The 72,089-nt window shown below is 35.8% G+C and overlaps 1 protein-coding gene and 2 pseudogenes across 3 annotated transcripts; all 3 read right to left on the reverse strand.

The window, feature by feature from the left end:
* Positions 1 to 23,089: 23,089 nt before the first annotated feature.
* On the reverse strand, positions 23,090 to 48,909 carry LOC123819351 (scavenger receptor cysteine-rich type 1 protein M130-like). Of its 3 annotated transcripts, none has more exons than XM_045839683.1 (17): positions 48,775 to 48,909; positions 47,309 to 47,395; positions 45,962 to 46,282; positions 42,703 to 43,023; positions 37,057 to 37,377; positions 36,132 to 36,452; positions 34,042 to 34,356; positions 33,630 to 33,944; positions 33,160 to 33,252; positions 32,764 to 33,078; positions 31,327 to 31,644; positions 30,348 to 30,656; positions 29,735 to 29,758; positions 29,426 to 29,533; positions 28,041 to 28,136; positions 27,146 to 27,261; positions 23,090 to 23,293 (listed from the first exon to the last, which is right to left on the reverse strand). In XM_045839683.1, the coding sequence occupies exons 1-16, from the start codon at positions 48,818 to 48,820 to the stop codon at positions 27,176 to 27,178; spliced, it is 3,396 nt and encodes a 1,131-aa protein (XP_045695639.1). In that variant the 5' UTR covers positions 48,821 to 48,909; the 3' UTR covers positions 23,090 to 23,293; positions 27,146 to 27,175. The 3 variants fall into 3 exon arrangements, with proteins under 3 accessions (XP_045695639.1, XP_045695637.1, XP_045695638.1); XM_045839681.1 differs by having other exon boundaries at positions 28,041 to 28,151; XM_045839682.1 differs by lacking the exon at positions 23,090 to 23,293 and adding an exon at positions 25,168 to 25,410 and having other exon boundaries at positions 28,041 to 28,151.
* On the reverse strand, positions 23,589 to 23,701 carry LOC123819425 (annotated as a pseudogene).
* A 9,196-nt stretch (positions 48,910 to 58,105) lies between the features above and the next one.
* Positions 58,106 to 58,490, reverse strand: LOC123819356 (annotated as a pseudogene).
* Positions 58,491 to 72,089: the final 13,599 nt, after the last annotated feature.

Genomic DNA, 72,089 nt, shown 5'->3' on the forward strand with positions numbered 1-72,089 from the left:
CCAATCTGCCTTTTTTTTAGTCCCTGAAGAAAGTATTTCTCAATAAACTTTCTATTCTCAAATCTTTATGTCAGAAACTAAACTTGTAACAGTTTGTGATAAATAGCCAATCACTCTAATAGTGGCTACTTAAAATGTTAGTTCGTGGTCTTTATTTTGGCACAACATAGGAAGCATTGGAAGGTTCAGCTCAGAGTTTACTACTCTGCATTTCTGTAACTAAAATGAGTGATATGGTACCTGGAAGTGTGTTTACTATCACAAATACCTAGTACCAGTTCTACTGGGAATCCAAAAAAGGATGGAACACAGTTTGTTTTGATAGTACAACTCATTGTGCTTTCCAGGATGTTCTCATACAAATTTGTGGTTTCTCTCTTTTCAACTTTCCATTAAAATGTGCATGTCTCTGCCATGGCTGCCTGGGGAAGTAGTGTTTGCTCTGGGGAGTGAGAGCATCTGGCTGGTCAAGGTGCTGTGTAGGAGCAGAGAGATCTTCCACAGACCAGTACTTCTAGTTACTGTGAGAAACTACAAGGGTGAAAAGGATACTGGCCTGAGGTGCTCTGGTATGTGGACAGGTCAAGGCTTTGGACTGAAACTATGTAAAGGAGAATCAGTTTTTACAGCTTGGAAGATGAGGTATGTACTGAGTTGAATAGTGCCCCTCCAAAATTCATGTCCACCCACTACTTCAGAATGTGACCTTATTTGGAGAAAAGGTCTTTTTAGATTTAATGATGTAAAGATGCTGGACTAGAGTGGTCCTAATTCAATATCTACTATTTTTATAAGAAAAAGGACATTTAGACACAGACACAGAGAGAAGAATACTATGTGAAAATGAGACACCGAAGGAGAATGACATGTGATGATGGAGGCAGAGATTAGAGTGACATGTTTATAAGCTAATGAACACCAAGGATTGCCAGTGAGCACCAGAAGGTAGGAAGAGGCAAGGGAAGATTCTCCCCTAAAACCTCCAGAGAAAACATGGCTCTGTTGACACCTTGATTTTGGACTTCTAGCCTCCAGAGCTGTGAGAGATAAATTTCTTTTTTGAGTCACCCAGTTTGTGGCAATTTGTTATGGCAGCCATGGGAAACAAGGTAAGAATGTGAAAATGTTCTTTCAAAAAGTCTTCCATGAACTGTAAGTGTCCTTACACTAGGTGAGCCTATGGCCTGAATTGATGGTGTTCTCTAGCCCCTTTTGTAGGAGGCAGACCTAGGGCCTTCTAAGAATATAGACAGTGTCCATGTCCTGGTGATGGTTTGACAATTCTGTTTTTCTTTGGTGTCCAGACAATGGAGAACATTTGCTTACATTTTAAATAGATATAATGTTCTCTTCCTTCTTCCTCATGTGACAGAAATCATAGTCTATGATTCTTTGTGGTGCTCACATTTCAGGCAGGACTGGATGTGCCCTGAGGTACCCTTGGTCCTTTGGAAAATGAGTGTCCTTCCTCAGATTTTTTTCGTTTCCTGGGTTGAGTTGGAGCAGAAAAGTTGGGGAAAGAGAAAAAGTTGCCATGCACATGGGTCCTGTTCCCTTTGGGAATATTTTCATTCTGAACAGCAGTCCTCTGAGCTTTTTCCCTGTTTTGATGTGGATGAGCTCTGTCCCTGGGAAGGGGGCTAGTTATATAATGCTTCTGGACCTCCAGTCTGTGGCAGTTGTGAAACTTCCTGATACTACTTAGAATTCTGTTATGTAAATTTGGGATTATTATAGGATGGGGCTGAGGCCCACAAAGGACAGGGGACAGGATTTGTCAGTGGACACTCAAAATGGTCCACTCTGCCTGAAGTTGTGACTTCACCGTCCTGAGCACCCAACAGGTGATTGTAAGGAACGTGATTCCCCTATGGCCTTTCCTATCCTGAGGCTATGTTTTCTTCAGGGACCCATTCAAGCTCAATTCCTAGCACTGGGATCTTAGTTGTGACAGGTATCTTCAGATTTATCTTGGGACCCTGCCTGTTTCTCTTTCTCATTTGCCTGTCAGTTCAGCAGTGCAGAAAGAAAAAAAGTGTCAAGATACTCTCTAAAAAGGAGATGAGGATGAGGAGAGCTTGTGGGCAGTGGATGAGAACTAGCCTATTGTGATATGGGATGCAGTATTTGCATCTTGTCCTTATTACACTTCTGGTAAATGATACCTGTACTTCTGTGGACTCTAAGCCTCAATGACTTTGGATCAGGAAAGCCAAGGAAGGACAGTATCATGTAAGAGAGCAGGAACTTCAGCATCAGGTGTGGGGCAGTACTGGGTCAGAAGTTCTGGGTATATTCTTGAAGGGGTAGGGATTCCAATGAGCTGAGAGCAGCCCCCAGAGACTTCAAAGGTGGTTCTACATAAAGGTGTCTCTGGATATTGAGTTTCTGATTCAGAACCTTTGTATATATATTACCTCCATGTAAATATCTCTGTGAGGCTGCATGTGAGGACATTGATGATGACCATGAGACAGGAGGAGAAACAGCTGGAGATGGGTGGATGTCCCTAACCCTCTCTTGAATGTTCTCTTGACCATAAGCCATCATCTGGGGTGATTTGTAGCATCTGTGGGCATAGGATCTGTACAGGGCATCCTGTGTCCCATCTCAGAATCATAGATGTCAGCATATCTCTCTGATTCTCCAGGGAAACTAAGTCTTCTCTCTAGAAAGCAAATATTTCAAGTCTGCAATTCTGTTCTGAAGGCTTATCTAGTTTTCTCAACTGCAGATTTCTCTTTTCATGTCTATTCTTAGAATGTTTCTTCCTTGTCAGATGATCCTGTGCCTAAGCTGCCACTATGTGCCAATGAGTGGAAGACAAAGTTGGTTTTGGACATAGACATGTCCCAGCAAGGCGGGCCAATCTGCTCTCAGGAATGGGCATGAGGTCAAGTTTTGTGTGGAGAAGATAATGAATGGAATAGAGCATTGGGAAATTTCAACCTCAGACCACTAGTACTCATCTGATACCATACATACTTATTATAATATTATTAACTGTATTCCCTATGTACTTTACATCCCCATGACTGTTTTTATACCTGGAAATTTGTATATCTTAATTCTTTCCTGTGAAAATAGTAAACTTTAGGGTGGGTGACAACTGAGAGATAACATCTTACTGAAATATATTGCAATGTTGTGATGATTTTTGTGTTTTATGGTGATAATATTATAAAATTTTGAAGCTGGTGTATCTACCAGTTATCAGAATGCCTTTAATTATAGACTCTGGAATTTGGTACTTGAAGGGATCATAAGAATTATACAGTCAAACACTACTCCATAAGTAAAGTAACTGAAAGCAGATAACATGCGATATTCTCAAGGTCACACAGAAAAGTCACTGCTAGATCCAGGATGATATTTTCCTCATTTCTAGGGATAGGTCCACTCTACCTACAAGCTTTCCATCAGAGGAAGATATTGCTATTATTGGAGGTAGGTGATCAAGAATGCAAGTACAAATATAAAGGGTTTTCTGTGACTAAAATTCATCCTGAAGTTGATTTATGTGAAATGAATGAGATGAACATGCTCAGGGCCACCTTCATGAGAATGAGACCCATGCCATTGCAACAGGCCACCACACTAAGGGGCACCCAACCTCACACTTGCTTTATTGCTCTCCTGTCACATCTTGAACTTATTGATAGTTTTTGAAGAAGAGACTCTGCTTTTTATTTTGCACTAAACTCCACAAATTGCATAGCCCAGAGAAGAGTCCCTTGGACACAAGCAAAAGTGAACCTCAATATCTTATTTCCTGGGAAGATCTCTTTGAGTCCTTAGTTGTCAATCCTTCCTGCAAAGACAATTTTGGAGTGGGCCTGTATTTCTTAGTTACACCAGTTACCTTCCCAAGTCATTTCTGTTATTAGTAGTTATCATTAGGGAGAATGGGAGTAACTGGACTTCATAATAGTTACAACCACACATATACTCTTGATGCTGAGACCTTATTTTCCCAATCACAACAATCACGTACTATCAAAAGGTGTTTGGGTTATTTTAAGGAGTGGTAGATTGAGAAATATAGTTAAAATGACAAGACATTGATATTAGGTTATATTTTGATACCCTGTAGTTACTAATATATCTAAGTTAGTCTGATAAGTGTATGTTTTTATCGGGGACAGGTATGGTGTAAAGGGTGAGAATTACTCCATATTTCCTAAGACCCATGGTGGGATTAGTTTCATAATTTCGAAGGCCCAATGTAATTGAAAATGGGGGATTCTGTGTTCAAAATTTTTAAGACTTGGGAGATGGCAACAGCATAAGGTCCTGCACTGCTGCATAGGTTGCATGTCCATGGAGCTGGCCCTGCTCCACAGAATTTCAGAACTGGAAAGCCAAATAAAACTACTGCTGCCATACTCCACGTGAGGGTGGTCAGTCCCTTAGGAGGAGAAAAACAGTAGACTCCAAAGCTGCTATATCTATTTAAGGACTTTCAAAAAAGTTAGGTTTATCCTTGTAAACATCTGGGAAGTTGGGATCTGGTCCTTAAGTGTCCTCATGGAATAGATGGTAATGGAATTGTACCTTCCCTTCACCAAATTCCTCTGATTTAGCCCAATCTTAGTGGGAAAGGTAGGATGTTCACAATTATTTCTTCCTCCAATTTCAAGTCCCTGCTGACTTTGTGCAGACTGAAAAATAGCTATTCACAGAGGTCTTTAGTCTCTCTTATAAATATTTCTTAGACAATGATCTGAGAACAACAGTATGTATCAAAAATGCTTTTCCTGATGTTTTATGTTGCACAGACATGATCTCATCTGGGGCCTCAGGAATGTTGTTTTCACCTTGCCCATGATGCTGATGCTTCCAAAGGGCTCTGTTTAGGCTCCCAGTTATAACCAGACCCTGGATTTGCTATTACAGTTGGTTTTCACATTTCTTAAGGAAGGAAGATCTTGAAGAGGAGAAACTCCTGAAAGTCGACAGGGTTGGAAGTGAGGATGCTGATCTTGGAGACAGTGGAATGTCCTCTGAACAGATATGCCTGTGTTGAAACTCCTGTTACATTTTGGGTCCATACTGGAGGATCAGAAAATATCAGTCTGGGTCCTGATTGGATAATGCTGACTTGTGTTCCATTTCCATACACATTGTCCAATAAATACTTTAGTCCTTTAGAACCAGTTCTGTGTTATTGAGACATCTTTGTGACTACATAGAGACTTAAACATGATTACTTTTATAGTATTCATACTCTAGCCACTGTAACTCAAGTATACATTTGTTTCACCTGGGTGAAACCCTAGGTAAGTGATCTGTTGTCAGACTGAGGGAGATGCTGAGTCCAGATCCAGATTTGAGGTGTCTCTGCTCCCAAGATGACCTCACACTAAAAGCACTTGAATTTTCTATGAATGTTCTATCCTACTTACATCATGCTTTCTTATATAATTTAGTTTCTTCTCCTACAGACTCTACAAATTGATTTCATGGAGGTGCATGTAAATGTAACAGATTTTTCTTAATAAAAATAAATCTGAACATTTTTTAGAGGCATAATTGAACAGGAAAATACAGAGTCACTTGGTAACAGAATGATTTTCCGTTAACTCTGTAACTTTGGCTGTGAGGATTCTTAGTCCTCAACTTACTTCCAAACCCAATTCTATCTTATCATTGTTGAGTTACTGTGTGTAGCACATAGTATGTGCTTTATGGTTCATTAAAATGAAGATAGTGTCTTATATCCTCAAGTACAGCGATCTTGTAAAATGTAAATTAATTCAAGTTACCCCATAGTATGGTTAGGTTTTAGTTGGGAAAATAATTTTTGGTTTCTTGTCACTTCCTTTGGCTATAGAAAAACATCAGAAACAACGTGTTTCTTGGTGGATAAGAGGACTGCTGGAGGCTGGATCAGGGTCAGGGTTAGTGATCACTCTTTAGGAGTGGGGCCATGTTGTTTCCTAAGTATGGACATGGTGAATGTGGACAGTCTTCTCAAACTGTATTGTAGAAAATACCCGTGCATGACATCCTGGAAAGTAGCTCTCTTATAAGCAGTTATATTCTCTGTGTAAAATTGCTCTCTATTCCACTATCTCTGAGCTGTTTGCTTATGATGAAGAAATGAAGTACCTCCCTAGATCTGAGCTAGGAGTACAGAAAGTCAAATGACAAACCCTTACAAGCCAAAAATACCTACATTTATCCCCAAGTTCCATCCCAATGTGTGCCTATCAGTGGAAGGGGAAGGTAATGAGGTCCTTTATTTCTGAGCTACTGTGTTAGGATGAATAAGATGTATTACACAGAGTACAGTCAGACTCACTAACCTGTAGAACTTCCTGGGAAAATTATTGAAGTTTACACATCTACGGGGAAGAAATATACCATCTACATATAACATAGTTCTCAGTTCTTTGAATAATTAAAAAAAAGTGATTTGAGTCAGTAGTTCTTGGTACTGTCCCTAGTATTTCTAATGGTTCGTGAGTGTATTTGGGTTATTACACTTCTATTTTCCTGAAATTGTGCTATTTCCGAAATTGTGTTTGTGTTGAATCCTCTGTCTGTTTTTCTTCCTTTTTTCTATCCATTGTACCTTCTTCTGCCCCATATTACCATTTAATGTGTGGACATTTTGCTGCTTCTTACTCCTGAAAAAGCATTGCTATCAAAAGCTTATTTTATGTAGTCAACATTTACTGAAGTTTAGTGTTAGAGGGGAATGAGGAAAGAATGTAGCCTGGCACAAGATGTAAATAGCATATGTGACTCAATTTTAATATCCCACTACTGTTCTCTCCCACCTTCTGCTCCAGGGAATTGCTCTTTCCATTTGAACCCAGCTGTCACCATTATTTTGTACACACTATTTCCTCTCTCCACTGACCTTTCCCAATTTCTCTTCTTCACAAGTTTTGAAATGCCTCCCATAGGTCTCTTGAAATTGACCTTTTTGCCTCAGGTATAGGGAAGTAAGGGGAGAGTAAACCAATAAAAGATTCTTCCTTCAACTAAAACAAAGTAGAAGAATTTTGTTCACTTGAGACTGTATGCTTGACTCATGGGCAGGAATCAGAGAAAAGGTTGATTCTTCTAGCAGTGGCTGCCTTGACATATTTCAGTTACCTGATTCTTGTATTTGCGGTAATTTTGTGCACAAGCTGACCCCACAAGTCAGAACTTGCTCATTTTTCCTATTTGCAGTTTGGTTCATTTTTGTGCTTTGGTTTTAGCAGGGACAGTTGAACGGTGTATAAGGACAGGACAGAGTTTCAGCGTATAAACAGATTAGTTAGTAGGTACTCACGGGAACCTTGTCCACATAGTAAGCTTACTGTAAATAATGTGAGTCTAATTATAATCTTTGGACACTGGCAGGCCTGCTAAAATAAAACACACACATAGAATATTAACTTTTACTACTATTACCGACAAGCTACTCCCTTTTTCTGAATGCAAATGTATCTGCTGTTATTATTTTTTTATAGACAAAAATTTTCCTTCTTGTTATATATCATAACGGTTACAATTGCAAATGGGCCTAATGATGAAAAGAAGAACATCCTACATCTTTGGTAATATCTGATTACCGGTAACATCAGAGCCTTGCTGATCTTTGCTTGGCAGAAATTTGTGGTGTACTTTGTACACCTCAGATTGCTGTAAAAGATCTACAGTTATGTGTAGAATTTTTAAAAATAGCAGTCTCACTATTGATCAGTCATAGAGATAAAGGGATAATTAATTTTAAAAATTTGAATTTGGTGTACTAAATGATAATATTTTGTAGTTTGGCTCAAACATGATAAACATTTATATTATGTTTTAAAAATATTTCTTCTTCAATGGATACTTTGTTTTATATGTTATGACAACATATTTTTGCCAAAATGTGGGACCAACAGGGGCTGCCATTGCCAAAACCAAACTTGGAGATATAATAGAGATAAAAGGGAAAGAAGTATCCAAAAAATGAACCATATCAGAGTGAGACCCTTCTCTGAGTAGACTGGAACCGAGATGTAACTGGTGCGTGGAGAGTGCTGGGCTGGGCAGAGGTTGGTGAGGGGGAGCAAGCACCCTGAGAAGAGAGCTGAAAGGGGAGAAAATGATAATGGGGGAGAGTTCTGATCTTGCATTTCCCCCAATGTATTTTATTACATGTTTTATAGCCACAGAAATCTGTAGTAGCAATCTAAGCTATTCACTCTGACTGTGATTAATATGAGGCAAGTTCAAAAGTGCTACAAAGCTGAGAAGTTAAAGAAAACAGTTAAGAATCAAAGAGTATAAATGTAGATGAAGAACAAATTGGTGAGATGGAATGTCAATTTGAATAATTTCCCAAGAAGACAGGAGAAAAGGATAGAGATGTAGAAAATGTACAATGCTAAGAAATATAGGTGACAGAAACAAAGCACCAGCCTGCACTTAGCTAGGATCCCTGAAGTAAGAAACAAAAAAGTTGAGAGAAAGAAAGAGCTGAAGAATCAGTAGATAGAAATTGCACAGAATTTACAAAAGAGTATGCAAGATATTATTTTGGAAGGACTTGAAGATTATCACTTAAGTAATAAGGAAAAATGTTCATACTGAGACAAACTATAGAGAAATTGACAAAAATACCAAGTATCCAGTAAAAAGAGCATGTCCTCTGCTAAGAAAGAACCAGATTCACTCTAAACTTCTCAGTAATGATGTTTCCTTTTTTAAATTAAATTTATTGGGGTGACATGGGTTAATAATATTATAGGGGTGTCAAGTGTACAAGTCTATAATACATCATTTGTGTAGTGTGTTGTGTGTTCATTTTTATTAAACAAAGTAATATCTTAAAAAAACAAGAACATTGTATATGGAATTGTATATAGAGGAAATTAGCATTCTTAAGGCACAGGAAAATATGTTATATAAGCTACAATTTTATAAAAAATATACAATGTTGGTGTTAACATAAGGACAAACAGTGAAATTGAATTCAAGAAAGAGTATAATGGAATTTAAGTGTTATCAAAGACCAGTCTTGTCATTAAAACAAGCAATTGTTTCATTGGTAAGTTTCATCAAACTCTCAAGCAATATTACTGTTTTGAACAAAAAAATAGAAGCCTCATAAAATAGGAGGAAGAAGTCTTGGCTTACTTATTAAGTTAGAGTCATAAACTTAGAGTACATTTCACAATAGTAAGTGTACAACTCCAGCAGTGTTACATATATAGTAGATAAAGAATATTTTCTGCACTGAAGGCTCTCTCATGCCTGCCTCCCCTATCCCTACATTGGCCTCTTATTATCCTAGATTAGTTCTGCCTATTTTTGAGTGGTTTAGACAGTGAGAATCCTTCCTTGCCTGGCTTCTCTTACAATATATTATGTCTGCCAGATTCCAGTATGTTGCTACATGTCAGCATTTCTTTTAAATTGCTATCTAATACCCCAATGCAAGACTATAGCAATTCATTTATTTGTTCCATTTGTATTACGCATTGAATTGTTTCTAGTTTTTGGCTATTATGAGTAGAGCTGATGTTAGAAATAATAGGGAAGCAAAAAAATTATTCTCTCTACCAGAACACATATAAAGATATTCATGCCAGCCAAATATTACCCAAAATTGATGAAAACTTTTCTTAGGAATACACTCAAAAGAGGAAGTGCTGGGTTATGGGCTATAACTGTAGTAGGTACATATTTTGTAGGCCTCAACAAACCACTTTTAAAGTGGTTTATAAATTTCGTCACCTACTGGCATGCCACTTTTGGGCCTTTCATGTTTATTCTACTGGAGATACGTTCTTTTACAACACAAGTGTCCAAAGGAGTTTTGGGGAGGATACATGATGCGTGAGATCATAATGGACTGAATGGAGAGGAAGATATGAAAATTCAGCCATCTTTTATTAGACTAGGCAATAAAGAAATTTGTCAAAATGTAAAAAACCTCATTCATAATTTTTGTCTTGAAAGTATAGTTTTTTAAAAATTAGAATATGCCATTTATGTCAACATGTCATTGGGATTACTATTATTTCTAAATGAATTGATAATAACATTTTTAAGTTTATTTTAATTTAATATAAACAATTTAATATAAAAATTTTAATATAAATACTGAAGATATAACCTACATGAATAAAGCTTTTGGGTTATTCTCCATAATGTTTAAGCATGTAAAAGGATCCAGAAACCAAACATTTGAGAAAGCTGTTTCATATAGCATTGGAATCTCGATTTTCTTATTTTTTAAGAATTTTTTTAAATAGACTTTATTTTGTAGGGCATTTTTAGGTTCACAGCCAAACTGTTTGAGAGGTAGAGACATTGATTGAATATTCAAATGTTAAATCACCCATACATTCCTGGAATAAAAGTGTACTTGGTCATGATATATTACACCCATGAATACTACTGGGCAACTGGACTCAGTGAGAAAATATTTTGCTTAGCCTTTTACAACTATGCTCACGAGAGGGTTTGCTTTTCTCATAAATCTTTTCTCAGTCTTTGTAATAAGGTCACAATGGCTTCATAAAACATGGTTCTATACCATGAAAGTATTTGTTCAAAAGTACTTTTATTCCTTATTTAAGTACCTGGGATACATAGTAGCTGAAGCCATGTGAGCCTAGAGTTTACTTCGTGGGGATGTTTTTAAAGTACATATAAAACAATTCAGCTCTTCTAATTCTTCCTGTGACAGTTTTTGTAGTTTTTTTAAAGGAATTGTCCACTTCATCTAAACTGATATAACGTTTATTATATCTTCATCATTTTAACATCTGCAAAACTTGTACTTGTGTAACTTCTTTCATTCCTGATATTAGCAATTTGTGTTTTCTTATATCCTATAGCAGTCTTGCTGGAGGCTTTTCAGTTTTCTTAATGTTTACAAAGGACCAGTTTTTGATTTCAATGATTTTCTCTATTGTAGATATGTTTTCTGTTTTAACTTTACTAATTTTGCTCCACTATCTTTTCATTCTTTAACTTTCTTTAGGTCCAATTTGTTGTGAGATAAGACAGTGAAATTTTGTATATACATGTCTTTCCATAGTTTATTTAGTCTTCCCACAAATTTCATATATTTACATTATTTATGTTCAGTTTAAAAGATTTTATAGTTCTTATTGTAATTTCTCCACTTTGGTCAGATAATATATCTGAAATAATTCAGTCATCTGAAATGACTGAGGCTTGTTTTGTGATTAAAAAAAATTAAATGTACATTTACCATATTACCCAACTACCCCTGGACATTTATGGTTGAGAAATAAAAACTTATGTCTACACAGATATCTGTATATGGTTGCTCATATCAGTTTTATTTGTAATAGCCAAAAACTGTAAACAACCAAAACATATCATCTGTGTGACTTGCTGTAAAGCTATAATTTTTCCAAAATAAAAAATATTCAAAAAAGATAATTTCTATGTAATGATATACTAGATATATAATATGCAGAAGAACATAAATTTTGTAGCCCAATTTCAGGAACCTAAATTCCTACTGAAGAAAGCGTAAGAATTTTCTACATGAAAAATGTGTGGTTTATATTTCTGAGAAAGATGATAATACAGAAGTTTCTAGTGCTTGTCCCATGCAAGTAATATTAATTTGAACAATGATCCACAGACAAAAACAGGTTCAAAATAGCAAAGGGTTGCAGGTGAGGGGTTACAGCACCTGATTGGAGCACAGAAATAGGAAAAGACATACTGAAGAGGACAGGAAAGGCATTTTCACATTTCTGCTGTCACCTCTCCCCCATGCTGGGAACCAAAATATGGAATGAGACACCCTCTCCATGGAGGACAGAAGAGTAAAGTGCAATCCTGGAGATGATATGCAACAAATACTGGGAACTGACAAAGACCATGTTTGTGCATTAACATCTTGTCATGAAGTCTGCTCTAGCCACCTAAGAGAAGGTTGAATTCAGACCAGGAATTGGTGGAGGGACAGAGTGTTTCTTGTGGCAGTGGGCTGGGAATCTCTAGGGAAAGTGACTTGGAGCATTAGACAACTTCTGCTGTCAGGTGGTGTTGTGAATGGGGGAGAATCTATTGATTTAGATTGTTTGAAAATTGTTAGATGGGTGTGTGGTAGGTTAAAACTAAGGTGTTATTCAGACAATGGTGTTATTCAGACAATAGTGTTATCCAGAGCAATTTCACTGCCTACAGTTGTGTTTACTCAGAAGACAACATAATCCCCACCTTACAGAAGAAGCTGTTTCCTTCCCATTGATGCCTATGACTGGGAAGATATTCTATGACCCACGATACATTCCTGACATGAATAAGCACCCAAAGACAAGGCTTTACAGATCTTCTAGGAAAGGATCTGAAATCTTCATGAAAATCTTTCCTTTTCTGGTCCTTCAACTTAGATATCTTGTTTAATGAGACTGGTTCTCTAGCTGTGAACTCTAGGGAAATCGTTCTTTCATTAGGTAAATGGATATAATTATGATGCAGTGAGATGCACATTCTAAACATCTGTGTGGTAATCTGCCCTCTTACTGGTATGGCCTGCTGGGTTAGTATTTTGGGTTCCATGGAGATCTGGCAGAAGTGGAGCTTCCTGAGTTTACTTGTTCCTGTATAACGTACATACAATGAGGCTTGGCCAATCCCTGCCCAGACCATCATCACTGCTATTGTGCCTGAAGCTGTGACTTCATCACTCTGCTCACCTAGGTGATATAGGAGTTGGAGTAGAGAATTCCACATTCTGTCTTTGGTCTCAATGGCGGAGGTTGGACCAGGGGTCAGTTTATTCCCAAATGGTGTGCCTTGGTCCTCTGCCCTCTTTGCTATGCTCTTTGTTTTTTTTCTTTTTGTCATGGTCTCTCCCTTTTTACTTGAGATAGATCAGCATATAAAGAAATGTAAGTGCCATAGTGGGCTTTGAAGCATAAGGAACCTATAATGAGAGAACGGGTATGTGGAGGGAGGAGATAGTATACATTATAATGTGGAGAACATGAAAGTATTCTCTGCTTTTTCCAACTCTCTAAGGTCTTCATTGAAACCTAAGTGGTCCTTAGAAATAAAAATCTTATATATGATAAAAATACCTGGGGGACATAGGTCAGAATTGTGTTAAGAAGCTCATTTCTGGTTTAGCTGTGGAGCATAAGGAAGTACCTGGGGCCCTGCCTGAGCTGACATAATGCCCAGGTATAAGGATAAAGTGAACCCTGTAGAATCTGGAAATATATGAAGGAATTTCCAGATGACTGTCTCTGAGTCAGTATGCTTTATCTTAGTCTTGATCAGATGCAGGTATTTTCTGCGTAATGCTGTGTATAAGAATAAAGAAAATGAGGTACAAATGGACCATCTGGGAAGGCCAGGTGAGTATTCTTTGCCCTTTACCTGTGGTTCATATGATCATAAGCTGGCAGCTTTATTTACTCCCATGGTCCATGTGCAAAATAGTTAAGAGCCTCATACTCAAATCTGGTCTCAATGAGACAGCCTCCTCCTGTTCTGTTTGGCCTAAGACTGCTGACTTTTCCAAGGAGAACATTTTTCAAGCAGAAGTTTGTGAGTTCTCATTAACTCCATAATAAACAGGGTTATAATCTAAGGCCTCCTGTAGCTGGAAAAGTTTCTCTTTGCATCTGCACTGTTGATGTTTCTCTTACAGTCAAAGTTCCCTCTCAAGTGACTCAATGACTAAACTACTAGTTTTTCATGCTAGACAATGACAAATGATTCTTCTCCAGGTATTTGTTGAAATGTTTCCTTTGTGAGAAGGATAGGTGCAGAAGGACCTTGTAGAGATGAGACCATTATACAAACATCCTGGGGATACTGACAGTCCATTTTTGGGGGGAACATTCTGACCATGTGTTCACCATAATTCTTGAAGATTATGTATTCAAGGTGACTTGCCTCTCTAGTTTAGGTCACTCTTCCCTCCTTTGTGTTATTCCATGGCTCTCTTTTGATATCATAAGGAGGGGGCATGCTGGATGCTTGGGTTCTCTCTTCCCACACATCCTCACCTCTTTGTGAATATATGCTATAGATGGTCTGACCAGGTTTACCTCACACAAAAGAGAAATGCCAGGTCTCCAAAAGGCTGTTATTGTATTGCTTTGAGACAGATAAAATAAAGTGTATGTGGTTTTATTGCAAATGACCAGAACGTCTAGCTCAGCAGTGCCATTATAAAAATAAGAATATGTAATTTAAAATGAAAATAATCTATTATTATGGTTGGAAAAGTTAAGTGAATTGCCCCAAATTTCACATGAAGTCACTGTAACTCTCAGTCATTTGTAAATTTGTCTCCACTTCCCCAATTCATGCTACACGTCACTTCTGCTACTGCTCTTGAGACCCCTGTTTGCCCTTAGAACCTGAAGTATACAACACAGTGGCTGGACATCCATGCAATTTAAGGAGTGATTTCCCCTGATAAATCTAGGACCCACCTGGCACCATACATAGTTATTACAATATTACTGTAAACTCAGTTGCTTTTAGTCAATTCAGACCTCAAGTGTCTTACTTTCAGGTGAAATCCTAGGGGAATGAGTTATGATGTCTCATTCTACTAAAGCAACATGTGTAGTCACTTTTACAAGGGACAGAAAAAGCTCATGGTCCCTATGTGCCTAAAAAATGACTTAACCCAGGACCACAGGTGAGCCTTTCTTGTCTCTACCCAAGGTGTTCACCCAGGAAATCATCTGAACATTCTAAAAGCTTCTGTCCAGATTACTGTTTTCATTTTTTAAAATTTTTATTGCATTTTCCCATTACCATTTAACTCCTTTATATTCCTCTTTCCCCTGCAATCACCACACTGTTCTCCATGTCCATGAATCTTTTTTCTTGCATAGATACTTTGGGAATTAAGACAAAGTCACAAATAAGAGATTGATCTGTCACTGGAAAATGAACATTTTAGAGCTTAAGACATTTCTTGCATATTCCTTAGGAAATAATAATCTCTTATGACAAGTATTTCCAAGACTGTAAGTCAAGAGTCATATAGTCCTGTTCTGATGGAATTGTCTGAGTGTTTAATGATGTGCAGAAATTGTTCCTATTTGTCTCTCTTCCATTGTTTCTGTCTAAAATGGATGTTGTCATTCTGCTACATCACAAGTATAATCAAACAATTTTCTTCTTATTTCAGGCTGTCCTCTTGAGTCACCACGGAAAGAAGTTTTGGGAGGGAAGGAAGAGGGAATGGGAAAAGATGACTCACTATTTGTGAGGGTAGCAAAGGAGCCCAGGGATTCTGAGACCTGTACCCCTGGGCCATCAGTTTGAGAGTGGCTGAGGCTGTAAACAATCACCTGTGACATCATAACCCAGATAGGAAGGGCTCTGAGACCCTAGTTATCCATGTTTATACTGAAAATAAAGATAATAAAAATCTTGACTCTCAGAAAAGTTGTGTTACCAGAAATTTATTGTTTAACTTATAGCTTCTTATACACAATCATATTTATTTATTTATTTATTTATTTATTTATTTATTTATTTATTTTTGCAATTACAGTTGACATTTAACTATTTCTTATTATTTTCAGGTATATAACACAGTGGCTAGGCATCCATATTATTTAAGGAATGATTTCCCTCAATAAATCTAGCACCCACCAGGTACTATATGTAGTTATTACAATATTACTGTAAACTCAGCTGTTTTAGTAAATTCAAGCCTCAAGTTTCTTTCTTCCAGGTGAAATCCTAAGGGAATGAGTTATGGTGTCTCATTCTACTAAAGCAACATGTGTAGTCACTTTAGGAGGAAACATGAGGAGGAAAAACCTCATGGTCCCCATGTGTCTGAAAAAATGACTTAATCCAGGATCAAAGGTGAGCCTTTCCTGTCTCCATCTAACTTGTTCATACAGCAAAGTCATCTGAACATTCTACAAGCTTCTGTCCAGATGACACTGTTTTCCTTTCTTTTTTCTTTAATTTTTTGTTGCAGTTTTCTGTTACCATTTAACCCCCTTATACCCTTCTTCCCCCTGCAATTAGCACACCATTGTCCATGTCCATGAGTCCTTTTTTGTTTTTGCTCAATCCCTCCACCCCCTAACTTCTACAATGTTTTCTGATATAAGTGCCATGCTCCTCCCCTATTTTAGGGTGAAATGTGGTTTCATGGAGACAGATGCATATGAAAGGAATTACCATCGATTTTCTTTTCTACCCAAAGCTTATGGTCCTTCATCAGTATTGCTTCTTTACTATCAAGTGAAACTAATTTTTTATATCCCCTCTCCCACATCAGGTTTTCCTTTCATGTAAGTTCCTGTGCATAATTCTCCCTTGTCTTTACCTATCGAGTACACCTGTTGGTCTTTCTTGCCATTTGCTTTTCTTAACAAAGTGCAATGTCTTTGTCATATTGGGTCATAATACATTCAAGGGGATATCTCTAGTTGGAAAGATAGGATGGTTTGTGGAAGAAAAAAGAAAGAGGAGGAGAAAAAGGAGGAGAAAAGGAGGAGAGAAGGAGGAGTGGGGAGGAAAAGGAAAGGAGAGGTAAAGGGAGGGATATATAATCTGGTTTGGAGTTTATAATCTGGATGGAACCCAGATGTATAATCTGGATATGCTGTTTTGAAATGAAAGCAACTCCTATCAGTAGAAATGTTAAGGAAAAGTGTCTGGTGCTACCCATCAGAGCAGTTATGTGAGGGATTTCTATGTTGAATGGGAAGTTGAAATAGTCTGGAAAGTTCCTTCATTGTCTAATATAATTTGTGATAAAAACTGTTGACAAAATGGACTTAAAATGTAAGACTTGAAGCCAAAACACTCCTAGAAGAAAACAGGCAATAAAATATCAGACATTTTTCTTTTTTATTAGCTAACTGAATTTTATTTATTTTTTCACATTTTTCATTGTTGTTCAAGTACAGTTGTCTCCATTTCCACCCCCCCCCCACCACAGCCATCCCCACCTCCCAACCTTGATCCTACTCCTCTTTGGTTTTGTCTATGAGTCCTCTATACATGTTCCTTGATGACCCTTCTCCCTTTCCCCCCATTATCTCCTCCCACCTCCCCTCTGGTTACTGTCTGTTTGTTCTTAATTTCAATTCAGACATTTTCCTTAGCAATTTTTTTTCTGATATATCTCCTCCAGCAAGGGAAACAAAAGGAAAAATAAGCATATAGGACTACATCAAACTAAAAAGGGTTTGCACAGTGAAGGAAACCATCAACAAAATTAAAAGATAAGCTTAGTGCAGTGAACACACAATACAATATACAGGTGATATATTGTACTATAGAATTGTACACCTGAAGCCTATATAATTTTATTAACCAATGTCACCCAAATAAATTCAATAAATATTAAAAAGCAAAAAATGAAAAGAGATCCTGCTGAATGGAAGAAATTATTTATCATTGATACAGCCAATAAGAGGTCAATATCCAAAATATATAAGGAACTCATGAAACTTAACACCAAAAATACAAAATGTGACTTAAAAATGGACAGAGGACCCAAATAGACATTTCTCCCAAGACGACATATAGATGACCAATAGGCCTATGAAAAGATAACATCACTAATCATCAAGGAAGTGCAAATTAGAACCACAATCAGATATCACCTCACTTGTAAAAATGGCTATCATGAATAAATCCATACACTACAAGTGCTGGTGAGGATGTGGAGAAAAGGGAACTTTCCTGCACTGTTGGTGCAGCTACTATAGAAAACAGTATGGAAGGTCCTCAAAACCTTAATGGAAATGTTTTATGACCCAATGATTCCTCTTGAGGGGATTTATTCAAAGAAACCCAAAACTCTAATTTGAAAGAATATATGCACATTGCAGAGTTATTTACAATAGCCAAGATGTGGATGTAACTCAAGTACCCATCAAGAGGTGAGTGGATAAAGAAGATGTGGTACGTATACAGAATGGAACAATATTCCGTCATAGAAAGAAATAAAATTTTCCCATTTGTAGCAGCATAGATGGACCTATGGGTATTGTGCTAAGTGAAATAAGCCCCTCAGAGAAAGATAAATGCCATTTGATTTAACTTACAGGTAGAATTTAAAGAACAAAATAAACAAGCAAACAAAACAGTCTTATAGGTACAGAGAACAGACTTATGGTTGCTGGAAGGGAGAGGCTTTGGGGGTTTGGATGAAAAAGATAAAGGGATTAAGAAGTACAAATTAATAGTTATAAAATAGTCACAAAGATGTAAAATACAGCATAGGGAATATAGTCAATAATATTGTAAAAACCATGTATGGTGCCAGGTGGGTACTGGAAATATTGGGGAGCACTTTGTAAAGTATATGATTGTCTAACCACTATGCTGTACACCTGTAGCTAATATAAAATAGTATTGAATGTAAACTGTAATTGAACAATAAAATTTAAAACCCAGTTAAAATCCCAATTCACCTTGATTTTGGAGAACTGTGATATTGGTCTTTTGTGCCTGCATCTGTTTCTTTGGGATGCGTGTCACTCTGCATGTTCGTATATCTTTTCTCTGGCTGTTTTTGGTTGCACATTTCTTCTTTTCTATTTTATCTTATATTTTATTTTCATTATTCTCTTTTATATGTTATTAAATTATATTAATTCTTTTTTAATATCCTGATTGTTTTCAAAGTTTTAAATAATTTTTGTTTCCTTTATCTCTGGGGTCGTGTGTGTCTTTTCTATTTGTTTCCTAAATCTGTGATTATTTCTGACTGAATGCAATTTCTTTTACTTTCTCCTTTTTTTCTATCTACTTGCTCGGAAAATTTCTTGTACATGTTTCATTCTTCATGTTTCATTTCTTTGGAAGACAAATACAAATGTAAGGTTTTATTGTCCCACTCCCCCAAATGTCATTCTACCAAGGATTAAATCAATTTAAGGAGACAGAGGCTTTAAAATCAGATATCAAACAGAAAGCCCTCTTGGTACGTAAAGCAGGAAGTGGTTTATTACAGGAAATTTTATCTTACAAAATCCTCATCATGAAGTTTCAAAAACCACAGGAAACCACCCTTAAAGGTCACAACGCTGCAACACCAAAGCTAGAAATTTTCATGGTAAGTGCAAAGGCTCCTCCAAAACTAAATCTGTGAATAGAAGAACATATTTTGGTGGAGCTTAGCCCAGGTTGCTTTTGAAGGGGTTGTGGGAAATGTAGTCCTCTGTCTCCCAGTCCTAGTCTCTCAGGAAGACCAAAGGAAGCAGGAGAGTTGAAGAATTGAGGAGGTAATTCAGCTTAGTTGCCTATTCAGTGCAAAGCCAAGCTAACTCTCTGCTTAGCTTCAGCAGAACACTTAGTGATCACACCACAGGGCTCCTCTAGCTACTTTTGTTTCTGTTTTGATCAGGGATTCTTTAGGGTTCTAGCTCAGGAAGGCCTAAAATTGCCCAAATGCTATGCTGGGATTGCATTTGTTTAGAAATTAATTCTAAGTATGGAAGCCATCCTCTCCATTCTTTCTAAAAGCACACTACAATCATGATATCTTTCCATCCATGACCCCCCAATCTTATTTGACTTATTTGATATGTAAGTGATATATTGTGTGTAGGGCACTGACATTCTAGTCTTGATTTCCTTCCCAGAAAATCATTGCTCTTGAAAGATGTTCCCTGGCTAGTAATATGCCTGAAGAACTTATTTAAAAATTTGCATTGTTAACCAATCTCTGTGACCTAACAGTTTTATTCATGGACAATGGGTAGTTACTTCTCTTATATTTGTATAAGCAAACAGTTTGTCACGCTTAATTTCTGAACTCAAAATCAGTTATCTTTCATGCCAATGATGCCATGGGGAAAGCCACTTCCAGAAACACTTCAACTGCCACCACCTTGATAAAATAATGCTAAATATCAAATAAAAAATTGTTCCATTGAACTATCTTTCCATATAATCCTCATATAATATTGAAATGTCAACAACCCTTCACGTTTTTCTGCTTTAACTAAATATTAATACTTTGGGTCATTAAATTAATCTTAAAGTTTCAAACATTGTTTTTATTTCTTCTTCTTTTTTATTAATTTTATTGGGGTGACATTAATAAAATTTTATAGGTCTCAGGTGTACAATTCTATAACACATCATCTGTATATTGTGTGTTCACCATCCTGAGTCAAACCTTGGTTTTCAATGGAAAGGCAAATATTCACATTGTTTTTAAAATATCTCACTCATGATGATTAAAATGGTGTTTCTTCCCCTGATATTTATGTGCACAGAGGACACAAACAGACTTTATATGAACATTAATAAAAGTGTTGAAACAAAGTTCTTCATGAGCAGGAAAGAGCTTTTCTGGAGGAAAAGGATGTGCAAGAGTCACTGAGTGTCTTTTGGCCCCACCCACTTGCCATAAGCAAGCAAGGTCTTTCTGTGGAAAGAATTCAAAGTAACACAGAGCAGATATTGTTCTTCTCATGATTATTAGTGACAATAAGGAACATATCAATGATCGTTTTCCATTTCAGTTTCTAAACATGGATTTTTATCTCAATAATTAGTTTTAAAGTTAGGTTGAGAAATTTTCAGTTTCTGAGAGTGTGCTCACATGAAACCCATACATGCACATGAGCATGTTGGTTCCTGTTTTCATCCCCTGAAACCAGAAAGTAACCACAACTCTCACAAGATCATTTCCTTTTTGTTTCATTTGTTTAATTGCTGTTCTTTCTCTCTAAAGTTCCATAAATAATTCCCCAATTATTCCAGCCCATAGGCACACTTGCCTTTTCATTATTTCTTCAGTTAGATGAGAAACTCACACAGGACAGTGTTTAGGCTGCATGTTTCCTTTCCAGTCCTGCACTGGGCACGATTTTTGTCTTAGGTCATGCTATGGTGTCAGCAATTTCTGTCTTGTTTTAGGTGAGAAATGGGAAGCAATGGGCCTGGCGGGGGAAACACTTTCTCACAGCAGAGAGAGATTAGGCATGAAGGCCTCTGGAGATGGCATGCAACAAGTTTTGGGAGCTGGCAAAGGCCATGAATGCACATTAGCATCTTGCCATTGGGTCTGTGCTGGTCACCTTAGAGAAGGCTGAGTTCAGACCAGGACGTGGGATCATTGTGTGCACTGGGGAGTGGTGGTGGGACAGAGTATTCCCTGTGGCAGTGGGCTGGGCATCCCTGGGGAGCATGACTTGAAGCATTAGACAACTTCTGCTGTGAGGTGCTCCTTGCAAACATGTCAGATGGGTTTGTGTGGTAGGTTAGGAATGCAGAGATGTTGCTTCAAAGGGAATTCCATTTGTGAACAAGGCTGCGTTCTGGTACTGAATATGCTATGACCTGATCCCTTGGCTGTTTCCCCAGGGTTTCCAAAGCTGCTGCTGAGGACCAAGAGAGCACATTCTGGTGATTGTAGGAGCAATCCCAGTGCCTGATATTAAGTTCAGAAGACAGCATCACTTTTATCTCAGATAATAAACCATTCCTTCCTCTGACACATGCAACTGGGACACACAGTCAACGGGACACATATGTTCCTGACGTGAATAAACACACCAAGACAGAGAATTCTGGACCTTCTAGGGAATGATCTGGACTTTCTCCTCGGGAACATTTGACCTTTCTTTATCCTTCAACTTAGGTGTCCTTTTCTCTAAATAAAGTTGGTTCTAAAGCTGAGGAGTCTGAGGAAACAGGCTGTTTCCTTTGTATGCAGGTGTGATTCCAGTGCAAGAATACTTATTCTGAGTATTTGAGTATGAGTCTTTCTTCTTACTGGTGAAGTTCAAATATGCTAGTAATTAAGGTCATTGAGGCTTTTGATGAAGTTATCTGATTTTACTCAATGTTTCCTATATGGTATATGTAGGAAGAGGCTTGGTTAATTCCCCACTGAGACATTCACCACTGCCACTGTTTCTGAAACTGTAACTTTATCATCCTGATCACTTAGGAGGTGACGAGGTGACTTAGGTGGTGTTTTTAATTATTTTATTTATGCTTATTTATAATTATAAATTTATTTATTATTATTTATTATAATATTTTATTATTTATTATTATTATAAATGTATTGTTTATTTATAATTATTATCACCACCCACCAGGAGGTGACTTAGGAGGTGTTTTTAATTATTTTATTTATGCTTATACATTCAAAATGTAACTCTAGAAAGCAATAATGATATCTGTATGCAAAATAATACCTTTCATGATACAAAAATAAGTATCTAAATATAAATAAATAGATAATTGATCTTAAAAAATTAAAAGATTTTTTCCCTGAAAGACTGGGCCAAAGAACAATGGGTACATATTATAAACAGCAAAATACCAGGGGGTGGGTGTGTAGACCCTGACACTGGGTGCATAGTACAAGGCATGTAATGGGGTATTTAATGTGCAACACCTGACAAGCAGTAGATAGTCAATAAATTTTGTTGAATCAACAAGGGGTATGAAAGAAATGTAAGGTGAGACAAATATGTTTCTACGAGATAGTTGCTCTTAAGCCCTAGATGCCAGAAAAGGAGGCATGCAATCCTTGAATTTTGAGAAAGGGTTAAAAATCAATATGCATCTAACACTGATGCAAATTGAACAAGTTAATAGACCCTAAGCTGAGTGTTGGACTACTAGAACTTATTTTAAATGTTGTTTTCTCTTTATATGAAACACCAATAAATGATTTTTAGTAAAATATTAATTTTTATTACATATAAAAAACATAATTTATGCACTTATTTCAGCCTCAGTTTCACTGTCCTAACAAATGAGGAAATGAGCCATTGAGTATTTGTTCTCTTACCAGCTGGTGTTGTGCATTTTTGTCAGTGACCAGAATTACAGAGACAGAAAGCAATTAAAGAATGCATGAAAGTCATACCTTGCATAGGTAACCATATATTATTAACAAATGCTTCAATAATCACTAACTTTCCCTTTCTAGAGAAAACTAAAGGAAAAATAAGTTTGTTTTGATTTGATAATAAAAAGAAAATTATTACTTAAACCAAACTATAAAACATGCATTATATGCAAATGAAAACATTGTCAAATTAAGACATCACATTATATTTATCGAACTCTAAAAAAGTCAAAAAGCTCACTCAGAAATTCATAGTCAAGAACAAGAAGTTAAGACAAGTTTAAATCACCAATATTCATTTTATTTAACCCCCCGAAAGTCTTATATACAATTTTAGCAGTCACATTCATCAATTTAATTTTTAGAAATTCAGCAGCAGTCTTTGGAATACTAGGAGAAAGAGGACTGTATTGTGACCCTCAGTGAACCAGATGAATGCTTGCTCCATTCAATAGTCCAGGTCTTCATCAGGTATCTTAACGGCTGAATTAAAGCCATAAATAGAAAAACTGTTACTTTCCTCTTCACATGCACATGCTTAGAATTGCATTATAATATAATGTAATGTATTATATTACCCCACACACACTCACTCACATACATTAAAAAGCACATTGTTTTCCTGAATGGAAAACTTAAAGGCAACAATTTTCACACTTTAGTGTACATAAGGATTATTTCTATAACATAAACTGCAGTGGTACCCAGAAATGCTATTTTTAAAATAACCCCCACATGATTCTGGAACAGTTATCCATAAGTGTTTACTCTTTAAGAAAAAGGTTGTTTGAGCATTATTTATTATACCAGAATAATATTCATGTGTTTGAGATTATAAACTGATAAGAACAGATACTACACATGATCTTAGCCAAAAGGCCAAGAAATGATCATGTGTTTGAGATTATTAATCAAAAGTCATTCATTGTCCTCAGTTTATAATAGTGTTAGAATTTATAAATATTTCTTTATACATATACATATATAATATTATGGATACAAACATTATATTTGAATATATATTCAATAACATGAGCACATAGATGGAATATTATTGCATTTTATGGGTGATATTTTTCCTTTTTTAGCTGCCTGCACCATAATTTTCTAGACATTACCCAATTGATTGCCATTCAGGTGACTGGCCTGATTGCCATTACCTGATTGATTGCCCCTTTGTTTCTAACTTTTGCCACTACTAAGAACACTACAAAAAAGAACCCATTATATATGTTCTTACATACTAGCATATTTATCTGACTGGAAAAAATTCTCAATGGTAGAGTCAGTGGGTTAAAAGATCTGTGAAGTAGTTTTTTAAATTTTAAATAGAAGTTTCCAGGTTGCTTTCCCCAAAGGCTACCACACTTCTTATTTCCAATAGCAATGTTTGAAATTACATTTTTTTTCTGTATTCCCACCAGCAATAAATATTGGTGCTTTAAATTTTTGTTGCTCTGATTGATATAAAGTGATATATCATCATTAGTCATAATTTGAATTGTCCAAACATACTGGTGAATTTTAGGATTTTATTTTTTCTTTGTATTTTATTTTTTATATTGATTTTAAATTAAATTTATTGCAGTGGCATTGGTTAATAAGATTATGTAGGTTCAAATGTAGGTTTCTATGATACATTTTGCATATATCGCATTGTGCGTCCACCACCCAAAGTCAAATCATCTTCCGTCACCTCCCTTCACCCTTTACTACTTGCCCACCCACTTTTCTCTGGTAACCACCATACTGTCATCCCTGTCTATGAGTTTCAGTTTTATATCCTATATATGAGTGAAATCATATGGTTCTTAATTTTTTCTGCCTGATTTATTTCACTTAGCATGATAATCTCAGGGTCCATCCATGTAGTTGCAAATGACAGGTTTTCATCTTTTCTTATGACTGAGCAGTGTTCTACTGTACACATGTACCTCATCTTCTTTTTCCAATTATTTATCAAAGGACACTTTGGTTGTTTCCATGTCTTGGCCACTGCATAGTGCTGTAATGAACATTGGAGTGCACATCTCTTTGCAAATAAATGTTTTCAAAATGTTCAGGTAGATACCCAGAAGAAGGATTGCTGCATTGTATGGTAATTCTATTCTTAATTTTTTTAGAAAACTCCATATTGTTTTCCATAGTGGCTGTACCAGTTTATATTCTCACCAGCAGTGAATGAGGATTCTTTTCTCTCTACAACTTCCCCAACAATTGTTGTTGTTATTTGTCTAGTTGATAATAGCCATTCTAACATGTGTGAGGTAGTATCTCATTGTAGTTTTGATTTGCATTTTCCCAATAGCTAGTGAAGTTGGATATCTTTCCATGTATCTGTTGGCCACTCATATGTCTTCTTGGGAGAAGTGTCTGTTCATGTCCTTTGCCCATCGTTTAAATTGGATTGTCTGGTGTTGAGTTGTTTGAGTTCTTTATGTATTTTGGATATTAACCCCATGTCGGAGTTGTTGTTAGCAAATATCATCTTCCATTTAGTTGGCTGCTTTTTTTGTTTTGTTGGTGGTTTCTTTTGCTGTGTAGAAGCTTTTTAGCTTGATATAGTCCCATTCATTTATTTTTGCCTTTACTTCCTTTGCCTTCAGGGTCAAATACATAAAAATCTATTTATATAAAGTAACATACAATCATTAATCATAAATTTTAATTGCCCATACATAGTGGTGAATTTCAGCATTTTAAAATGTCTATTTGTCATTTGAAATTCATATTTTTATGGGATTGAATTGTTTCAGTTTCTCTTTTATTTTATTTTTCACATTTTTTATTGTCATTCAAGTACAGTTGTCTCCATTTCCCCCACCACTAATCCCCCCACCCCAGTCATCCCCACTTCCCATCCTTGATCCTACCCCTCTTTGGTTTTGTCCATGTGTCCTTTTAAAAATTGTATTTATTTATTTTTACAGAGAAGGGAAGGGAGGGAGAAAGAGAGGGTGACAAACATTGATGGGAGAAACATTGAATGGTTGCTTTCCACACGTGCCCCAACCTGGACTGAATCCACAACCCGAATAAGTATGTGTGTACCCTGATTGGAATAGAACTAGCAATCTTTCACTTTGCAAGATGACCCCCATCCAGCTGAGGCACACCTGTCAGGGCTGAAATTCATTTTTTTATGAGTTGTCTTTTCACAGTTTTCCCAATTATCCATTAGATATTGTCTTTGTCTTAACAATTGCTAAGATATATATGTATGTACAAAATTTACATATAAATATTTACTCTTTTCATTAAATATACAAGTGTTCTCTGTGTCTATGTATGATATTAACACTTTACATTTATATATTTTTAAGGTTCCAATTTTTATCATTTGGCTCAATCTGTTTTTCTTATATGTCATATATACTATTTCTATAAAAACCTTTCCTTTATTATGTATCATTTCTAAATGTATAGTCCTTTCAATATTGTTTTTGAAAAGAATAGAAAATGTACCCACTAACTCATTTCACCATCTTTTCTTTTTGAAGTATAACTTAGCAAATTTCTTTCCTTATTTTTTTATTGTTATACTTTCCTCATAAAAGCAAATTATAAAATTATAAAATGCAAAAGCTCCTAAAATACAATATAAACATAAAATGTAGCAGATAAGACCATTCATTATAGGGCTCTGTACAGCCTTTTCATCTTAGGTTCTCATCACTTCCCGTCTCTTCACATAACCTCTCCGTATTCTTACTTATTTCATTAAACAATCTTGTCTTTGTTAATAGCATCTTTAATTTTTGTACCTTCAGTGCACAGAATTCTACTTGTCTCCATAAATGTGTTCAATATGTTTTTGAATGAAAAACTTATGTTTCCCAAAGGTGTACTTCTCTTTTATGCCTTTATATTTTGTATGTATTTTGTCCTTGCCCTAAAATAGTCTATCTTCAGTCATCTCATGTTTAACTTGAACATTACATCTTCTTCACAATCTCCCCAAACTTTCTTAAGCAAACTTTCTATATTCCTATAGCATCTTATAGTTACCATAGCATTATACAACCATAAATATATATTATTTCTTTCCCAAAATTACCCCATAATATCTGTAAAAGATTTACTCATATTTATTTACCCAGTGTCTCCTTAGCTCCATGATAGACCATTGTTATGGCTTAGAATATATATGCAACTGAAAGGTGAACAAGTCATAGTAATAAAATCTGTTATATTTTCTATATATGAATGTATACACATAAACCTATAATCATCTATATGGAAATATATGTGTATATACATTCTAATACCAGAAGAATTATCAATTTTCCAAAGGAATGTACTTATTTCAAATGATGATGAATAAATTTTCCTTACCTCACTGGGTTATAATTCTCATTTTCCTTTTCAGTGTACTTCAGAATGGTCCCCTAAATCTTTGGATGTGGAAATTAGTCCAGCTGCATTAACACCATCTGACTCATTGAAATTTTCTAAAAGAAAGAAAACAATTACTGGGAGATAATCAGACCTCCCCTCAAGTGCCTTAGAAGCTCTTTGAACATTTAAAAAACACTACCTACAATTAATAAGACAAACAAATGTGATTTAGGGGCACATAAAGTCTTTCCTATGCCTTAAATATGTTCTGGACATAGTTGCAGCAAATACAAATCCCTTGGACTGAAGAAGTAAGGCAGGCCCTGTCAGAGGGTAAGAACTATTGAGAAGGCATTGCGCCTTCTTGGAGTCAGAAGTTGAAGGACAAAGAAAGAAGCATTATGTAATAGGAAATAAGGCTAGTCCTGTCAATAGTGATGGCTTCTGATGGGATAAAGATACAGAAAGTTCAAGCTTTTAGAATTTTAGGGAAAATATGATAAATATCAAGTTAGAGAAAGGAAAGTAATGGGAATGGGAGTGGAAGACACCATTAAAGAGATATATGAAAAGTTAAACTACGTTTTAGAAGATTAATTTGTGCTTTAATAAAATGAGGCCCAAGTCATAATATTCTACTATATGGCTCTTTGTATCTCTATCAGAAATATAGACCTCTTAGCCAGTGGGCTCCCCATGATTGCAAGTTTTATGTTCTCTAAGAATTATTTTCAGTTCATGCCCACCTTCCTCCTTATATGCATCATAAGCTTCCTATTACTACATGTTTGAGATTTCTTTCCACTGCTATGCCAAGTAGAATGCTTCAGCCTCAACTGCAGATACTGGCCTGAACCCCAAGGCTATATAGCCCTTTAAAGAACCCACAGACCTGAGAAGTTCAGCGGGTCCCGATCATCTGCTTTCAGGCTGGAATTCATCTCCTGGTATTGAACTTGGTGAATAAAATTGTGTCCTCTCAAAGAAACTGACATGAGATATCCTAAGTTAGAAATCAGCAAAATAATAATAAAACTTTCTCTCCCTCTCTGTGCTTTTTCCTAACAGTGCAAACATACCCAGTCTTCATTCACACCCTTGTCTTTTTTTCATCCCATTTCACTACCAAGCTAAACCTACTGCCTTCATAGAACAACCCAGTTTCTTCCTTCAAGGCAGCCAGCTTTTTTTCAAATTCATTGGAACTTTTTCTAAAATCTCTCTAAAATCTATTTCCCCTTCATTCTCATTATAAAGTCTTTTTATAATGAGGTGCATTGCAATTTCACCTTTCATCAACTATTTCAAAATGCTATCCTCATCAATAATAATCTCTCTAAAATCTATTTCCCCTTCATTCTCATTATAAAGTCTTTTTCACCTTTCATCAACTATTTCAAAATGCTATCCTCATCAATAATGTGGTCTTCCTTCTATCCTTCATACATCATGTTGTCAAACAGAACTCTCCAGAAGGCTGCCTGACTATTGCATTTCCCTATATAATACCCTTTAGTGACTATTCATCTTCTTATCTTGGAATATAGAATTTCATAATCTCTTCTGTCTTCTCCAGCTTTATCACTAGTTTCTTTCCTTGAGCTCAAATTTTACTTCCCCTTGAAACAGCAAATGTGGCATCCTTTAAGTTTCTCTTCTCTTGTCCATAGTTTTCTCTTTCCCTGTAATGCACTTCATCTAGTTCTTTGAACTGTTATCTTAAAAATTTGTCTCAAGTGCCTCCTAGAAGCCTCTGATAGTCCTCTTTCCCTTTCAGTTAGTCATTCTCTATGTCTCTTTTTTCCTTATTTATATGAATGTATAATACTACATTGCAATTTATTTGTTTACATATGTATCTCTTCCACTAGACTTGAAATTCTATTAAAACAACAACAACAATGTTTGATTATCCATGACAGTATCATTGGATCCTAAGCACACTGCTAGACAGAACAGTAAAATCAGTAATAAGCATATAGTAAGAGAAAATAAATGGGCAGTAAAAGATTCACCTTAGCCATATAAGCATATTTATTCTAAATTATCAATTCCGTAATGTCACAATTAAATATAAAGATGGAGAGTAAAAATCATTAATACAACCAAAGCTCTTTTTCTTTTCTGAAATCTTGTTCTCTCCTTGTTGAGAAACTGCTAAAGCCTCATGTAGGCTCCAGCTTTCTGGCTATTTGACACTCAAATCTAACATTTTTTTTTATCCCAAGAACATTCTCATCTCATAAAACATTAGAAACACCATAATTTGTCTCAGACCTGTAAGTTGTTGTAGCTGTCTTCGTTTCTTAATCCACAAGAGGAGCATGATGAGACTGACCAACACAATGACCCCAAGGACTCCAAATACAACCAGGAGTGTGTGACCTAAGCACAAGTAAATATCATAAGAAATGATGTCAGAGCTAAAAGAACTGGGTCTCTAATTACTATCCCTTTCTTAGGTCAGATTCAGAATTGCTGAAGTGAATTTCTTATCTTCAGAATTTCTGACCTAAAGTCTGTTAACAAGAAGGATTCTAAATAATGCAGACAATTGGTCCCATGTTCATAAACCCCATGATATACCTGAAGCTTTTGGTGGTTCTTCACCTATAGAAGAAAAAGAGAAGGAAACTTAATTCTAAGAGTAATATATAGAACAAATATTTCTATTTCTGTATACTTAAAACTTATATACTGTTATTAGCCAATAAATTTAAATTTAATTTAATTTAGTGTTACCCCAACAAATTTAATTTAAAAAGAAGAATATATAAGACTTGGAGACTGACTGGGGAAGGGGATAGATGAGAAGTAAAGGAAGAAATTCAAACTGGAGATGTGGATGGGTGAGGGGACCACTTCCTGAATTAAGAAATATAGGTTTTATTGAATTTTTTTAATTTTTAATTTTCTATGTGAATCTTTAGTGCCTCTCAACCAATGAAACTACTTGTTCCCACCTAAACTTATGGTCTCTTTTCTCTTATTTCCCTCCACACAGAGACACAGATAAGTAATACGCTTTTCCTTGGTGAAGGGCAATGTAGAACAACAAATATTTTCATCATTTCTTCAAACTGAAACATCATGATTCTCTCCCCACTAGATCTCTGTGTTGACATACACAATGCACTTGACTTCCTGCCCCTCTTTGTTGCCTGAGATTCCAAGCTTAATCCATTATGCTGCCACTTACCTGAGCATATCACAGCAGCATCTTCCTTGTGCCCACAGTCACTGTGTCCCCAGGATTTGACAGGACAATCCCAAAAGGAAGATTCATTTCCTTTGCACTTCACTTCATTGAGCCATATGGGCCCAGTCCCCTGACCAAACGCTGCCTCTTTTAGTGCCTTCAGAGCTGAGCCACAACCCAGTTGTCGACACACCACCTGAGCATTGTTAAGGTCCCAGGAGTCATCACACACCGTCCCCCAGGAACCTCCATGCCAGATCTCCACACGTCCAGAACAAGTAGTGTTTCCTTCTTGAAGTCTTATCTTGTCTGAAAAATCAGAGACCCCCTAGGTCATTTCTGAGAAGACAAAAACCCCTAATAGGTCACAGGGGAAAAGAGATAGTTGAAACTTTTTTTAAAACTCTATTTTACAACTTTGCTATTTAATGTGCATTTAAAAGTATTTCAACAAAATTAATTTTTTCATGAAAGTACATGTGCTTTCAGCAAAATACTTCATACTGGAGATAAGAACATTAGTATGACTCAGGAAATGTCAAAAGAATAATGTTAACATTGCATAATGTTAATTTTTCTTAAATAGAAAAGAGCTTGGGAGATTGCCAGGTACCTAAAAGTCTTCTTCCAGTTTAAGAAGATGGAGAATGGGGAATGACTGCTTCTCTGTTTACATTAGTATAGCAAGATAATATTTGAAAGAAAAATTGGAAAGGTGAGGTACACCATTCAATAGTCAAATACTGAACCACATATATTCTGCTCCTCATTTGTTTACATTTATACCATAGGGAATATAAATATTCTTTGGAAAAATGATATCTGATCTTGGAAATATATAGGTCAAATTAAATAAAACCAATGATCCCATCAGGTAGAATAGGTTTTAACTAGAGTTTACTCATTCCTACTTAAGGAGATCAAAAGATTCTAATGGAGTCACAGAATGGAATTTTCATGTAGGCCAACAAATACTCACTGGCACATGTGATCCAGGTTTCCTCTGAGGGGTTTGGCAGTCCCCGCTTCCATGGAGATGATGGACACTTCCATAATGTGTCAGGTCCTTTTGGACACTGAACATTGTCCACCCACATGTGCCTGGATGTTTTGGTTGAAGATGCAGGGATGATGTTCCCTTTGTCTGCACAGCCCAGTTGTCTGCATACCACCTCCACAGTGGTTGGAGACATGTTACTCTTGCCAATGCTGCCCCAAACTCCATTGTAAAAGAGTTCCAGACGCCCTGTACAGGTCTCTCTGCTGGTTTCACTGCTCAGTCTCAGAGACATGAACTCTGGGGTGAAATACAGAGTTAGTAGTTTCACATATTCTCTGACAATTCACAAGTCTCCCTCCCTTTACTGTGATGTGAGAATGACTTCAAAAAAAGGTGTGCTATATCAATTAATAATAATCCTTTAGTAATTTCTGGATGATTTAGTAGATTTAAGTAAAATATGGTATTTGTTCTATACCTTCTGCTTTCGTAGTCTTGGGTTTTGTACTCAGATACTTCATTAGAATGCCACCAATGATTCTAAGTTGATTCTCAAAGCCCTCTACTAATTATATATTTTGGATTTTCTCCCTAAATTATTATATTTTATCCTCAATAATGTTATTCCATTCATTTTTTACAACTATCCTTGACAGTTAAAATTTAGTGAGATATTCAGGCACTAAAACTAAGACTTTGTGCATGTTACCTTAAAATGAAATATTTTCCTTTCTGACATGTCACAGGTTTGCTGCGTATGTTCTCTCCTAAATTTTTGTCATTAAATGTAAATGATATCAAAAACACTCCTGACATATAGAATATTTTATTTCCCTAAGTTATCAAATCATAATACTGTTTTTCCCAATACGTAACAGCTGAGCACATTTTTCCACTTCACAACAGTTTTTAAAGCTTGCCACGTATACAAAACAAGATCAGTGGCCTCTTATGGTAATTTTTGTTCCCATGACAAAAAATTTCTCATTATCTGTCATAAAAAATTACTTGGGAATGGTAATTTTCTTTTTCCCTGTGGAATGTAGTGCCAATATATTTCTTCTTGTCCCCTTAAATCTACTTCTTTATTAATACAGTGATTATCAAGTAGTACACTGAATCCTTACCCAACATCCAGCTCCAAATATATTTATAAAAGAACTTTCATTATTATTTTTGTTGTCATTTCCATGATATGTAAGATCTTTTCTGAATTTTTCTCCTTCTGACTTTATACCACCTTGGTTGGTGGCACTAATTAATAAAATCTATACTTCTGGGACCCTGACTCTCACAATAGTTTTCTTTTTATCTACTTTTCAGGGAATTCTCACAGATTAATATCCCCCACTACCCTTTGTCTGACCTCAGTCTTTTCATTCATTAATTGTGACCAGAGGTTATGTGCAGACTTACCTGAGCAGATAACTCCTGCATCTTCCTTATGCCTGCAGTTGTGCCGTCCCCAGCCATGTGAAGGGCATTGCCAAATACGAGCTTCTTTTCCATTACAGTTTACCTCATCCAGCAAGATGGGCCCTGTTCCTTCCCCAAAATAGGCAGAACCAGTGGCATTAATGGCCACTCCACAACCCAGCTGTCTGCACACCACATGGGCATTGCTTAGGTCCCAGCTGTCATCACAGATGGTCCCCCATGAACCCTCATGATAGACCTCTATTCTCCCAGCACAGCGACCACCTCCATTTACTAGGCGAAGTTGACCACTGGCTGGAAAGAGAAAGTAAAATATTAATAAAATGCATTCCTATGGATTGAGACCATTTTTATAGACTGATCACTGGTTCTCACCTATGCAGGCAACAGCACTTTCTTCTGAAGTGGGAGATCTTGTTGGGTTCAAAGATGATGAATTGCATGGAGATAGTGTCTGACTCTGGTTTCCTGCAAACATCAAAGTGCTCAGTCATACAAGGTAAGGTGAGGAAGGGAGGGCAGATGATGTGTTAGATAAATGAGCTGAGGATAAACACAGCTTTAGAGAAAAAGGAAGTGGGGTGAGTCAACTAGACGTGGAATTCATCCGGTGCTTTGAGAAGGGCTGGCACATGGTAACCACTAGATAACTATGAAGTCCATGAAAATTAAGTTTACACTTTCTCTGAAAAGACAAATGAGCTTAATACTCTAGTATATTTCTCATGACCCCTCACAATGTATCTTTCCCTTTTACTTATGCTCTTCACCCCTATATGTACACCAGCTCTTAAGGCATACCATCATGGGAGAGGTTCATCACTGGCTGCCCTTGATTCTCTTACCTGAACAGATTACAGAGGCAACTTGCCCTGATGAACATAGTGATGCACCCAGGGCAGTTACAGGGCAATCTCCCATGTGTTGCTCAGTTCCACTGCAGTGAAACATGTGCCTCCAGACCTGACCATTTCCTTTCCCAAAAGGTGCTCCTTCTGGGGTAGAAAGAGCAACTCCACATTTAAGTTGCTGGCACAAAACGTGGGCATCTTCCATTTCCCAGTGAGAGTTGCAGAGGGGTCCCCAGGTCCCTAGAACCTTGAGTTCCACTCTTCCTTCACATTTGGACTTGCCATTCACCAAGCGGATTTCTGTGTATCCTGGAAGGAAACAGGGCTTTAAAAAGATGTCTGTGATTACCTAACCCTACTCTCTTCAAGGTAAAGGAACAAATTGAACATGTTCTCCAGGTCTTACTTGAGCAGACTACTCCAACATCTCTGCTGTGGCTACAAGTTCTGTCTGGACGGGGTGCTACTGGGCAGAGTGAAAGATGGGACTCATGTCCCTCACACAGGAATTCTTCAGTCCAGATCTGTCCATTCCCTTGTCCAAAGTAAGATCCTCCCAGAATAGAGATGACTGTGCCACATTGTAACTCTCTGCACAGCACACCAGCAGCTTCCAGAGAGAAGTCAGAGTCACAGACAGAGCCCCATGTGTCACCGTGTCTTACTTCCACACGACCAGAGCAGGGAATATCCCCTCCAACCAGTCTGGGTTCCCTGTGGGCTGAAAAATATTATTTCAGTGAGAGATAAAACAGTTCAAAGATCTTCCTTCACGATGGAAGGAAGGAAGGAAGTGAAGAGTGAGAAAGAGGGCCACAGTGCTGAGTGATTTTCCACACTCATTCCTTTTGGCTTTTCTGTCTAGAATTGGGCATAGGAAATTCTAGACCCCCCTATTCCTCATTAGATCAATTCATCTGAGAGAATTCTGAATCTCTGCCTCCTGAAGCCAACCAGTCCTAGAGGCCTGATAACTTTTTCCTTTCTGCATTTTCCCTATGTTCATAGCATTGAAAACCAGAGATAATGTGTAAACACTCTATCTTTTAGCCCTGTACTCAGTTCTCTACCTACTGTAATCTGAGGTTGGCCCCAACCTTTTCAAATGGTTTTATGGAAAGACTTTTTATATAGTTTCTGTTTTCAAAATAAACATCAGACCTCTTTTTCCCCTTTGTTATCTGTTGCATTTGATACATGAGATACTTATTTCTCCTCCTTTCTGTGTGACAGAACCTTTCATGAATTCCCTGATTGAAGGTTCTACCCTCACCTATCATCTCATCAATGGACATCTCTTAACTGCCAATAAAATTTTCCATCTATACTTTTCTCTTTAAATTTATATTCATACACATATCTACTCAAACATCTGGACCTCAGGGTATTAAAAACTGAATAAATTATGCATTGAATGCCCACTGTATTCTTTATTCAATTAATGATATCTAGACCAAATTAGAATGACCTGAAATTAAGCCACTTCTTTATCTTCTTTAAATGTAATAGTGATAGTAGTGGACATTGAGTACCTATTAATATGGTATTTTATTAAGTATTTAACAAACATCATTTTACTCTTACAGTTGCCTTAGGGAATAGTTATTAACATCATTCCAGTTTTGCAAATAAGAAAATAAACAGAGATATAGTAATTTGCTAAATTCATACAGCAAGTTAGAGAAAGGCTGGGATTTGAAGGTAAGCAGATTATTGCAGAGTCTAGGATCTCATTCTCACAATAACCCTGCACATTAAGAAAGTCACCAATCTCTGTCAGTCCTCCAGCATATTTCTTCTGTATATTGTTGCTATTGCTTTAATGTAATTTATCATCATATTTCATGTAGTCCCTGCAATAGCTTCCTAAGTGGTCGCTTTGTTTCTAAATTCTTTCTAATAAATCTATGACATGATCACAACTATATTAATTACATTTCAAGTATTTTCATGTGATTTCTTTGTCTTCAAGATAATTCAATGTTTCTTTACTATTTATACAATAATTTATCTTATTAACAAATATTACTAAGCACCTCTAATACTTTAGGCATTTAGGTGGGTTTAAAATTCTATTACAGAGTTCAGTCTATTAGTGAATACAGATAATACTAATGCTACTAGTAATAATCATAGCTATTTATTGATCATTTGATGTGTAACTCCTCTAAGGTAGGTGGTTTTGTTACCACAATTTTTCTTTTGAGGAAATTGTAGCACACGGAACTTTGGTAAATTCCCCAACATCTCCCATCTATTAAAATTAAGGAGAGATGATAAACACTAATAACTTAGCATACTTTAAAATATTCTATGATATTACCTTAAACTCTTAATATCTATTACTTTATCAATAATACCTGATACCCTAGCCTAAAGAAGCCTCAGCATACCATGCTTTTTCATGATTCTGTGCATATGCAGAAATTTTTCCATCTACTTATGATGTACTTCTCAACCTGAAATCAAACTTTGTAAGACATTTAAAAGTCTTACCTGAGCAGGTAACTTTGGCTTCTTCATAATGATCACAGGAAAGTCCGCCCCACTGCCAATTCTTGCAGTTCCAAAGAGAAGTTTCATTTCCAGTACAGGCGCTTACAAAGAGCCACATGTTTGATGGCTTAACTTTAGAATAACTTTGATAGGATGTTTTGAGTGCAGATCCACATCCCAGCTGCCTGCATATCACATCAGCTTCTCTCATTCCCCAGAATCTGTCACACAGTTTCCCTACTAATTTCTGAATTTCCACTTCTACTGTCCCAGCACAGCGGCTGCCTCCTCCTACAAGTCTCAGATCCAGATCTGATCCATCTGCAAAAGAAACAAAAACTTAGGCCATAGATACATGTAGAGGTTAACTTCCAAAGGAATTTTTTAAATCTTGCTCCTTTCTAGATACCAAGACACTGGAAATTATGGCTTACCCATCTGATGGCTTTTCTCACAGATAGTATAGATCATAAATTTGGTTAGAAATGGGATTATAGTTTCAAGTTTTAACACAAATTGTCAATGGCAGAAAAATAAGGACAAGAAAGATATGTTTTAAAAAGAGCTTTATCATTTTGTGTCTCAGAGCTCTAGGTATATTTAGAACTTAATAGCAGTTAGAATAATTATTACAGAAAACAGTCAGACAACCCCCTAAACTAGTCAAATAAAGAAATGTGTATACATAGATTCAGAGATGACTGAAATCATTGTAATGCCTGAGCAGTTTTGTGCTTGAAGATTGTCATTTAAAATAAAGTATTTTAATGAAGAAAAGAAATATGTTAAAGTTTCATCACAACTCTAAAAGAATTCCTAACAAAGAAGTTATTAGATATTTCTGTCTCTCACATTTCATACCTATTCTTACTCCTAAAAAAAATTTAGGTTCTTCCTTCTCTGTTTTTGTTTTGTTTTAACTTACCAGAGCATGTGACACCAGCATCTTCATTATGATTGCAATAATGCCTTCCCCATTCATGATGTCTGCATTGCCAAATAGCAGATTCATGTCCAATGCAGGAAACACTGTCAAGCCAAATGTGTCCAGTTCCCTCACTGGCATTAACTCGACCAATGCCAGTGATGGCAGTTGGGCATCCAAGTTGCCCACATGCCACAGCAGCATCATTGCTATCCCAGCCATCATCACACACTGTCCCCCATTCTCCTTGGAATTTCACTTCTAATCTTCCTGAACATTTATTGGCTCCATCTACCACTCTCAGGCTCAGATCTGTTCCATCTGTAAAAGGGACACAAAACAAGTCAATGACAAAGAAACAATAAGAGACCTCTGGTCAAGATGGCAAAGTAGGTAAAGTCTGTGCTCACCTCCTCCTATGATTACATCAAAATTACAACTAAATTAGAGAACAGCCATCACTGAGAAACACCTGAAGACTAGTTGAATAGAAGTCCTATAACCAAGGATATAAAGAAGTCATGTGAAGACTGGTAGGAGGGATGGAGCTGTGAAGTGGGTATGTCCCACACTCACAGGGTGGCAATTAAGAATCAGAGGGGCATTTAAAAAGGAATTAGAGGGATATTTTGGCTGCAGAGGTCTCCCTGAGGAGCAAAGAGTCCCAGACCCACTTTGTGCTCCCCAACTCAGGCTATCAGTGTTGAGGAGAGGAGCCCCCACAACATCTGACTGTGAAAACTAGAGAAAATTGTGTCCATGAAAGACAATGAGCTGCCAGACACTGAAGCACTGCAGGTCAAAAAGGTCTATATACAGACTCACTCACTTACAGTCAATAACTATAAGCTCTAGTGTGAGGGAAGCATCTTGAAAAGCTCCAGGGATATGTGGGGAGAACTAAATTGAATTTCGCATGAGATCTAGAGAATTCCCCCAACTCTCTCTGGGAATGGATGTTCCTTTGTTGCACTCTCTATCCACCCTGCCAGCCAGATGCAGGTGGGTATGAAATCTGTGTTCTCCAATAATCTGGATAACAGTATTCTGTGCCCTGGTGATTCCCTGAGGCCCCCCTCCCAACTCACTCCTCTGGTCTGAGCCTTTTCCAATGACTCCTCCACACAAGTGGACTGCCTTGACTCTCAATGTAGACTTTACCCAAATCACGTAAAGGTCCACAAACTCCAAACAAAGAGTAGCTGCAGTCAACCTCTGCTTGCTAAGAGGTCACAAACCTAGCACAAGTGGCAAATGGTCTCGGTCTGCATTGTAACTCCTGCCAGGTGGCCCCAAGCCTCATATAAGTGATAGCCAGTCTTGGACTATATTGTAACTTCAACTAAGGGACCACAAGCCTGGCCAAAGTGGCAGCTGGCCCCAGTTTGCATCTCTCCCAAGCACCTCCATGCCCAGGACAAGTGGCAACCAAGAAACAGATCACTTTGTAAGTTCTACCAAGAGGTTCCAAGAAAGGCATAAGTGGCAGATGACTTTGGTCACCATAGTAGCCCCAACCAAAAGGCTCTAGAAGTAACACACCCATTGTAATTACAATAATAAAAAACAAAAAGAATGACACACAAACACACATAAAAGGAGTAAAAGATAATAATAAAAACAAAAACGTAGAGGGGTAAGTAAAAAAGTAGTGATTTCAGAATGCATCTGAATTTAAGCAACCATAATAGACTTTTAATGTAAACATTGCTTGGTATATACGAAGCAAATGGCAACCAAAACCCCAAAATCTATGAAATCCAAACACAACACTATAACAAGTCATCAATATACAAGAAAAGTAAACAAGATAATAAGAAAGGAACAGGACTGCAAAAACAATCAGAAAATCATTAATAAAATAACAATAACTACATGTTTATCATAATTACTTTAAGTGTAAATTATGGACTTAAAACCATAGGGTGGGTAAATGAATAAGAAAACAAGACCCATAAATATGCTGTCTACAAGAGACCCCCTTCAGATTGAAAGACACATACAGACTTAAAATAAAGGAATGGAAAAAGATATTTCATGCAAATTGAAATGAAAAAAAAAACCTGGGGTAGCAATATTTATATCAGACCAACTAGACTTTAAAAGAAGGGCTATAAAAATAGACAAAGAAGGGCATTTTTAATGATAAAAGAATCAGTTAAAAAGGGGATCATATCTCTTATGAACATCTATGCATCCAATGTAAGAGCACCTACATATGTAAACCAAATATTGATGGACATAAAGGAAGGGATCAACAGTAATACAATAATAGTAAGGGATTTACCACTTCATCAACATCAATGGATAGATTCTCCAGACTGAAAACCAACAAGGAAACAATGGCCTTAAATAATACATTGTACCAGATAAACTTAATTGCTAGTTTTAGGACATTTCATCCCAAAGCAGCAGAATATATATTCTTTTCAAGTGCACATGGAACGCTTTTTAGGACAGACCACATATTAGGTCACAAAACAAATCTCAATAAAAAAGAAGATTGAAATGAAAATCAAAACCATGATATCACCTTGAGCTTGTAAGAATGGCTACCATCAATAAATACACAAACTAATTGGATATAGAGAAAAAGGAACTCTTTTGCACTGTTGGTGGGATTATAAATTGGTACAACCACTATGGAAACAGTATACAAGTTCCTCAGAAATTAAAAATGGAATTAATGAAATTAATGGAATTAATGGAGTTTAATGGAATTAAAAATATGGTAATATTACCCAGAAATTCCACTTCTGCCTATTTGCCTAAATAAATCCAAAACACTAATTCAAAAATATATATACATCCCCATGTTCACTGCAGTATTATTTACAATAGCCAAGTAATGGAAGAAACTTCGATGTCTGTTGATTAGATGAATATATAAAGGAAATGTGCTATACATGTACAATGGAAAGAATAAAAAGTCATAAAAAGAATAAAATCTTACCATTCACAAAAACATAGAAGGTCTTAGAGGGTATACACTAAATGAAGCAAATCAGACATAGACAAATACCATATGATTTCACTTATATATGTAATCTAAAAACAAAAGTGAACAATAAAACAAATTCAGATACAGAGAACAAATTGATGGTTGTCAGTTGGGACAGGTTTGGGGGTTAAGTGGAAAAGGCAAAAGGGATTAAGAAGTACAAATTGGCATTATAAAAATAGTCACAAGAATATTTAGTGCAGTATAAGAAATATAGTCAATAGTGATGTAATAACTATGTATGATGTCTAATGAATACTAGACTCAAAGTAATTACTTTGTACACTATATCAATGTCTAATTACTATGTTGTAGACCTGAAACTAACATAATATTACATGTCAACTGTAATTGAAAAATAAATTTAAAAAAGAAATAACAAGAATAAGGGGACTGTATCTCAAATGAGTTAAGGAAAGTGGAGGAAAAAAGTAGAGATAGAGAAAATGATAATACACTATTATTGAAAATTATTAATGATGACCTGAAACTAATACAATATAATGTTGAATATAAATTATAATTAAAAAATAAAAGTAAAAATCACATGAGTACAAATGAAATAAATATTAAGAAAAACAAAATAAAAAATTATTAAAAATGAATGAAGGAATACATCAGGCAAGACGACAGGACTTTTCAGTATAGAGAGCATGCACCATAGGGATAGTTCCTAACAGGAGGTCCAGGGGCTGAATTTTATCTAGTGATATGCTTATTTGACCACCAGAATTTTTGTTGGAATTGTTTGGTTTTTTCTTGTTAAATATATATTTGTAAGTGTTTAGGTGGTACCCACACACTCCAGTTTTCCTCTGTACTCAACACTCTCTTTTGCCTCTGAGTGTATTATCTACCCACACTACCTGGTTGGTATATGCCTGGCCCCTTTGTGACCACTTCCTCGGTTTTAAAAGCAAAGAGAAAAGACACCTAACCTTTACTGTTTTCACCTTCTCCCAATCAGTATTCTTCAAAGAACAGAAGTTAATTCTGAGTAATATCCTATAATAAATAAATTGCGTTTTTCCTTTGGCAATTTTACTTTTTGTTGCAACAACACTCTTTTCCTATGATTCCTCAGCATGTATAAAACACATTGAGAAGAAATGAGCTGATTGGAGACCTACAAACACTTCGATGGGTAAAGGAAATTTAAGGAATAGACTGTGTTTTTTCCTACCCCAAATTCTTTTTATTTTCATCAGCTAACAAAATCTATGTTTTCTGTAGGAATTCCATTCTTTGTGGTTCAGCTAATAGATGCACCACTGTTCAACAAGAAAAAAAAACAATTCAAGAAATTTTAAAAAGGACCCAGAACCCTGATGGCATTGCTTAAGTGCTAGAGTTCAACATGTATTTCCTGAATTTTTCAGTTTTCTAAGTCAATGTTTTCTTACTTTAAAATTAATTTTAACTGAATTTCATTCATTCCTCCCCCCACCAAAAAAAAGATAGCTGGTGAACATAGAGACATTTTTATTTTAACTATATTTTCCTAAACATTCACTGGAGTTCAAGAAATACTAGGTCTTCTTCAAACTAAGAAGTCAGTGGAACCTAATCAACAAAACAAACAAGTAAGCAAAATATAACCAGAGACACTGAAATAAAGAAGAAACTGAAAGTAACCAGAGGGAAGGTGGGAGGGGATAATGGGGGGAAAGGGGGAAGGATCGTCAAGGAACATGTATAAAGGACACATGGACAAAGCCAAAGGGGATAGAATCAAGGAGGGGGGAGGTGGGGATGGCTGGGGTGGGGGGAAAATGGAGACAATTGTACCTGAACAACAATAAAGAAAGAAAGAAAAGAACTCAAAGGAAAAAAGGAGGATGTCATTGCTGCACATACAAATCCATTATCTCTGTCCCCTGATCAAGTATGAAAGTCTGTAGACAGACACAGTGACTACTTATTATACTTATACCACAGTAGTAGCATAAATGAGATTTTAATAGGAAAATAACAATTTTGTTTAATCATTTGACTCTGTAAATTTGAAGTAATAGTTTGGGAGGAGATGGGTTAGTGTGGCTAAAGAAGGTACTTTTGTAGGTAGAGGATAACAAGAAGGGTGGTAGTGTGGGGGCGTCAGAAGTGGTGACTTGCTTTTACAACCATCCAGAAAGCAAAATTTGCTAGTTAAGCCATTTCTTCTTTTCTTTTCTTTTCTTTCTTCCTTGCTTTTTTGGGGAAGAAGGAGATTGAACTATTTTTTAAAACTTTTTATTTATTGATTTTAGAAATAAAGGAAGGGATAGAGGGGAAGAGAAAGATCAATTTGTTGTCCACTTAGTTATGCATTCATTGGTTGATTCTTGTCTGTGTCCTGACATGGATCACAGCAACCTTGGTGTATAGGGAAAACATTGTAACCAACTGAGCTACCTAGCCAGGGCTGGATCTAACTCTTGTTTAAACTCCTCCTTCAACCCTCATTACTTGAATCTCAATTTCATTGTTCATCCTTCTCCCCTAATCTATTTTAATATCAGTTACCTTAAAAACTCCATGGGTATCAGAACTAGAACCTGAAATTAGGTAATGATAAAGCAACAAAGGAAGCAGACTCTTACCACCCCCTCCTTTTTTTTTTCACCCTTTCTTGGAGAACAGAACAAACCCAGATCAGTCCTTACCTAAGCAAATCACTCCAGCATCCTCAGCATGATCACAATTATGCTTTCCCCATCCTTGGTGTTTGCAGTTCCAGAGAGCTGACTCATTTCCATTGCATACAAGATCATCAAACCAGATTGGCCCTGAACCTTCTCCAAAATTAGCTGAACCAGAGTAACTGATAGCACTTCCACATTCAAGTTGTTTACAAACCACAGAAGCATGATCTCTGTTGAAGTTATCATCACACACTGTTCCCCATCGTCCTTGGAATTTGACTTCTATTCTGCCTGAACACCGGTTTCCTCCATTCACCAGTCTCATCTCCAAATCAGATCCATCTGGAACAAAGAAAAGACCAGAGTTCAAAGTGTTATTCACTCAGAAGTAGGTTTAGAAAATAAGATTCCCCAAGACACTAAAATTTCATGCTTTCCTTAAAATAGTGCTTCTTTTCAGATGCTGCCCATCCTCACTTATTGAAAAAATTTTAGTCTTTTAAAAATAAACTAACAATAAGAACTTTTATCTACATCTACTTACCAGGAAAACTGTTTTACAGATTAAATTTACTTTCTGTTTTGTTTCCTTCCTTTACTAGAACAGAGTAAATGCTATTTTTTGGTAGAAATAATAAAATTGACTTGAAGTATTTATTTATAAAAAAAACTTGATCTTACGCCAGTGCCAGGCTGTTTTGATTACAGTGACAAACTGACAGTAACCAAACAGGAGGCTGGAGGGGATAATGGGAGGAAAAGGGGGAAGGGTTTTCAGGAACATCTGTAAAGGACACATGGACAAAACCAAAGAGGGGTAGGATCAAGAGTGGGAAGCGGGGATGGCTGGGGTCTGGGGGTGTGGGGTGGTAAAATGGAGATGACTGTACTTGAACAATAATTAAATTTTAAAAAATTTTAAACTTGAAAAAATAAAATTGGCTTACATACAAAATAGTAAAAATGACATATTGGTAATTTGTTGAACATTTAAAATCTTTATTTTAATCTTTATTTGCAAACAATTCAGAGCATGAATAATTGTCTAAAGTTGAACTTGAAATTAGAAAACAGGAAAAAGCAAAAATAAAATGCATAAGCATGCATAATGCAAGAGCACCCTGTGGTATACCAGAGTAGTAAAAATTGAGGACAAAAATCTATTAAAATAATTCATTTCTTATAAATTTCCTGTTCAAAGGTTTTCATTTTTCCATCCCCAAAGTATCTGGTATCATTTTTAGTAAAGAACAGCTTTTTCATTAGCAAAGTATTCTCTATACACTTTCTGTTAGATTTTCTATGAGAACTAAGATATCCAAGAAAAGGAGATTTGAATGAAATTTTGGGACACATAACAAAACCAGTTGTCAAAATATTTAGAAGGCACCTTTTGAAAAAGTAATTCAATTTTAAAAGCTCTAAACTCCAGGCAAAGACTTCTATTTAACAAGATTTTTGATCATGAAAAATTAATAATACTTTACAGATAAGAAATCTGGGGTTAGATAATTGGCCCAGGATCAAACACTTAGGATGTAGGGGCAAAGAAACAGCAGTGTAGCACCAGAATCTATTCTCCTTACTGTTAGGCTGTATTATTGCCCCTGGGCATGTGATAATAATAAAATCTCCCAGGAAGCAGAGGCTCTGAGGATTGAGCATTAATCAGAGTGAAGAATCTCAGAAATGCAGACTCTGAAATCACATGAAACCAGTAAATTGAGTGGTTATGCATTGCTATTATTACGCACCAGTTGGAGCCTTATATGTGAAAACTTGTAAAAGCAAGTCTGAGTAATTTTATCCTGAGGCATTAAAAAAATAGAAAATGAGTTAAATGTACTGTGTGCTGTTTCTTAGCTTAGAAAGTCAACTCTAAAAGGAGCAATAATTATGGTGAGAGCTTGGCAAGATTTATGATGATTTTTAACTTTGCTGTAGATGTTTGATGTATATGTTACTATTGCTTTTCACTGCATGATTAACATAAAAGACAAGAAGAAGGAGGAGGAGAGGGAGGAGGGGAAGAAGGAGGAGGAAATGGAAGGGAAAATGAGGGGAGAAGGGGGAAAGAGAGAAGAGGGGAAAAGGGAAAGAGAAAAGAGAACTGAATTAAGGTAATGAGAAGCAGTAACCCATGAGAAACCTAACTAATTTTTAACACCAAACAGTATATCAGTAGTTTTTCATGTGTTCTCTCATCAAGTTCTCAGAAATTGAAGTTTAGAAAGATTTAACAACTTGCTCAAAATACTGGTATTAATGAGGGGCTGAGCTGGAATTTAGTCCCGCAGTTTTCTAGATACCAGCCTGAGTTGTTCCCATTACACCACAATGCCTGGGTGGAAGTCAGTTCTTTCTAAAATCAGTCCTATGGAGGACACGGTCTCTAAGAATGAGGCTGGGAGGTGAGAGGGCTGCATAAAGTTCAATGAAGTGAGAAAGAAGAAATGAGAAGCCCAGGAATCTGAACTGGGTAAGAAAGTTGACCTTAGGATTTATCGGCAGAAAGGTTTGAGATGATTTTATTAATTATTGTAAGGACAACTGAGATAAAACATAAAATGTTTTATAAATTAAAACCATCACATAGCCCTGGCTAGTGTGACTCACTAAAGAGTCGTCCCATTAAACCAAAGGGTTTTGGGTTTGATTCCCAGTCAGGGCACGGTGCTTAGATTACGGGTTCAGCTGAGGCACATACGAGAGGCAACTGATTAATGTTTCTCTCTTACATCAATCCTTCTCCTCCTCTCTTCCCCTCTCCCTAAAATCAATGAGCATGTCCATGGGTGAATATTAAAAAAAATGCCACTGGAAAAAGCAATTATACTTTGTGATACAACCTTCCTCCATAAAGAATCAGTTTTTAGAATGTTTATTTCTTGATTCAGTAAGTTGATTATCAGTTAGTGGATGAAATGTTAATAATTTATGAGTCAATGCATGAAAGCAGCATTTCACTGGGAAAGAAGACAAGGAATTAACTTAGATATCATGATTTTTTATGTAGAAGTAGGAGGTCATAGTAGGATTACTGCATATAAAATTGAAGCCAGTCACTTCCTCATTGATAAAAGTGTTCAGAATCTCTTTTACTTTATTTTTTAATATGAGCTTTGTCATGTGTTTTCTGGTCTTTTAGCAATGGATTGGGTGATTTTTATATGTGGACTTGATTGCATGCAGAAAACTGGCTCCTTTTTGTTTTTAACCCATCTACATATTTTTCCCCACAAAGTATTTTACGTCAAGAGTTTGACTTATCAGGTCTTACCTGAGCAGGTTACTCCAGCATCCTGTTGGTGAGTGCAATTATGTTTTCCCCATCCACTATGTTTGCAGTCCCAGAAAGTTGATTCATTCCCTCGACAAAAAACATGATCCATCCAAATGCGTCCAGAGCCTGCACTGGAATTAGTCCATCCAGTAGCTTTGATAGCAGTTGGACATCCTAATTGCCTACAAATCACAGAGACTTCATCGATGTCCCAGCCAGTATTACACACAGTTCCCCATTCTTCCTGGACTTTCACCTCCACTCGCCCAGTGCATTTATTTTCACCATCCATTAATCTCAGCTCCTTGTCAGTTCCTCCTGAAACAATGGGTAAAAGCAGCAATTGGTCAAGATCCAAAGAGCAAGCAGAGAATTATTATTTTTTAGATTATCTATTTATTTTCCAAATTCAGGTTTGAGAAACATTCCTGGACCCACCCATGGTGCAATAAGAGAATGCTATTTCATAGGTATTCAAATACAAATATCGGTATCACAGCTTCAAATTGAACAGTGGCATAAACCAGTAAAGTAGCACAATTCTATATATATCCTTGTTTTATGGCTCATATTCTTTATAATGTCAATTTATATAATCTTCATGGAGAGTTTACTATTTTAAAGGGATGAGTACATCCCTTTAAAAGATTTTAAAGGGATGAGCTATGTAAGTTTCTCCAAAACCCCAAGATCAGTAGAAAGAAGGCTGATAGTGAGGATGAAAAGACCAATTACAAGGAATTTTATACTTATTTCATACATATGAAAGATACTGTGTTTTAAAAAATACTAGTTGAAATCTGACAGAAATGTATCTACTTAAATGGAAGCTGAGATAGAAATACTTTCTTATTATCTTCTACCACAAAATAAATCCCCTCTCCCCTATGCTCCTTCCAAATGTTTCAGCTACCACCTCATGATTATTTTAACTAACAGAGAAACTGGTATATACATCTTGTCTCCATCAATACAATTTTAGATAAGTTTTGGTACTTGAATTTACTGAAGTGTTCCTAAAATTTTCTCTTGTCCCAAAAATTCTGAGGTTTCTCTTCCTTTCTATTGTTCCCTATGTTTTAGTTAGACATTATTTCAAATTTTTAGGTATAATGCTTTTATTCCCTGTAAGAATTTGTTTTATTTGGTGGGATCTGGGCTATTATTTTTTGTACTTTTGTGTGTGTCATATGTTAGGTTCTTATTTGGTGCATTTAATATCTAACTCTTTGAAACCACGAAGTATGCTTTTAGATGCTATTGGCTTTCAGGAGAATTATTTGCTTTTCAATGATTCTTGTCAGAGTGGTCTAAGGCTTCAAGTATATTCAACAAAGTACTCACCAGGAGAAGCAGTGATCAGAGAGGCACTAAGAACTGAGACCACAGCAATAATGAATGGACTGAAGTGGACAAAATATCTCCTAAAATCTGAGGAAAAAAGAAAGAGGGCAAAAGTATAGTCTTCCCAAAGAGACTTTGGTGAAGGCAGATGGTTTCAGAGGTTTGAAATTAACAAAGAAGGTCACATCAAAGACAGAAAATCCTTCCTTTGAAGTAGCAAAGCAGACAGAAAAAATTCATACCCAGAATCATACAGTCTCAGTGAAATAGCTTTGAAAATGTTCGTGTTAGTAGACATCCTAAGGATGGATAATTCTAAAATTTGGGAGTAGAAAAAGAATTGCAAGAGCAACCTTAAAACCTGAAAAATTAAAAAGGCATTAATGAAACTTAATAAAAAGGCATTAATGAAAGTTCTTCCTGAAGGTACAGAGCAATATTCAACTAATGTTCCCCTCTCCAAGCCTACCTGATCCACATTTTTTGTGGTAAGTTCCAACAGGTTGTCTATAATTTCACTGGTACCTGACACAGTGCCTGCTAAATAATATCCGAACAATACATTGATGGAATCAGGTAACAATGTTTACATTGGAAAAAACCCAAATATTGGATCTTATCTCCAAATACAGTATAAAGTGCTCTTAAAGCTGCTAGCACTTTAATTTCTTCTTTCTACACTAACCTAACAGTAATTTAAAAATAAAAGTGCTGTCTCCTTGGCCAGGTAGCTAGCTCAGTTGGTTAGAGCGTCATCCTGATACACCAAGTTTGTGGGTTTGATCCCTGGTCAGGGCACATACAAAAATCAAACAATGAATGTGTAGATAAGTGGAACAAGAAGTCGATGTTTTTTTTTTCTCACTCTCTCCCCGCCCTCTTCTTCCCAACTCTCTTTCTAAAGTCAATAAATAAAAATTAAATGAAAATTAAAAAGTAAAAATGCTGCTGTAACCATGGAGCACTCACTTTGGAATAAGTCACTGAACTTTGCACTTATAATTCATGCTTTCATGTGACATATTATAATTCAAGAAAAAAGCTTTAAAAAGTAAAAATTCTAAATGAGTTTAACACATCCATTTAAATCATACAGTAGATCTGAGCACTCAGAGGGGTTATTCTAAATTTCTTCTAGGTAGTCAACTTTCAATTACTATTCATTCCTACATGTTCTATCTTTTATAACAAGTATAGTTTTCATACTCAGTATAGTTTAGTTAATTTCAGTTCTTTACTTAATTTCATCTCAGCAGTTTTACAAAACTGATAGCAAATCCAATCTTTATCATGTATGTTCAGTTTAGAATCTATGATAGATGAGAGGTACTGCCATATAAACATGATACCTTTTCCCCACTCCTTACTCTCTTGATTCCAATCACTATTAAATCAGATCCACTGACTGTCAGGATAATGTTCTACTCTGTTAAAGAATAAATGTAGAATAAATAAGAAGCTTTTACCAGGAGATCCAGAGTTTTCATGTGGAACCATTCTGAATTTGTCCATTCCAAAGTCTTATGATTTCTAAATCCTCTTGTGTTAGTCCTAGAAATGTTCTCCTAAAGAAAGGACCACCAAGAATTCTAAAAATCATCTCACTTCCACAAAGAATCATAAGGCTACATAATGGAGGCGGAGTCAACCAAAAAAGGGAAGTCATTAAAGGAGTGAGATTCCCTTTTACTCATGGTTTTTTTTTTAAATATGGAGCATAAAACAACCAAAAGAAATTGAGAAAGGTTCACCATAGATTTACAAAAATTAAGTTAACTCATATATTATTGCTGAGTTAAATATTTCAAGTTTCTACACTTTGTTTTACCATCAATTTTCAACCTTTTTCACATCATGGAACATGTAAACTAACTACTAAAATTCTTCAGCACACCAAAAAAATATATATTTTTACCAATCTGACAAATAATAGGTATGATTTTGATTCATTCTCACTAGACTGCTATTATTGTGTTGGTTGTTACCATTGTTTTACTTGATAATCTAGGAAAAAAATGTCAGTGCCCTTATTCTAGAGGCTTGGGGGTGGCACTTCAGAGAGGAGAAGTGAAACAAAGTTCAAGGAAGAAAAGAGAGCCAGGCTGCCTCTTTCCAAGAGTATTGCTACACCACCAGAACCATGGGAGAAAAGCTGTGAACACCCATGAGTCCCAGGTCTCAATGTGGACTCCATATAATTTTAGCACCAAGGAGGTGTTAGGCATATACTTGAAATTTATTATAGTTGTTTCAGTCTCACACAGGAGGAAGAGCTGACAACATGCAAAGCAACTGGAAAAAAGTCAGTATTCCTGACTAAATAGTCAGGTATTGCATGCTTTAAATTTAAAAATTCTTGCAAAGCCCTGGCTGGGGTAGCTTAGTGGATTGAGCGCGGGCTGTGAACCAAAGTGTCGCAGGTTCCATTCCCAGCCAGAGTACATGTCTGGGTTGCAGGCCATGGCCCCCAGCAACTGCACATTGATGTGTCTCTCTCTCTCTCTCTCTCTCTCTCTCTCTCTCTCTCTCTCTCCATCTCCCTCCCTTCCCTCTCTAAAAATACATAAATAAAAATCTTAAAAAAAAATTCTTGCAGTATGGCATACGGGTTGAAAATCACTGTTTTAGACTAATATATTAGAAACAAAAATAGCCAGTTGTATGTAGTTAAATTATATCAAAAGACTTAAGTAAAACAAGCAATATATTATTAAATAATGTCTTATCATTATACCTATTTTAATATGATCTCCCTAATTAAATGTGTTTAATGAATAGTTTTGTTTAGATTGTATATAGTCAGCATTGTTTTTCCTTTTCTTCTTTTTCAAATTATATTTTATTGATTATGCTGTTACAGTTTTCCTGATTTTTCCCCCTTTGCCTCTTCCACCCAGCACCACCCATTCCCACAGGCAATCACCCCACCATTGTTCATGTTTGTTTCTATGTATTAGGTAGAGCTGCTTTCATTCCCTGTCTTAATAGCATGGCCTATTATAGAAAAGTGCACCTGCAAATTATATCAGGCAGAGCCTTAGGCAATCACCAGGGCAGGGCTACCCATGTCACTGCTCTGTGGCTCTGTGTGGAGGAGAGCTTGGAGAGGGGACAATGCTGCAGTATGGCCTCTGGAGTTTTGCCCAGGAGGATGTCTCCCAGGACTGGCCTTTATGCTAGTCACTTCAATTTCTTCTCATATGCCACTGGTGCCCTTCCAGTTGTTTCCTTGGTCTTGAATCCCAGAGGGAGTGAGTCTGTGTAAATCCTAAGTTTGTTGTGGACTCTTTAAAAGGAGTCTCCTGAGAATCCTGCAGTTTGTTCCACCGCCCTAACTTCCACTGGTTTTTATAGCTAGAAGTTATGGGGACTTATCTTCCTGGAGCTATAACACCATGCTGGGTGGTTTGGCATGTGCTGGGATCCCTCACTCCAGAGGTATCCCTCCTGATTTGTATCCACCACACATGGATAAAAATGCCCCATGCCATGCCTCTGCACCTCTCCGTGTCACTCCACCACACCTCTCTGCGCCTCTCTGCGCCTCTCCACCTCTTTGTGCCTCACCAGACCTCGCTGCCCCACCTACCCCTCTGGATGAAGGATCCAGAATCCTTGGATTCTGGAATCCAAGGATCTTTAAATCCTTGGTTGTCAGACTTCTGTACAGCTTGATTTTTTGATAATTCTGGTTGATATTTATTTTGTAGTCTAGTTGTAGTTTTTGCTGTGGTTGTGCATGGAGTCATGTACATCTCCATCATGACCAAAAGTCAAAAGTGGACTTTAGAGCAAGAAAGATTTCTAGGGATAAAGGAAATCATTTTATGAACAACAATTAAAATTTTAAAAAGAAAATCATTTTATAATGTCAGATTGGTCTATTTATCAAGGGTACATACCAATCCTAAATATTTGTAAAATTAACATCAGAGCTTTAAAATCCATGAAGCAAACACTTATTCAACTGAAAATAGAAATAAAAAAATCTATAATTACAGTAGATTTAAATCTTTCTCTCTCAAGAATTGATAAAATACAAAGAAAATCAGTAAGAATATAGTAAAACTAAATAACACTATTAATCAGTTTAACCAGATCAACATTTATAGAACATTTATTCAATAACAATAGAACATACATTATTTTCAGGGGAATACAAAGCATTTCCTAAGATAAATAATACTTTTGGACACATAACAATTCTCAACAAATTTAAAATAATTCAAATCATACAAGATATCTTTTTTAGTCACAATTCAATGAAATTAAAAATATGCAACAAATATCTCTGGAATACCTCAAATATTTTGAAACTAAATAGCTCAATTTAAAAAAATCCAATGACCAAAGAAGACTCAGAAAGGAAATTAGAATATATTTATGAGTGAATGAAAATTCAAATACAACATCAAAATATGTGCATTGTCACTAAAATAGTACATTCGGAAATTTATAGCACCAAACACCTATATTAAAAAAGAAGAAAGTTCTCAAATAACTGACATGATTTTTTGCCTTAGGCAACTAGAAAAAGGAGAAAAATTCAACTCAAAGTAAATAGAACATAGGAAATAATAAAGATCCAAACAGAAATCAATGACATAAAGAACACAAAAATAGGGAAAATAAATGCAATCAAAACCTGGTTTTTTGAAAATTCAAATCAAATGCATAAAACTAAAGCCAGACTAGTCACATAAAAGAAAGACATAAATTGCCAATAGTAAGAATGGGCATCACTGTAAAGTTTATAGAATTAAAAGGATAACAAGGAAATATTATGAAAACTCTTTGCCAATAAATTGACAGTTTATATGAAATGGAAAATTCCTTAAAAAACAATAATACAATAACTACAAAAGCCCACTGGAAAAAAATAACCTGAAGACATTGAACTTACCTAAAATCTTCCATCAATAAAAATTCCAAGCCCCTTGGTAAATTCTAATAAAATACTTTTAAAATATATTAACTCCAAACAAACCTTACCAAGAAATAAAGAGTAGTGACTACTTTTTAACATGTCTTGTGAGGCTAGCTTATCTAGATATTAAAACCAGAAAAAGGCATTACAAGGAAAGAAAATTACATATGAATACCTCTCACAAATGTATGTGAAAAACAATCTGGATAAATGTTAGCAAATGAAATGAAATAATATGTAACAAGGATAATATATTTTGACCAAGAAGGATTTATCCCAGGAATAAAAGGTTAGCTGAACATTATATTAAAACCCTTTGACAGAAAAAACAATTCAATCAGCTTGTTATAAAAAAAGCCTTTCACAAAATGTAATGTCAGTTCCCAATAAAAAGCTCTCAGTATTAGCGCTGCCTGGTGTAGTTCACTGGATTGTGCATGGTTCCATGGGCCAAAAGGTCACTGGTTCAACGGAAAGGGCACATGCCTGGGTTGCAGGCCTGGTCCCCAGTTAGGGACATGCTAGAGCCAATTGATTGATGCTTCTCCCCTCTCTTTCTCCCTCCCTGCCCCTCTCTCTAAAAGTAAATTATTTAATCAGTTTTAGAAAACTCTCAGCATCCTACGTCTATAAAGGGAATTTTAAAAACCTACAACTAATATCATAATGTTAAAAGACTGAATACTTCCTTTCTAAGATCAAGAGCAAGACAAAAATGTCCACTTTCACCATTTCTACTCAATGCAATCAGGGAAGAAAAATAAATAAAAGACATCCATATTGAAAATAAATACATAAAACAGGCTTTATCTGCAATGACATGACTGTCTGTGTAGGATATATATAAAAAAACTATTAAAACTAATAACTGAGTTTATCAAGTTTGCAGGAAACAAGATTGACATACAAAAATTAAGTGAAAAAATTCAAAATTTAAATTGAAAATATAAATTCCATTTGTAATAGCATCAAAATCATACAGAATATTTAGGGATAAATCTGAACAAAATATGTGAAAGTTCTAAATATTTTAAACTTTACAATATTGCTGAGAAAAAATAAATAAGGCTTAAAATTGAAGCAATATACTGTATTCTTGGAGTAGTAGACATTATTGTTAAGATGTCAATGCTCTCCAAACTGATTCACAAATTCAATAAAATAAAAATTAATATCTCTGTTGACATTTTTTATAAACATTGGCAGATTGATTTTAAAATTTATTTGGCAATACAAAGGGTATAGAAAGCAAAACAATTTGAAAACAATGAACAAGTTGAAATGTGAACACTAACCAATTTAAAAGTACTTTATAAAGCTACCATAACAAAGATAGTGCTGTGTTTAAAAAAAGTCTCTGCATATAGATTGCAGGGTCATAGTATTATTTTATAAATCATAGAACAAGTGCATGTCTTTTCCTCACTCAGTCTTCCACTATCTTACCATAGAGAATACATGTTTTATTCCTAATTTGCCTAAATTATAGTCTCTTTGTAATGCTGAACAAACTCAAATTCAACTTTTCCCATTTTAAGGCTCTTGGAATCATTGAATAAACAGCCACATTAATTGTCCCACTTTTGTTGCAGTTCATGGGGAATGGCCATCAAGGCCTAATTATCCTTTGTGAGAGAGTGCCAGGACTCCCTTGGCTTCAGATTCTTCAACTATTATTTTTCAGCCTTTCTGGAAAGTTTTTCATCCCTCACATCTGATTCTATTTTAATCCCCAGAGTCTTTTGAGTCTTACATGCTCTTGGTCTTAATTAAGTCAACATTATCCCTATTCTCAGATTACTTTAACTTAATATTCCAGCATTTTTAGTTTAAATTTAAGCTACACATTTGCAAACTCATCATTTACAATGAACATATAAAATATGGATGTTTTCATAATATGGTACAGCATTGATTGCATATGAATAGTTCAATGGAAGCAGTTTTTAACTAATACTTGGTTTTTATTTCCTCATACTTTGATTTTTTTTGCCCAATTCTAGTAATTTTACTTCTGCTTTCTTCATGCCTTATGACAGACAACGTTTGTCATTACTAGTTCCAGGAATTTGTTCCATATAATCTTCTTATGCTTCACTTACTACCTTGATTATCTCTCCAAATCAATGAATGCTACAAGACTGGGGATCCTGCCTCCCAACAGATGTTTATGAGTCAGAAGCAAGATATTCTCTTTATACTATTTTACCAGCAGCCAGACACTGGATATCTTTTTATTTTTACTCCAGCAATTGCTATGACCACATTACTAATATCACAGCATTATGGTTCACAACTGATTTCCATTATTCCCTTGTTGAGCATAAATTGTTTTTCTATACTAGGTAACATTATAAATTCCCTTATACATTTATGATCACCCTGAAAATGATCATTTGCTTAGTCTTTCATTTGCTCTTAAGCTAATCAAACACAATCATAATCTTTGTACACAGCAGCTATTGCATACAAGTTGTGGTAATGCCATATTTTTTTCTTCTTGTTCTCAATCTTTTGCTCCACATCTCCTGTAATGTAAACTTTGCTCTACATCTGCTTTCTAATTTTATTGCTTGTAGCTTATATTTCATTTAGTACTTGACATCCTCAGCATTTAATATTTGAGTTTCCCAATGTTCTTCAGCATAGACTGGCAATTCCAGCTTTTTCCTTTTAAGAGATCCTGTGAGAAAGCAACTTATATTCACAATTTGCTTTTCTTCTCACCCAACTAAACTCAATACAATGTGGTATCTGCTCTATATTTTATATTATTACTTTTAATAAAAAATATTGAAATGTCTACTCAGGTCAAGTACTCTTATTAGTTTCTTGGAATATGTTAGGAATTAATTTATTCAGTGTCTAATCTCATTAAACATAAAGTCCAGAATGAATGATAGACATAAACATGAGTGAATAAAACATCCTATGTAATATATAGAGATGATGGAATGTAGTGGTAGATTCATCAGTGTTTATTTAATGCTAAAAATAAATGATTGAGTAAATGAGTGAATAAACAATGACAATGTATCATAATCCAAGTATAATTGATTAAGTTATATCTGTTTGAGATACAAGGATAGACAAAGAGGAAAACAAATGGATATGAACAAAATATACTTTGGTAGTCTAAAAGATAGACTTTGATGTTTGGTAATGACGGGTGTGAAAGAATTCAAGTTTACGTATTGAACTACTGTTAAGGTTGGCATTGACTATGACAAGGAACACAGGAAGACAGGCAGATTTGTAATGAAAGCCAGTGAGTTTTAATATTGGGCATGTGAGGTTTGAAGTCTCTTTGAGACATGCAGGGTTGGGCAATGTATAAGATATAAGCAATTAGTAATCATAGAGAAGAAATCTGGATCAGAGATAAAGGTTTAAGAGTATGAAGATAGCAATTGAAGACAGAAATCAAAGAGATCAATTACAACAAGAACATGGGTAATGATGAACATCTAAGAAATTTCAACATGGAATGGTTGGAGACAGGAAAAAAGTTTTCCAAATAATCAGAGAAAGAATGCTTATAATATATGTGCTGGAGGGAGAGGCCTCATAGTCCTCTAACAAAAATATTAATAGAAACTAAAACAGAGACTAATCCACTTGTCAAATGATGTCAATTGCATCAAGTAAGATGAGGACTAAAAAGAGTTTTTTGGATTTGTTATGTAGAATCAATAAAGAATTTTGTGAAAAGTTTCAGTGAAGTGATTATTTTCCTATGAAATATGAATAAATGGCATAGCAGTAACTGAGATAGTGTGGGCAGACTGACAAAATTGAGGGTAAGGACTGAGGCAATTCTTTAAAAGGGACTAGTTAAAAACCATGTATATATGACCCATGGACATGGACAACAGTGTGGGAATTGACTGAGGGAGTGGGGGTGGGATGGGCAGAGGAGGGCAAAGGCAAAAATGGGACAACTGTAATAGAATAACAATTAAAAAATCTTTAAGAAAATGGTTTGTATCTGCTCAGTTGTGTCATATTTTTTCCAACAGTAGTTACAACCATGGGAGATAGACTAGATGAGAAACAGGAGAAAGTACAATTCAGCTACCCTATTTCTTTGACACAGTCACTCAGAACTTAATCATTTGTAAGAATTCATCATTCTTACTATTTCCAGAAGCAATTACACTGCAAGCTTACCAGGAAAGGATTACTTCCTGTATTCTCTATCCCACTTAAAACATAAACAAAAACAAAAACAAAACAAAACCAGACCACTGTGCAAATGACTTGTAGCCCTTGTGGAAACATTCTAAAGAAATGCTAGGGAAGATAAGTTCTCTTACTCTTAACTGACCACTGCAATTTCCAGGAACAGATACAGTGAAAGCTTGGCTGAAAGTAGAGTCAAGACTTAGTGGTTACAGAAAGTGTCTCTTAAAAATTGAAGTTTAACAAGTTCAACTTGAGTCATCTTAGAAATTAAAAACAAGGAAGGTAATTTTAAACTTAATTTATCAGAAAAGTGAAGAGAGAAGAACAGCAACATAGAGCAGATGAAAGTCTTTACTGATTGTGTTGGTTTCAGTCTTCTATTGCCATAACATATGTGTACATAGCTCCAATGGCACCTTCTCAAAACAATAAAGGATTTATGAATTCAACCAGTATACTTTTATAAGAAGTAACTGGAGTCATCATGAACATAAGTTTGAATTCTTGACCTGCTAATCTGAACCAATAAAAGAAAGAAGTAGAAGTGTGAGTCTTCTTCTGCTACAGTACTACAAAGATCAATTTACTTGCATCATTTGAAAAAATAACAAAAACACACTTTTTAAATTTTCATTTTTGACTCACTATAGGGTTGCTTTATTGTCTTCCTCATGACTTTAAGTTTGCATAAATTCAACTCATATGTAAGTTTTTAGGAACAAATCTCTTTTGCAGACTGATTAAAACCATATTGAGTCAGATATTTAATGTACAGTTCTAACTTGCATAAAATTTTTCTTAGTTTCTTTTTTATTGTTATTCTATTGCAGTTGTCCCAATTTTCCCCATTTGCCCTCCTCTGACCATCTCACACTCCACTCCCACAATTAGTTCCCACATCAAAATAAATCAATAGACAACAAATGTTGGCAAGGATGTGGAGAAAAGGGAACCCTAAAGCACTGTGGGTGGGAATGCAGACTGGTGCAGCAACTGAGGTGGGCAGGGAGTAATGGGGGAAAACCTGAGATAACTGTACTTGAACAACAATTAAAAAAATTAATATATATAATTAAGAAAGCAAGTTTAATAAAAGAAAAAGGAAAGAAAACAGTATGGAATTTCCTAAAAAAAAAAAAACCACTCAAAATGGAACTGCCTTTTGATCCAGCAATTCCACTGCTTGGAATATACCCTAAGAATCCAGAATCACCAATTCAAAAGAACTTACGCACCCCTGTGTTCATAGCAGCACTATTTACAAAAGCCGAGTGCTGGAAACAGCCTAAGTGCCCATAAGTAAATGAGTGGATAAAAAAAAGCTGTGATACAACTTACACAATGGAATACTATGGGGCATAAAGAAAGAAGGAACCCCTACCTTTCATGACAGCATGATTGGAAATAGAGATTATGTTGAGTGAAATAATCCAGTCAGTGAAAGACAAATACCATATAAAAATCTCACCTACAAGAGGTTTCTAATAAGTAAAATAAACTAACAAACAAAATAGAAACATAGGCATGGAAACATGTAACAGACTGACAGTGAGCAAAGGGGAGGGGGGAAAGGGATAATGGTGGAAAGAAGGGGAAGGGACTAATCAAAAAGACATTTTCTTCTCTTTTTTTGATTCCTAGGTTTTATTCAAGAACTCATACAAAATGTGTCAGATAAATGAGTTTTAACCCTCATCTTCCTCCTCTTTTTCATCCTGGTTTATCTGGAAGTAATAAAGTTCATAACTCTCTTTGCTGTTAGCAACTACATACACGCAACCAGTCATTTAGATATCCTTCTTCAAATATTTTTGGTGAGATATTTCAAATACCTTTTGGAAAAAGGCACTTCAGAAGTTAGTGATCTTACTTTTGCTTCTTTCAATGGTTACACCTCTCCACCAAGATTCCCAGCTTTTCCATTCACTTTGATTCTCTCCTGAAGGAATTACTCAAAATTGGCAGCATCCATGATTCCACCTTCTACAGGGTGGGTGCAGTCAAGAGTGAACTTCAAAACCTGCTTCTTTTTTTGCCCCCCTTGCCCTCAAGCTTTTTCATGGGAGCCATGGCAGCCATGGAGAGAGAAAGGGAGTTGCACAAACTGCCTCAAAAAGACATTTGAAATCAACATGTGTATATGAGATTCATAGTTAGCTTCATGACACTCAAAATCTTAATTTCAGTATGTGAGAACATTATATTTTAGAATATTTTGTCTGTTTACTTTTATTTTTAATTTAGAAAAGTAGTTCCACAAAATTTTATGTGATTTTTTTCTCTTATGTGATTCCCTTTCCTAAGCTGTCAAATCAAATGTGACTTTCACCTTTAGTAACGTTTTACAAAAGCATTTCCTACAGTTCATTTTTTTCTATAAAAAATAAATTTTAACAGCTATTACTAAAATTAGAATTATTTTCAGATATTGAAAACTTCACCTTTGGTTATGAAGATATTGATAAAATTTAGCCATCTGGATTAAATGATTTTTGAAATATATGTCGATTTTTACACTTTCCTACTAAGAGTGAAAATACTTGTATTTATTTTCTACCCTATAGTAACTACCTTGAAAATTTTACTTTGCTGGCTTTTTTTCTAATATGTATCTTTCCTTTTTTTAATATATCTACTCTGATCAGGCTCCCACTTCTCTTTTTCCACCCAATTTGTCTTTCAAGTTCATCAGTAACTTCCTTGTTGCTAAATCCAGTGGTCTATTCTCAACTGTCATCTTACTTGACCTATTTGCATCAATCAGTACTTTTTCTTCCTGAAAATAATTTGTTTATGTGACTTCCCAAACACCATTCTCTCATGGCTTGTTTCCTAACTTGTCGCTCTTTCCCGGTTTCCTTTGCTTGTTCTTTCTTTTCTCCCTGACCTCTTAGTGTTGGTGTGCTCCAGGGACCAATTCCTGGAAAAGTTCCCTCTTTATCTACCCTTGCATCCTTGGCCTTCTGAACCAATGTTACATAAACACTAATAACCTCCAAATACACATCTCCAATCCGAGTCTCGTCCCTGAATTCCAAATTTCGACTTGATTGTCAAATATCTCAAACTTAATGTTGTCCAAGCTGAAATTCTAATCTACCTCTTTCCCAAAAGCTTTTCTGTATGTGGTCTGCTGCATCTCAGGGAATAGTTGCTTTATCTTCCCAATTTGTAAGCCAAAAACCTTATGGTCATGTTTTGATTTTTTTCCCCCTTTCAGACCCAAATATTATCAGCAAATTCTGCCTACTCTTTCCAACTATAACCAGAATCTGAGTACTTTTCACCACCTCTACTGTTACCACCCTGTTCCTAGCCAACATCATCTCCTTACTAAAAAAATGTTTCTCCCTTTTCCATCCTTGACCTTCCGTAGCAACATTTTCCGGTGAAAATATGTTACCCATAAATGTCATTTATATTTTATTTTTTACAGATTTTGTTTATATTTTTTAAATTTACTTTTAGACAGAGGGGAAGGGAGGGAGAAAGAGGCTCATTTGTATTTTAGAAGCCACATTTAAAAAGTAAAAAGACACTATGAAAATTGTTTTGTGTTCTTATTTAACCCACTATATTTGATATACTATCATTTCACTGTGTAACAAATATAAAATTATTAATGAGATTTTTATATTCATTTTTGGTATATTTTAGTTTTTGACATTTAGGGTATACTTTATACTTATAGGACATCTAGCTTTGAACTAACCATACTTCAAGTGCTCAACAGCTACATATGGCTAGTGGCTACCATATTGGGCAGTACAGCTCAAGAGTATATTTCTTAATAAATTTTTAAACAAATTAGATCTGTTCAAAACGCTGTGATTTTTTAAAATTTACTTGAATAATACCAAAAACATGTCAATGGCTTACAAGGCTGCAGTGGATCCAGTCACCCAGTTACCTTTGTGATGCCATCTTCTACTACTTGCCCCTTCTTCAGTCGTATAGGCATCCTCACTATTTGGGGAATAAGCCAGACACATTCGCCTTGGTCTTTATCTCTTCTCTTCACTTGGGAAGATCTTCCCCCGCGTGTGCTAATGCCTCACTAGCTCACCCATTTCAAGTCTTTAGTGCATCTCACCTTCTCATTGAACTCTATGTTGAGTACTGCATTAAAATTGCAACTCTTTCCACCAACAATCCCAAGCCTCTTTACTCTGATACATTTTATGACCAACTAACAATTTAGTAGACACATAAGTTTTATAAAACAAAGATTTTTGTATGTTATGTACACTGTTGTAATCCTAGAGTTAAAAAAAAATGTCTGATACATCATAAAAGCTCATCTGGTAGTTGATGAATGAATGAGTGATTGAATGACTGATTGGATGGATAAATGGATGAGAGAGCTTGGCTTTCTGGTAACTAAGGTTCTAAACCAATATTTGATGTTTGTGTTAGCTATTTGTTTAAACTTAACACTTTTAAATCATTTTGAACTTGTTACTTTTAAATAATTTTGGTGTCCTGATTGCTTCACATGGTTTTTACACCAGTCCCACACCACTGATTTATTGTCCCATTTGAAGATCTTACCATTCATAGGCTTAACTATGAACCAGTAATTTATTTCAGCTGTGGGTAGGAAGTGTCCTTTTGGTAAACCTTGTTTTTCTCAGGGTTATACCTTAACAAGTAACTTCATTTATTTAGTTGCAGAAGTAGGAAAGTAAAAAGTAGAGAGTAAAAAACTAGTAAAATTTCAACTTTTTTTTGTTCCATTGTCTTGTGTTTAAAGACAAAGAAACAACTTCAACTTCTGGGGAAATGCAGTTCTAGAAACACAGTCTAGTCTCAGTTAAGTCAGCAAAAGAGAGCCCTCCCTCTGAGATTATGGATATAGAATATTGGTTTATTTACAATGAGACATGTCCCAGATGCCATAGTAAGTTACAAGGAAAGAAGTAGATAAATAAAGAAAATCACAGTAGTATGAAGAAACTGGGAGGGAAAATAGCTAGAAAAGTTTGAGTTTCTGTTAATAAACAAATTTGTTCATTTGTTTATTACTGCTATTTTAAATTATGCATACATAGATCTGAATGCTTCAGTCATGATTTTACTGTTTTACTCTTGATCCTTGGTTTTTCTGAGTGATGTTTAAAGTTAAAACATTTGAACTGAATATGGAAAAACACATTTTTTTACATCTGAAATATATGATAATCTTTTACCCTGAGGGCTGACTCTTTTTTTCTCTTATACTTCATTCATTTTTATTCTGTCACTGTGTTAATTTTAGTTAAAAATCTAAGGACCCTTAAGGAAAAGATATGCACTTAGGATGCAATTGTACATCCACAAGGCTGGGACTAAAACCATAGTAAATACTTCTTTTGAGCTGAACAAGAAAAAACTTGGAGAGATGGCCAGGCAAACTGTATGGCCTATAATGGATTTCTGCTCATATTCAGCTTTCAGAATGAAGTGGTTAGATTTTTTCTTTGTGATATAAGTTTTGTTTAATTTATTGGGCTACCATATATTAGGTATACTTCGAGGGTATGATACATCATTCAACAAAACAAAGATCTTTGCATTTATAGAGCTTATATCCCAAGGGAAGAAACAGGGAATAAAAAATAATCATAATAAATATGTAAATTATGGAGTATATTAGAAGTTAGTAAATTTTATGCAAAGACATGTATTTGTAAATTAAGTGTTATTGTGAGTGTTCTGTGTGGGTAGGCTGCAAGAAAGACAGTCTTTTCTCATTGAGATGATGACATTTGAGCAAAAATGTAAAGTATATGAGGGAGTTAGTCAAGGCAGGGTTGGGGGCATAAACTTCTCACAGAGGAAACAGCTACAACACAGACATTAAGGTAGGTATATATGCCTGGAATATCTAGAACAGAAAAGAGGCAGCCAGCCCTGACTGGTGTGGCTTAGTGGATAGAGTTACAGCCTACAAACTGGAAGGCTGTAGATTCAATTCCCCATCAGGGCACATGCCTGTGTTGTGGGCCAGGTCCCCAGTTGGGGGTGTGTAGAAGGTGGGGAATCAATGTTTCTCTCACACATTTCCCTCTTTCTCTTTCCCTTCCTCTCACTCTAAAAGTAAATAAATAAAAGATTTTTTAAAAGAGGCAGCCAGTCAGTATGTTTAAAATGAGGGAGTGATTGATATGAACCATCTAGGTTTTGTAGATTATTGTAAAGACTGGGTTTTACTCCAAGTAAAATAGGGAAATATTGCAGAATTGTGAACAGAAGTATGACATGATCTGACTTAAGTTTTAAAAAGTCATTTTTTTGCTCTGGTAGACTTAGTCAGTGGCAAATATAAAAGCACAGTGTTGTTATAAGGCTGTTGCAATAACCCTAACAAGAGAACAACATGCTCAAAGAAAGACCATAGCATTGGAAATAGTGAGAGTGAGAAAATGAGGAGAGACCCATCACAGCACTCTGTATTTTGTAAAAGGACTTTGAGTTACTATCTGGAGACTTCTTCATATTGGATTGGATCGAAAAAGCACAATGTAAGTGAAGGCTGGATGTGGGCAAATGGAGATGCAATAAGTGGTAGGTAAGCCTTAAAACATTTATTTGTTATTAAATGTGTTAAACACGGTAAGGATTCTGACTCTATAATCAGCTACTTCCATAGTTTCCTCCATACCTTGTCCCAAAAAGGCCCTCAGCAAGTAGATGCCAGAGAGAACCTTCAGACAAATATATGGTCTTTACTGAGGGTTTAGCATCAGATAACAACATTTACTTCTATATGGTAAGTTGGATTATACCACGTGTGAGACACGGGCTTTTCTTTCATCCTAGACTACATGAAAGTCCAAGTAGTTTGATCTTTGCCTCTTTCCACTTGTACTTTGCCTTTTGTTTGTTTGTTGTTGCTTTGGACTGTCATTGACAGGGGAGTCTTAGGAAATGTACTCAAGCTACACTTACCCCACTCATTGGTGACCTGAAATGGAATAAAATAAAAAGAAATAGAAAATGTTTGTTCCTCTTGACCTTTTTTTCTTTTTTTATTGTTCAAGTACAGTTTTCTCCATTTTCACCCCACCACGCCCCCCTGCCCCACCCATCCCCACCTCCCACCCTCAAACCTACCCCCTTTGTCTTCGTTAATGTGTCCTTTATACATGTTCCTTGATGACCAACCCCCCCCCCCGTATTATCCCCTATTAACCCTCTCCCCACTCCTCTCTGGTTACTGTCAGTTTGTTCTTTATTTCAGTGTCTCTAGTTGTATTTTGCTTGCTTGCTTGTTTTGTTGTTGTTGTTGTTATTGTTGTTGATTAGGTTCCACTAAAATTCTAAAACTTCTTTATGTTTCTTAGCTTGAGGAACTGATTATATTCTTAGACAGCATTTTTGTTCTTGAAACACTTAAAATGTTCTCTAATTTCAGGGAAGAGAAAGAAACAAGAAGGACATTGTGTTCCCTGCAGGGGGGCTGCTAGCTACCCTTTATGGAATACCTACTGTAGACAGGCACTGTCCTAGATCTATGGCAATCTGTTCTAGGTATTATATGAGGTAGATGACATAAAGAGAGCAGCAAGGAGTTTTATGATATTTCCTGGATTATAAAACAGCACAAATTTAGAGACACTTCTCCTGTCCCCATTGTTTATGTCCAATTTGGGGTAAAAATACACAATAACTTGAGGGTAATAATATGTTAGTAATTATGTGTTCAACCTTGAAAATGTAAGAAAAAGTACAACAAACTTTCTGACTACAAAATCTAACAATTATGGTATTTTCTTAAGAGAAAATATCGTCAGCTTAACATGTAGTTCACTTAAAACTGAGAGAGAAGTCAAAGAGCTTTCAGGGGCTTAAAGTTGGTGTGTTAGTTTGCTTGGGTTACTGTAATACCACAGACTAGGTATTTTAGGAAAAAGTTCTGGAGATTAGAAGTCCCAGATCAAGGTGTCAGTTGGGACTTTTACTAATGCCTCTCTCCTTGGCTCATAAATGGTCATCTTTTCTCTTCGTGTCTTCACATGGTCTTCCCTCTGCATATGCCTACCTGTATTACATTTTTTTTCTTACAAGGACACCAGTCATATTGAATTGACATCATTTAACTTAATCATATTTGTGAACACTCCATGTTCTAATATAGTTACATTCTGAGCTACTGGAGCTTAGCTCTATAACATAAAAATATTAGGGGTCATAATTCAGGCAATAAGAGCTGGTGAATTCTCAGTTGGTGCTAAAGAATGCATAGGCACAGAAATACACATATAATTTGAAAACAAGAAGGATAAAAATTTGAAATTAAGAAACTGTACACCAAGTACTACAAAGTTCTCCAGAAAGGAAATGCTGAAAACATTTTAATTATCATATAACCAGAGATTCATGATTCACTATTCTATTTTTCTTTTCCTCACTTTGAATATTTAATTTCCTATGTTTATATATGACTTGAAATATGAGTGTAGAAATTCTTTCTAGATGTTTCATTTATAATTATTTACGTGTATCATAGGCACTCAAGTACAAAATATGTATTTTGCCATGGTGATGGTTGCAAAGAGTGGACGAGTGAGCACCTGTTTAAGCCTTAACATAGACCAATATTTTTAGTGTGTGATGGGTGGTCAATGAAATATCAGTTATACTCTCCCTCTATATAACCTTTAAACAGCAAAATTAACTTATTACTTTTTATTTGAAAATATAAAGAGAAGAATATAATCAACAAAATGATTTGCAGTGTTTAAAACAGCACAAAGTTCCAGGACTGTCTCAGGTGTAGAGGCAGTAAAGTTCCCTAGTGCTCGTTCCTTCCCACCACTGCGGTCCGAGTTAGAGTTTGAAGACTGATATGAGAGCAGAAGCAGCTCATTTCACTTCCTCTATACTCTCCACTTTGCTCATTTAGAAATATGGTCACCAAAGTTTACAGTATGTATGTTAGGCTGTGTCTAGTTATTTTTCATGAGGTTCAGTAAAAAATCTGTTTTGTTCCAGGTTCACCATTGAAGGAAGTGGAGAGTGTGCCTTCATTTTTGAGAATGGCATAAGTACTGCCAATTGTGGTGATGAAAAATGGTATATATGCAGCAGAAAAGGCCTTTGTCCCTAGATAAAGAGTTTCACCATAGAAGAAATAAAGCAATTAAAGAAAATCTACCTTTTTATGTATTATAAATTCATATACATTGTCCGTCCCATCAAACATATGTTTTAAGTTTACTGAAAAATTTTAATTGATTTTAAAAATTATTCAAGTACATAACTAAAAAGCCAAGAAACATGAGATTTTTTTAATCTTTCTAGTATGAGGGCAGGGACTTCTGTCTGTTTTGTCAATGAATATCTCTCAGGCACGCAGAACAATGTCCAGCACATGTTAGACACTCTATAAATGGTTAAAAAAACACACACACAAAAAAACAAGAAATGAATGTGTGCATATATGTTTTTACAACTTACACTAGACCACATCAGTTGGTGCATCTAAGCCTATGGGTGTAATGGTGCTCTTGATTATAACTGATAACAAATCAGCATGTCTCAGTGAAACAGATTGGAGGGTAAAAAGAGGAAGGAAAAGATATCTCTACTTATCCAAAATTCAATTAAGTCTGCCTAAAGGAGTTAAACATGAAACATGAGTGAGCATTAATGGTCCACTCAGCCTTGAGTGAATATGTAACTTATTTAGGATTGAGAAAGGAGGCCTTAGGAGAAATATTCAGAGATTAATTATGGCTTTTTTGCATCATGATCAAAATGGTAAATTTGGCTTTATTAAAATGAAATATTTTTACCATTCTACATAAACTATAAGGAAAATGAAAAGTTAAGCCACAGGCTAAAAGACATTTGTAAAACATATGTAGGATGAGGTATTTGTATCAAATACATAATGAACTCTTATAACTCAATAAGAAACCAATAACTCAATTAAAAAATGGGCAAAGTATTAAACAAACATTTCATCAAAGAAAATATCAACATGACAAATAATGGCATAAAAGATGCTTAACTCAATTAGTCATTAGAAGAATGTAAACTAAAACCATATGGAAGATCAACATACCTCTATAAAGTAGCAAAACAGAATCTAACAAAAGTGTTGTAGAGTTGTGGAGCATCTGAAACTTTACACAGATTGCTGATGGGAACTGAAAATCCTACACCCATTTTAGAAGGAAATTTGGCAGTTTATATATATATATATATACACCTTATGATGCAGAAATCCCATTTCTGAGAATTTATCCAAGAGAAGTAAAACATATGCCCATGGAAAGATTTGTTATGAAATTTGCAAAGCAGGTTCACAATAGTGAAACACAGAAAATAGAAGTCTATCATCAGATGATTGGTAGATAATATAAAATATAAATATAAAATGAGAATACTACTCAGCAAGAAAATAAAATGCACTTGTACTTATATGCACAATTTGGATGAATCTCAAAAGCATTATTAAAAGTGAAATTAGCCAGACACAAATGCTGTATTTTGTTCCATTAATATGAAGTTCTAGGAAAGGCAAAACTATATTGACACAAAGCAAATGAAGGCTTGCCGAGGTCCAGGTAAGATATAACATGTTTTACACATACAGAACAACTTGTGGCTCTTAGATATGTGTTATATGAGAAATCTTTAAGATACATTGTTTAAAAGAAACAAAGTATCAAGTAATGTGCATTATATGTTAACATTTGTATAATAAAAATATATGTACCCATGTGTAGGCATATATATATTTGCCAAAATATATATGATTATATATATCTTCCTTTAAAATGTATAAAGCTCGAAGCCAGAAAACAAATTGAGGCTCACATTTTCTGTGTTTAAATATTCACATCTATAGCCCTGGCTGCTGTGGCTCAGTAGTTGAGTATCAGCCTGTGAATCAAAGTGTTGCCAGTTCCATTCCCAGTCTAGGGCACATGCATGGGTTGCAGGCCAGGTCCGCAGTAGGGGGCATGTGAGAGGCAACCACACATTGATGTTTATCTCCCTCTCTCTCCCTCCCTTCCCCTCTCTAAAAAGTAAATACATAAAATCTTCAAAAAATAAATGGATATTTACATTTGTAATGAAAGCTAACATAAATTTATATTCTATCCTACTTTAATAAATATAATTCCATAACAATGACATTAAAAGTACATAAAAAGAGCATAGGACTCTTGAAGGGAAATGTCTTATTTCTACTTTTTTTTATTAAGTGGGAAATCAAGATATGTTTCCCGTATAAAAAAAGAATTAGACTTTAAGTGTGCTGTTTAAAATTATAGACATGACCATTGAGAAAATATATATATGTCTATATATAAGTTGTATTGATGGATAAGAAGGGTTGGTGTTTCCACTCATCCTCAGTTATCACTAAGGAATTTAACAATTACTATATAAAGACTAATATAAATATATTGTTACTTTATTAATCACTAGAAAAACTAAGAATAACATGACTTCAGTCTTTTTAAATATATTTTATTCATTATGCTATTACAGTTGTCCTATTTTTACCCCCTTTATTACCCTCCACCTTGTATCCCCTTTCCACCCATACCCCTCCCCCCTTAGTTTATGTCCATGAGTCATACATATTAGTTCTTTGGCTTCTACATTTCCCATACTATTCTTAACCTCCCCCTGTCTATTTTCTACCTACCATTTATGCTACTTATTCCCTCTACATTTCCCCCCATTTCCCCCTCCCCCCCCACCACTGATAACCCTCCACATGATCTCCATTTCTGTGAATCTGTCCCTGTTCTACTTGTTTGCTTAGTTCATTTTTGGTTTTGTTTTTCTAGGTTTTGTTGCTGGTAGTTGTGAGTTTGTTGTCTTTTGACTGTTTGTATTTTTTATATTCTTTTTCTTAGATAAGTCCCTTAACATTTCATATAATAAAGGCTTGGTGATGTTGAACTCTTTAACTTGACTTTATCTGGGAAGCACTTTATCTGCCCTTCCATTATAAATGATAGCTTTGCTGGATAGAGTAATCTTGGATGTAGGTCCTTGCCTTTTATGACTTCAAATATTTCTTTCCAGCCCCTTCTTGCCTTCCAGGTTTCTTTTGAGAAATCAGCTGACAGTCTTATGGAAACTCTTTTGTAGGTAATTGTCTCCTTTTCTCTTGCTGCTTTTAAGATTCCTTATCTTTAGTCTTGGGTAATGTAATTATGTGCCTTGATGTGTGCTTCCTTGGGTCCAACCTCCTCGGGAGTCTCTGAGCTTCCTGAACTTCCTGAAAGTCTATTTCTATTGCCAGATTAGGGTAAGTTCTCCTCCATTATGTTTTCAAATAAGTTTTCAATTTCTTGCTCCTCCTCTTCTCCTTCTAACACCCCTATGATTCTGATGTTGGAATGTTTAAAGTTGCTCCAGAAGTTCCAAAGCCACTCCTCATTTTTTTGAATTATTATTTCTTCATTGTGTTCTGGTTAACTGTTTATTCCTTCTTTCTGGTTCAAACCATTGATATGAGTCTCAGTTTCCTTCTCCTCACTGTTGGTTCCCTGTACATTTTCCTTTATTTTACTTTTCATAGATTTCACTTTTTCCTCTATTTTGTGAGCATACTCAACCAATTCTGTGAACATCCTGATTACCAGTGTTTTGAACTCTGCATCTGATAGGTTGGCTATCTCTTCATCACTTACTTGTATTTTTTCTGGAGCTTTGATCTGTTCTTTCATTTGGGACATATTTTTTCTCTCAGTGCACTTGTTACATAGTAAGGGATGGAGCCTTGGGTATTCGCCAGGGTGAGGCAACCCATGTTATTGCATTGTGGCTATGTATGTGGGGGAGGGGTCCAAGAGGGAACAATACCCCTTGCTCAGCTCTTGGCTGGCTTTTAGTCACTTCCCCCACTTCCCACAAGCAAATTGTGCCCTTCTGGTGCTGATTCCCAAGGGTGGGGGTGGTTTTGTGTATGTTCCAGGACCCCGTGAGTCTCTCCAGTGAACTCTCCTGTGAGGCTGGGAGTCTCTCCTGCCACTGAAACCCCCACAGGTTTTTTCAGTCAGAGGCTTTGAGACTTTATTACCCCATGCTAGAACCCTATGTTGCTCAGTCTGTCTCACTCCCCTGTGGTTCCTCCCAGTTTATCCACATGCACATGTGAGACCACCTGGTCCACCAGCCACCACCTTGCTCTGTCCATCAGTCGCCACCTTGCTGCAAGTCCTCTGTGCCCTGGCTGCTCACCTATGCCCCTCCTACTGGTTTGGATGAATGTTTCTTCTTTAACTCCTTGTTTGTCAGACTTCCATACAGTTCAATTTTCTGTCAGTTCTAGTTGTTCCTTGTTTTTAAATTTGTTGTTTTCCTTCTTTTGATTGTGTGAGGAGGCACAGTGTATCTACCTATGACTCTGTCTTGGCTAGAAATCACATTACTTCAGTCTTCATTCTATTTTTTATTGTTTATTTTATTTTAAACACATTTTATTTCATTGACAATTCCTTGAAACAAAATTTTCAAAAAAAAAAGCAAAACAAATTGCAAGTCTTTTAGATACCTTATCAGCTAATAAAATACAGTCTTCCTATTGGTGCATTTGGTGTTGTAGAAGGTTGGTAGACTTCTATTCCAATATGAGCCCAACCCAGACAGCATTGCATCAGATTACCACTAACCAATAATAAAGCACAGAGCAAAATACCTACAAAGTCAGCCAAAAAAAAAAAACCCACAAGTAGCTTAAACACATTTAAATTCAACATATAGGAGTAAAAGCAAAATTGCATGTAGAAAAATTACTGAAGAAAAAATCATGTATTTATGAAGAAGTTTTGATATATATATTAAATCAATGCTTTTTGAGAAACTGAAATATAGAAAATATCCTAAACATCTTTGTTTTTGGACATACCATGACTACTCTTCCCTGAAGTGGGGAGTCTGATTTGATATTATTTCAGAAACTGAAGTGGACCAAATAATCCATATTTTTGAAGTGTAACCAAGAAATTCACAGCATTCTGATAAGTCACCAGGCCCTAGGAATACAATGTGAGTAGTCAGTTACCTCTGTCAGCCTTGGGGGGAAACAAACATCAACAACAAAAGCAATAATTACAATGCAAAGTGCAAGGTTATTTAATAGATGTGTATGAGAGATTATCAGGAAGCCAGTGGGGGAGAAAAGTTTCTAAAGTTCATTGAAGACCTACAAAGCCCTTTCTGTTTCCAGTGTACATTTTATGTTACCTCATTTAAGATGAGAATAGAATGGGAAAGTTATGTATTTCTCCAAGAGCAATGAAGAATATTCAGTAAATAGAATTCATGTAAATTGCCAGAATTTAAAAACACCAGCAAATTATAGATCCAAGATTAAATCAGGTCATCTGATTCCAAAAATGGCTCTTTCCAAAAGTCTACAAGGCATGGACCAACCATACTGAAGGTATCGAAGCCTTTACCGTGACTGAGCAAAACTTAGGGGATGTTCTCTATTCCCTGTGTATAATTTTACAGAAATAAATGGATGGAGGGCTCTGCACACACAGCAAACACAAAGTCTGCACAGATTTTTGGTTGGCAGATTTGGGCATGTTTATATATATTCAAATCCAGAGAGAAATGCTGACTCTCACCATGAAGGTAGGTCAGTAATCTAACTAATTTCTGAATTAAAAACACAAAAATTTCAAAACATAATACAGCTTCATACACAAAATTACATGCTAGGAATACGTAGTTCTATTTTAGCTCACATATATGCTGTAATTCATAAGCAGATTTTAAAGTGATAAAGTATCCCTGATTATGTGGATAGATAGGTAGACAGGAAAGCAGATGGAGATACATTTGACATACATGTCAGGCATCATCATTCTAAGCATTTTCCATGTAGTATCTTATTTGATCATTGTAACATTCCTACAAGGAAAAGACAGTTTTGCTCTCAATATTACAGAAAAAAAAAAAACAACAACTGAGCAACAGAGAGTTTAGGCAACTTTCTGAATGTCACACAAATAATAAATGCATTTGAACCTATACCGAGTCAGTATGTGTGTGTACAATTATTATTTATGATTTGTGCATAGGTTTTCTATAAAAATGAGAAATGACATAATTCCACAAAAATAACATGGAGTTCTACCATGTGGTAGCACTCAATATGCCATGTAACCTGTTTTTGTTGTCTGAGGATAAAAATATTTTGCTAATTTCATGATACTCTTTTTATGGATGAGTCCATTTGTCTTTTCCTTTCCTAAATTAACAAGTCTGTCTAGGTATCTCTTATCAGAACAAGTATGAGTTTGCTCATACTCTTTCTGGTTTATCACATTTGGCATGATCATCCCACAGCTATGTGACAACAGGCATGATGGTAATTTTCACTGGTGAGTGAGAATAAAGGGAAACAAACAAACAAAAAAAACACAGCACAGCTTAAGAATAACCAGAGACACTGAAAGTAAGAATAAACTGACAGTAACTAGAGGGGAGGTGGGAGATGATAATGGGGAGAAGGGAGAAGGGTTTTCAGGGACATCTATAAAGGACACATGGACAAAACCAAAGGGGGTGGGATCGAGGGTGGAAAGTGGGGATGGCTGGGTCCAGGCGGCAGGGGTGGGGGGTGGATGGAGACAACTGTACTTGAACAACAATAAAAAAAAGTTAAAAAAAAAAAGAATGCTAGCTGACTTACTTAGAGAG

This window comes from Phyllostomus hastatus, unplaced genomic scaffold, assembly GCF_019186645.2.
Source record: "Phyllostomus hastatus isolate PE091 unplaced genomic scaffold, TTU_PhHast_1.1 phas_contig_308, whole genome shotgun sequence".
Taxonomy (NCBI): domain Eukaryota; kingdom Metazoa; phylum Chordata; class Mammalia; order Chiroptera; family Phyllostomidae; genus Phyllostomus; species Phyllostomus hastatus.

Coding starts and splice junctions, on each gene's coding strand:
- LOC123819351 (XM_045839681.1), bottom strand. CDS start 48,820: ATGGACAAATTCAGAATGGTTCCACATGAAAACTCTGGATCTCCTG. Junction 47,396..48,774: donor TGAAAACTCTGGATCTCCTG/GTAAAAGCTTCT, acceptor TTTTTTCCTCAG/ATTTTAGGAGATATTTTGTC. Junction 27,262..28,040: donor GGACCCGCTGAACTTCTCAG/GTCTGTGGGTTC, acceptor TCTTTCTTTTAG/AAAATTTCAATGAGTCAGAT.